This window comes from Populus alba, chromosome 6 (assembly GCF_005239225.2).
Source record: "Populus alba chromosome 6, ASM523922v2, whole genome shotgun sequence".
In the NCBI taxonomy this organism is placed as follows: Eukaryota; Viridiplantae; Streptophyta; class Magnoliopsida; order Malpighiales; family Salicaceae; genus Populus; species Populus alba.
The window spans coordinates 13,114,275-13,185,872 of record NC_133289.1 but is presented as its reverse complement, the minus strand read 5'-3'; the positions used below and the strand labels follow the sequence as shown (position 1 = coordinate 13,185,872).

Genomic DNA, 71,598 nt, shown 5'->3' with positions numbered 1-71,598 from the left:
ATGTGGTTGGGAAGAAACAGGGTCAGCGGTAAAATCTTGAGAAAAGAATGCCGAGGTCAATGGTGTCTGCGAACTGGACTTTCCTCGAAACTCATCCATGTTTTCCGTAGGGCCCCAAGCATCTGTATTTGCTAGCAAATGAGAAGATGACTTTCTACCTTTTGATGAAAAATCCGAATCATAGTCTTGGTCATTATGTTCATCCTCCACATCGAACTTAATTTCCTTGTCTGAAGAAGAATCGTCAAAAACCATGGCATTGTCATAAGAATTTGCTCCTTTTGCATCTCTTTGCTCCTTATCAGTCTCATCTCCCATTCTCTGCTGGTTGGTATTGGCAAACACATTGTAATCATCACTGAAAGTTTGTGAATGCGAATGTGAGGAAACACTGCTAGACTGTTTTCTGATTCTTGCTTCCTCAAAGCGACTGACATTCTCTGATGTCATTCCATCTTCCAGTTTACTCACAAAGCTTTCCTCAGATTCCCTAGACTCTAGCTTTACACTAGATTCACCCAATTCGGAAGACCTCTTTTGAGAAAGCCTATCAGGCATTGGGAGATCATCAATTAATGGATAATCATCCACAAAAGAATTACTGGACTTTGAGGAAGCTGACTGACTAGGTTTATTAGGGTTCTTGAGATTGTAAAACCTTTTAGTCAATCCAGCCAGGTCATCTTGCTCATTGCCTTCTCTCTCCTCATGATGTAACCCTGGATGTCTTTGGTACACGTTGTTACTCATTTGATCTTTGTCAACATCTTCACCTTGCAACTTCGAGCCAGTATGGTTTTGAGGTCCTACATCTCTTGATGCAAAAGCAAAAGCCTTCTGTGATCCTGCTAAATGCTGCCTGGTTATCCTTCCTTGACTTGAAAGTTCTGCAGCAGCTCTGGCAGCCATGCTTGCTCGTTCAGCAGATTCAGCAGCTGCCTGTGCAGCAGCTGTGGCATCCTTGAATTCCATATTCCAATTCTGTGGACCAGATAAGACCTCACTATGGTTCCCTGCATGTGTACAAGGGTTAACAAGCAAAAAACAAGGCAAAGGACAGCTTTACACATATTTCATCTGACAACAAACAAGCCAGGCAAATAGTTGACAAACCTGAAGGCCTCTGATCTGGATAGGAATGAGGTGAAGATCTTAAATCGGGGCCATGAGAGTTTGCAGGAACATCATGCTTTACATAGTGTTGCGACGGATCATGGAAATTATGAGATCCCTGATCAACCCTATTCGGTGAGGCTTGGGCATTAGTAGGTTCCACATGGACTATACTAGCCTGCTCAAATGTAGCGGGTCCATTCTGCTCATACATATTTACAGTTAATGCAAATATTGAGGAAATAGATTTTGAATTTCTGTGCATCCATTTTGCACCACAGAAGGCATTACCGAGAAAAAGTCGAATAACTTGTAACATTTTATCTTACCAGCATGTCCTCAGGAGGTTTGGTGTCATTCTCTTCAAATGACATAGGATCCCACTTGATATTGTGTTCCGCAGCGATTGCAGTCAAAATTTTAATTTTGGTAGGGCCATCAGGTGCTTTGGAAGATAATTTTTCCACCAACTAAAAATATAACACCAAAAAAGTTTAACAACAAAACTGAGCTGCAGAGTTCCACATATCAACACAATAATAATAATAATAATAATAATAAAAAACTTACTAGGCGGCTAACACCACAGTCTGGACGTAATTCAACTGCTGCAGATACAAATTCTTTCCCATATTTTGCTGTTAAATGCTTCCGAATGTCCATCAATTCAGGTACATCAGCACATCTTGGAGAGGCAAAAATTACACTTGAGACCGCTTCCTTCAAGTCAATGGGACAGTTTCTGAAATGATACAAAATTGATCAACAAACGTAGGCAGTCACCATAACAAGCCAACAAGATTTACCAGTACAAAATTTTTAGTCTGGCTGAATGAATAAAATATTAAAAAAGTATCATCCATGAAGAAAGAATCAAGAGCAGGTATCATATGATGATGGCAGGGGCAAGAGAAATCTAGACCAAACAATCCTTATATGCCACACCACAAAAGAGGTCATATTCCATCTCTAAAAAAAGATCCCAAAATAGTCAATAGACATGTAAGACTGCATTTCATCTACGAACCAGCAATAGAAAAAGTTTGATGGATGATAGCATCAACACACAGGATCCTTCATTACATAGGATTAGAATTAAGGAAAAAAAAATAAAAATTATTCTGGATATGTGAAGGATTGCATACTTCTGCGACTCAATGATGGGCAAACGCGCCACAATAAGCTCGCAATATATCTCGATAAGTTCATATGCTGCCATAGTCTTCTCTTCCCTAACCACATGTTCAACCTATGAAGGAAAAGAGAGAAAATAAAATCAAAAACAAAGAAAAAGAATTGAAACCACATATATATATATATATATATATAAAGAAAAATAAAATAAAAATCATCTGATAGGTAGCTTACCCTGATTCTGGCAGTCCGGTCTTGGCCAGCGTCCAGCAATTGAGCCAATTCTCTCTTGAGATGCTTCACCTGTGCTTCTCTCTTATTCTTCAACAGCTTTATTCGCGAAGACGCTAACTTCAACGATGTTTTGCTGCATCAAGATTAAACCATGGAAGACTGTAAATTATTCAAATTATCTAATTTCATTCAACAACAACAATAAAAAAAAAATCAACACAAAAACATGAATTCAATTATATATATATATATATATAAGCAATTCAAAACTCCAATTAATATTTCAGAAAAAAATGAAACTGAGAAAAAGAGGAGAAAAACTTACCATTTGGCAGGCTTGAAACTCCGATGAAGCATACTCATTACAATAACCAATCAGCGCCAAACAGAGCAATCTAGAAAGATTTATTTAGGGTTTTGATTTTGGAGATATAAGAAGATCTACTCTGTATTAATAATTATTTATTTACCACGCAGATCCTGAAGAGGAATAAAAAGAAGAAGAAAGAGAATTTTACAAGAGTGAAGTTTCGCGGAAATTTTCTTCCGTGTCGAAAAGTCTTTCTTCCAGTCGTTTAAGAAACCGGGTCTAGTTATAATCTGCCATGGTAAGACGCGTGGAAATCGTTCATTGAACATCTTTTTCCTCCACTTGATAATTAATTATAACGTAGCCCGCTGCATCACAACAAATTGATTAATCCGTGTGATATAAAAAATAATTAAATAATATCTTGTTTAGTGTTTGACTTCATAGTATTTTTTGCTAAAAATGCGTTTTCCATCGATTGTCTCGCATCATTGGTTCAAACCAAACATTTTTGCTTGTTGTTTTACCATTTGTCTTGCATACATACATGCATGCATGGTTTTACAGTTTTGAGCCATTGGATTTGTGCAGCTCTTGCTAGATGCATCTAATAGCCATGTTTAAGGCATTGAGCTCTCGGACTTATTCTTTGCAGCTGATTGTTTTTTTTTTTTTTAATTAACGTGAATGTTTCAACTACCTTGCATGTACCTCAACTAATCATACAAGTTTTAAAATTAATAACCATATCAGCTATTAATGACTCTGAAATTTGTGAGGCTCTAATAAGTGATCTCTAAAAAGCAAATTTAGAGTATCAGTTGGCCCTTTTATAATTTTTTCTTTTAAAATATTTTTTTTATTTATATGGGTGTTTGAATCATTTTACACGTATTTTAACTAATTTCTGCGAGTCATAAAGTTAATGACAAGATAAATTTTTAATGAACTATTAATATTAGTAATTTTAGGACTTGAACTCTAGACAAACTTCTTGATTTAAGATTCTTATTATTGGCTAAGATGATTGTTTTAAAAATATTTTTAATAGCCTAGGAGGAGGCTTTTAGATTTGTAACAACATCGTTTCTGCTACAGGCGCTCAATGCACCAGTTGTCATTCCTCCTGTGATTTTAACAAGCAATTACTACTACTATGATATTTGCTTATACATGGTTTAAAAAACCACCTCAGCCTCCCAGATAATAATAATAATAATAATAATAATAATAATAAAAAGCACGTCTTCATCGCACCGGCAGGTTTGGTCCCTTGCTTTAATAATACCTTCCTTCTGTCATGCCCCTGCAACTATTTAAATAGCAAAAAAAAAAAAAAAAGAGAGGTTGCTGTACTTGTGTTGCTTTCTTCACAGTCCGCTGCCTGCATCTCTTTTAAAAATGCTTCTCATTCCTTCCTTCGTAGGTGTCTTCCTTTTATTTTTCTTGTCATCCACTGCTATAAGTATAAGTTGAGATAATAAGTGATTATTATATGTAAATTTGTTATAATTAAATAAAAAATTTAAATAATTATATAAATTATTAATTATTATTAATGAGACGGTTTAGATTTAAAAAAGATCTAGTTACTCCAGATCATAATAATAGCCTAAAAATAATATAATTTTTTATCTAATTCATTGGATTAGACTTAAATTTTTACATAAATTCCTGAAGTTTTTTTTTTTTTTTTGCTGTGACAGTCCTTATGCATTGTTTTGGATTTTAAATCTTTAAATATTATTTAAATCACTTTGAGCCCCTAATTTGGGCCAATTTTGTATTTTTTTTTTCTTGTTTATTTGGATTTTATGCATTATTTTGGATTTTATGATTATTTTCTTTGTATTTTTATATTTTATTTTGTTTTATAGTTGAGGTAGTTTTCTAACTTAATTAAAGTTTTGTGAAATTTCTTAAGAAGGATACTACGTTAACATTATTTTCTAGAAAATAAAATTATGAATTTGAGATTTATATTCACAACTCTTTTTGGTCATCAAAATTTATATGTTTATATCTACATTTCTTGGCAACGTGTCAATCCATCTTGGTAAGGAAATGTTTGTACAATACTTTTGATTGTAGGTCAATCATTTGATGACGTGTTCTATATTCTTAGAAATTATTTGGTTTTATTTCACTTGAAAACTTACAAAGGAGATGCCCTAACTTGCTAAATACGGAACTTTTGATTGATCAAATAATGAAATGTAGGCCTATTGGTTGCCTTCACATATGTACTTTAAGCCTGCTCTTTGCGTTTCTTGCTGTCGTTTGTAGCATAAAGGTGAGTTTGATTCATGAAAATGAAAAGTAGTTTTATAATATTTTAATTTTTTTATATTTATTTATTATTAGAAAAATTAGTTAATAAAAAATATTTTCTGAATTAATAAAAAATATTTTCCAGTTAAAAAAAAAATTTAGTTTCATTTCTAGAAAATTATTTTCCTTTTATTTTGTGCGGAAAACATTTTCTAGAAATTATTAAAAATTTAAAAATATCATATTATTTTCTGTTTATATCAAATTTGATCCTCAAAATTTTAATTATTATATATATTTTATTTTAAATATTATTTTTCAATTTCATCCCTTAGAATTTAATTTTTATATTAACTTTGGTGCTTATTTTTTTTAATTGTTATTTTTTTTTCTTATTATTTTTTAATTGAAATTTTTTTATTTACTAAATTTGGTCCTCATTCTTTTGATTGTTATTTATTTTATTTAAAATAATTTATGAAATTTTAATTATTATTATTTTAATTTCTTCATCTTTTAATTTTTTTTATTTTTTAAATTTGATCTCTATTATTTTTATTATTTTTATTTTATTTGAGATAATTTATGAAATTACATATTTTTTTCAATTTTTTCTTATTTAATTTTTAAATTTGTAAGATTTATTCCTTATTATTTAATAAATTTGAAAAAAAATAAAACTTTAATAAGTTATTTTTCAGCTTATTTTTCATTACATAACCAAATATTAAAAATTATTTTCCAACTTATTTTTAATTACATTACTAAACATTAAAAAATAATTTATTTTTAAAAAAAAATTAATTTTTTAAAAAAACTATTCAATAAACAAATATTTGTTTGCAATTAATGCTCGCATTTATCCCATTTTATGTCAAGAAAAAAAAAAGACAAAGGGGCTTGCATTAAAGCAACTTGTAGGAAGATGTGCCCTTTTCATTTGACTGCCACTCCACTCCATGCTTTTACTGTGTGCTCACATATGCTTTCTCAACTTCATGCGATACATCTTCAGATCTCTTTTTCCCATTTCCATCGTTTCTTCACTACAAGATCGCTAGGTTTTGAACCTTTTGCTGCATTGCCTGGATATGTGTTTTAAAGCTCGAGCAGGGCTGCTGCGGAGAAAAATGAAATACTTCTCTACATTTCCAGTCTATTTTTTAATCTAATTTCGTGCCTATGTTAACAATTAGCAGTAGCCTATACTCTATATGGATATAAAATGTAGACTATTTTGAATTGCTTTGCCCTGCTGATTCAATCATGCACTGTTACTTTAATTTGTGAATGATGTTACTGTCGGGTTGACCATGCTATATATCACATGGTAGTCAAGACATAGCTCGAGACACCTAGCTAGACTCAATACTTTTTAAGAATGCATTCAGTCATCAACAAGTCCTGTTAAACAATGACAATAAATATTTTCAGAAAGCAAATAAGGGGTAGCTTAAACTGTGTCAGAAATCAAGTTCAACTTCAGAACATAAAGTTGTCAGGACAAATCCTAGCAAGCCCTGCACTCCTGCTACCACTCAATTTCAGTAGTTTCAGCACACTACCTAGCATTGATCATCCTAAGGAAAAGGTTATGTAAGAATTGAAGTCTAATTCCCAAAAAAATAGCGCGAGGCTGGAATCATTACTGATATACAAATGAGTGTCCCAATATGATTTTTTTTTTTTTTTTTTCCATTCTGGCCATATGGGTTTTCCCCTTGTTGATGATCCTGCTATCTCATCTAGGGACTAGTTGCTGGAGATGATAAAAGCCTGAGATGATTATATCTAAAATGAGGCATGCTAGGAAAATTGGAGGATGAAGGACCAAGATCTGGCTAAAGATCAGGATTCAGGTAAGGAAACTTCACGTTCAAGAAGTCTTAAAAAGACTCGAATTGGCTGAATGAAAAAAAAAAAAAAAAAAAAAAAAAAAAAAAAAAGAATATAATGCCTGGTATTGCTCCCTTCGACTTTTGAAAAGTTTATAGTTCAATCTTTGAGCTGCCTAATTGGGAAAGTAAAATGGCCATATCCATTCCCTGCACCATAGTAGGAACAGCTGTTTCATAAGGGCAATCCCGAGAAAACCCAACCTTCCCGGATTTCTGGACTTTCTTTATGCAAGATTTGAACTTCTCGTGGCACTTGATATTATTCAAACCTGAAAAAACAGCATCTGTAAGATAAACTATTACCAGTACCATGATTCACGTTGAGGCATAAAAAAAAGCATGCATTGTTCCGCTCTGATAAAGTATTTCACTATAGCGCGGACACATTGCTTCATTTTTTACTGTTTTCACAATAATAATGAGTAGTCATCATGTCATAAACTAGCCCAGTATCTTTGGGCTAGTTTTTAAGCACCAGAATCGAATCCCACACGACCAGGTCTGAAGAAGGCCCCCATGGCCATACCCCTAGCGCATTCACAAGAATTTTTCTTTTTTTCTTTTAGCCTCTCTAGGATTCAGATGTTGAATGATGTGGGAGGAAATGCAATTGACAACCAAGCTAAGCCTCCAAGAGTGATATAATCTCTTTCCTCAAACACACTATAGGAATCCTTCTTTATATGCTGGTGGCTTAGCCAATAAAATCCAAATTAGACCACGTATGTCGCAAGTTCTTCACCCTCTTGCCCCCTCTCATTTTCTGTTTCCTGGTAACTTTTTAACTACTAGCTAAATTATTAATCTACCAAAACAAAAATGGCCTCCAAAAGGCAAACAGCAAATTATAAAAGCAAAAAAACAAAAAAAAGCAAAAAGAAAAAAGAAAAAAAAAAGGAAAGAAATTTAAAGGTACCTTTCTTCTCAACGCACTCATCGTGAATCTTACAACAGGCATCGACATCATCACACGGTTTCTCTCCAGGACACCCAGTCCACCCTACTCCACAATACTTCCCGTATCTAATTCCAACCGCTTTTGTTCAGAAAACAAAATTATTAATAGAATTATTCTAATTCAATAGGGAAGCAATAGTTTTTTTTTTGAAAAGCTACTTACAATTACAGTTCTGGGCAACACAGGTTCTACTGCATTTCTCCTGTAAAAACAAATCAAATCAATACAAAAAACCCCATCGATATTGATCCATAAACAAAGGATCGAGAGATAATCAGCTAATTAAATTACCTGAGAATCGTTGTTGTTGGCGCAGTCAGCGAAGAGGGAGAGGAAGATTAATGCTAAAGCCAATGCCACAGCGACACGGGCTCCAACAGAGAAGCGCACGCCAACGAACATCCTATCGATTTTCGCTCCCTCCTTGTTTCTTCTCCAATTTGCCACCTACAGTTACAATTACAATAAAACGACTCCCTCTCTGGCCCATGGTATGACGTGCTTCCCTCCAATCACGTAATGCCACTTCAGCTTTAGAGTGGCATTAACCCACATGGCCAAATAACCGAGCACCCAACCAACCAATGGGCTTAATAATAAATAACAACAGAAACTATTGGATGCAGCCCACCAATGATTCTCTTGTGTTTTGTACAAAAAATCTTTCATGTAATACTACCAAACAATGTCTCTCTCACTTTTTTTTTTTTCACTTTTTTTTTCAATTATTAATTAATTTTAAAAAAAATAAATAAATTTTTTATAAAAATAATCATATAAAATTTATTGATATATTTATTTTTTTCTTAAAAAAAATGAGAAATTAATCATGTTTGAAAAGGTTTTATTTCAAAATCCAGACATAAAGAAAAATTAATTCCTAATAAGGAAATAGGGAAAAATTAATTGAATGGGAAATAGTTAGAAAAATTTATAAATCAAATCAATAATTTTCTAATAATAAGAATAATATAATTTGAAGTATATATTTAGTCTAAAACATGAAGAATTATCATAAATATTTTTGTTTCATAAGGTTGTATGGACTACAAAAAAATATCGAATAAATTTTCATAGTCTAGGCCAAAATCAAATAATAATAAAAATGTAAAATCCAATTACAAAAAAAAAAAAAAAAAAATAACATGCATGGAATGGTTGGGCAAGGATGGGCCACCCAATAATAGGTAGAGAGAGAGAGATGGATTATATGTCGTTTATACAAAAAATTCATTTGAAATCGAGCCTCGTTGGTTTCACTGCATCCAAGCTCAATTTAATCATCTTTTTAGCCCATATTAGTATTATTTTTGTGAGTTGGATTAATTTTTTTTAGAAAAAGTTTAACAAAAAATTATCAAGATCATAAAAAATTATTTAACATTCCTATTAAAATCAGGATAAAGGATCAACCTTTAGACTTGCATACCTAACTCTTTTCCTAACATGAATTTTAAGATAAATCATGTGGGAGTTGCCTCAATATAATAAGTCAACTTAGTCATTCCAAAAATAACCCTGTTGATTGGTAAGAAAAATTTAGGGATAAAATTGAGAAAAATAATGAAAATGAAAAGAAAAAAAAACATCTCGACTCAACTTCTTACCTAACTTGGGTTTAAAATTAAACCAAATTAGAATATTTTAATAGTGGCCCAATCGACATGGCTAGTCCAAAAATAACTTGGCCAACCGACAAAAAATATTTCAAGGACAAAAGTGAGAAAGAAAATGAAGAAATTGACAGAATAAAAAAATCTCTCAACATAACTTCTTGTCTAACCTAGATTTAAAATTAAAACCTGCGAGAGTTAACCCAATGTAATTCAATTATCTTGGCTGGTCTAAAAGTATCATGGATTATTGTTTAAAAAAACATAAAGATGAATTTTTTTTTTTTAAAAAAAATGAAAATGAATCAAAGAAAGAGCACCTGTTTTGTTGTTTATATAAATAATAAAGCAGGTGCAATGCAACCCAAAATATTTTAGTATGTTTAGCTAATAAGTGGTAGTACATAAATTGTACAAAAAAAAAAAAGTTGTTGTTGTTTCGGCTACATGCCTAAACATCAAAAATCTAAATGTTGTTGTTGTTAAGGCCACAAGCCCAAACAACAATAATTATGGCATTGTCATCTTTTGGGTCATGGCTTAAACAACAACATCGATGCCATTTAGGCTCGACTCAAATGAATTACACCTTAAAAATTATTATTCTTTTTACTTCAACATATTCCAATGTTTTTTTGTTTTTGAGTTTCAAGCAGTTAGAATGTGACATTATACATCGTCCATGCACATAATATTTTTCATGATTAAATGATATACTTCCTAACAAATTCTTTGTAAATACAAAATTTTATGCCTACATCATATTTTTTTTAGCCAATCATCGACAATTCAAACACGAATCATTTTCTATGCAACTCATACGCCTTTTTTCTTGAACAATGACTATTTCTCGCCAACATATAACCAACACTCACCAGCCTTTTAATTAATAATAGTGTTAATTAATAATAGTGTTAGATACTACCAAATGTTGGGAACTAAAATTGCTACCAATCAATCGTAACATCCCTTTTCATGTTCGAGGTAAGCCAACATGACCAAGATTTATAAATATCTTAGGTCACCAGGTAAACAAAAATTCCTCTAAATCAATATTTATTCTATAACCAATTACTTTATATATTTTCTCTCATATATTTGACTTAAGTATTGTAGAGTTTCTTGTTCTACAAATGATATTTTTTCTACAACCAATTACTCAACACATGCATGAATCTTTATGGTTTATTGCTCCATGGTCTTTCTCTTATTTTTGGTGGTGCCATCCACCATCATCGATCAATATAGAGAGATCAAAGGCGTTGAAGGTTTGATAGTTTTTCCTCTCTTAATTGCTTTGTTTTCTAACTTTTGGATTTGCCCATGAAAATGTTATTGGGTAACATGGATTATATGGTTGTGCAGATCTTATTAAGAAGAGAAGAATGGTGGTGGTCTCATCTTGTTTGGAGGTCAAAAGAGAGAGAAATTGAACAGAGAAGTTTTAATTAAGGTTGTTGAATTCATTTGACAAAGAAGTTTGTGAAGGCTTTGAGAAAAAAAAAAGAATGGTGGTGGTCTCTTCGGAAATAAAGGTTAGAGGTGAGATAAATTAAAAAGAGAAATTTAGGTTTTAAAGGGAGAAAGATGAGGCTAGGGTTTTTTTTTATAGAAGAAATGTAGGAGAAGATGAATAGTTTTTTTCTATAGTTTATTTCTCTAAATTTCAACTTATATTCTTTCAAAAAAAATTTATAAGGGCTCTCTTTTATGGTGGCCACGGTTTTTGGTTGAGGTTTTGGGAGAGTATAAAGGATGAAGGTGATGAACAATCCTTTTTTTTTCTTTTTTTCTTCTCTCAAAAAAATTATGATGACTCTCTCCTATAGTGTTTAGGGCTTTTGGTTAGGGTTTTTAGAAAGTGTGGAGGAAGAAATGATGAATAGTCCCTCTTTTCTCCTTTTTCTTTCTCTATAGTATAACTTTTTGTCATTTTCTCTTTATTACTTAGTTCTAAGTTATTTAAGTATGTTTTGGTTTTTCATTTTCTTGTTTTGTACTTTAGCTCCCTGTCTACTTTGCTTTCTTAATTAATTTTTTGTATTTTGATTTGTTTTTGAAAAACAATGTTAATGTCAATTAGATAAGATATCAAGAATTACAAAATAGTACATTGAAAACATATCTTTTTAAATTTATTTTTTCTAAAAGACATCAATAATAAATTAATAGTTGAAAATTACAAAATGAATGAGAGAATGGCTGAAATGCATTTTTTGAATTTGTTTTGGAATTGGAGCTCAAATTTTAGGTTATAAAACTTATTATGTTTAAGATAAATAGAAATCTCAAAGTGTGGGTGGAGTCCTCCATGCGTACCTTGGCTTATTAGTTTAGGCTAAACAAATAAACCCTTCTTCTAGACCCAAATGCACCTAACCTATTTGTTATGTCTTGCATTTTTTAGAATAAAATTATCTTTAAATCAATTTATTAAAATTATACTTAAATAATGATCCCATATGCCATAACTTTCAAGAACATTTAAGTTTTTCATAGTAATTTTTACAATTATTTTGTAATAATTATATACTAACTTGATCTGTATAATTTTTTTTAAATACCACCTCGTTTATATTCAATAAGAATATAATATCTATTTGTTTTATTTATTATTGAATATTTTTATATAAATTTCTCAAATTTATTATTCTTAGAGTTATTCATATGAGTGTGTGAAAATGATCAATTCATAATTTTTATTTCTTTTTATTAAAACTTAATTTTATGATCATAATAAATAATTGTTTTTGAATGTGTCAAAACATGTTTATATACACACACACACACACACAAATATTTTACTTCATGATTAATGGTACTTTTAAAAACCTATTTTTATTTAATTATATAAAAAACTAAAATAGATATTCAGAAAAAAAAAAAAAAAAAAAAAGAGTAATGATTAAGATTTTAGAAGGAAAAAAAACTTACTCAAAATTACCATCTCTCATTCATGTAATTTTTATTTTTCTAACAATAACATATCTTTTTATTAGTTAAAAAATATTCATCAAAACTCTAATGACTTGAATCCAAGAGCAATAAAATAATCTTTTTAATACAAAAAATATATTTTATTGTTCATATATATATATATATATATATATATATATATATATATCAAATAATAGTATTTGAAACTTATAACTTTTTTTATATTATATCAAATCGAAAAATAATCTCAATATAAAATCATCTCAATAAGACTAATTTAATTATAATATAATATACATTACCCTCTCAATAAATTCTTGTTTTGCTGCTTTTGTTTATTCCTAATATTTAAATGATATAATGAATAAAATAATTTAATTATATGCAATAACATGTATATCTTCCAAAGTGATAATTATTTATGGAGTAGTATATATAGTTCAAATGACATTAATAGAGTGCCTTCTTATGGAGATTCTCAAGTCAAATCACTTTTATAATAGCAATAAATAATGATGATTATGACATTATGTTATTTAATTAAAGCTCAAAATAAAAAACATTGCTTGCTTGAGAATAAAACAGCGACCAAGTCCAAGACATGATAAAAAGAACTTCTTGGTGAAAACGACTTCAAGTAGTGTTACAAATGGAGTTTATAGAAAACTTTCTTAGGAAAGCAGGAAGACAAGAATATTCATATATATATGTGTGCTTTCAATCTGACATGCACAAGAACGAGACAAACCCAACTCTGCAAAGAGGTCTTTGTCATCTAAAAGAATCAAAATGGGTGGAGCCATCGGGAAAAAATGGAGAATACTGCTGTAGACGAAATTCATCTGCTTGCTGTTTTCCTTTGTTCCATGAAATTATGTATTCTCTTGAGTGCGACTTCAAGTGTCTCCTCGCTCATGTTAGCGAAGCATACCCTAAACCATCCAGGTTCAGAGCAATGGCAGGAGGAGCCTGGAGATATATTTAGCTTCACTTCATGAAGGATAGACTTCCAAAGAGCCACTTCACCTTCTCTTGTTGGTGTCTCCAACAATGGACTTAAATTCATCCAGCAAAACAGTCCGGCATTACCTTTCAAGCACTCTATCCCGGCACTTCTCAATCCTTGAATTATCATTTCATATCTCTTCCTCAGCCTCTCTCGATTTTCCTTGATGTAATTCTCGGTGAACTTCTTGTCAGACAACATGGAAGCCAGGAGATGTTGTGTTTGAGAAGAAATCAAGGTGAAGCTAGACATCCTTCTCGCAGTGGTGACAACTTCGTCATTATATGAGTATATAGTTCCAACTCTAAAACCTGGAAGACCAAGATCTTTAGAAAGACTGTAAACTATGTGAACTCTTTCTGAATCTTTGTATCCACGAGCTTCAAGGATCTCGGCAATGCTTATGAATTCAGATGAAGAAAAGGTGGATCCTGAGTAGATCTCGTCGGACACAAGATGGATGTTCTTGCGGGTGGAAAAATCAAGAATCTCTTCCAGAACAGAGCGCTGGATTGTGGCTCCTAGTGGATTTGAAGGATTGGTTATAAGCACCCCTCTCACGTTGATGTTCATGGCCACTGCGCCCTCATATGCAGCTTCCAAGGCTTGAGTAGTGACCTGGAAATTGTTTGAGATATCACAATGTATCGGTACAATTTTTGTACCGGTCCTCCACCTTAAATCTCTGTCAAGTCTGAAACAAGACCAATTGGAGATCAAAAACTAATGCTTATGAAATGATTTTCTTTCAAGAGAGTTCATCGAGGACCACTTCTTACCCTGGATAGTATGGAGTTGGAACTAGCAAAGCATCACCAGGATTGGCTAGAATGAAGGTTAACAACTCGTTAGCAGCAGTTGCTCCTGCTGTCAGGACTACCCTGTCAGGGTCAAATTTTGCTCTTCCACCTCTGATTTGCTCCATGAAACCTGCCATTGCCTGCTTAGAAATGCAATTGACATGTCAGGGTTTTGTTTCTACTATACGTTTGTTTTGGAATGCAAAGCTGCAAGTTATCTTGTTTTTTTTACTTAAAAAAAACAACAAAGGCAGTACCTGTCGGAAAGATTCGAGTCCATGGTAATCTTGAAACAAGGCATTTTCTCTAAACCCTGGTGATCCTTTCCCCCAGCTATATGCTTCTGAATGCTGTTCCAAGTACTCTTCTAACAAATCAAACGAAACCTGATCAAGGAAGAACAACAAAGTGCATTAGCTTAAGTGAGAAACTCTTGGAAACGTTTAAAATATAAAAGCTTTTAGTCTTTGCATGACATATTGTCTTGCAGGGACTCACTTGATTTTCTGCCAGTCCCATCTGTATGACTCCTGATGGATTAGATGATTCATCGTAAGGGTCTTCATTATATGCTTTCCAGCCTGCGAAGTATGGGGAGTCCTCTCCGTGAGTTTCGGAAACTGCAACCTTTGAGAGTCCAACAGAGGGTTGCTCAATCTCCATGGCCATAATCCGATTTCTTGCACCTAACAAGCTTTCTTGCACGAGATAGTAAGGGCCAAGGCCTGGACTCTAAAATTAAGAAATCTGCGAGGCGTGGAAGTCGAGAGGGAGAAGGAGAAAGAGAGGGAGCGAAGAGCAGAAAAGGAATAGAATTGTTGAATGAAAACTTTGTCACTAAACCCTCTTTATATACAGGGAAGTCTTGGAGGCTTTGACATAGAAAAGGTCCCACAACTTTCCTGGTTCTTGAGAATATATATATAAAAGAGCACAATATCAATCACCGATTCTGTAATATGGCAAGCAATATCAAGAATCTCACCCTTTTTTCACACGATATTTTTATCTCCAATGACAACTGTTCATTTCTGTCATCTTGTTAAAGCTTCCTTCATCTAAATCTTTCTATACGATCCACACCGAATATGGTGGTTGATGGCGGGTGGGTGTTAAAATTTTTTTTTTTTGAAAGGCTCAAAATTAACGATGATCGATTCTTTTAAGGCCTTATTGTTATAATAATAATAGTGGTCTTGTTAATATTTCTGCAAGTCCCCACTTCCCAACCTATGACTAACCAAATCCTTGATGCATGAAGGAGTTTAAGACTCCAAAAATTCCATACTAAAACCAATATCTACAGCGTGCAAATATTTCAAGAGATCTAAGAGTAGTTAAGCTCTGATGATCTGACAAAGATACCAATTTACACAAGATTAAGATTCTGATTTGGGAACAAAGTTGGGATAAAATAGAAGTTTGAGAAGATCTTACGGGCCTACATGCAGCAGAACTAATATCGAGCAACAGATTTCATAACATCATTAGATTTTCAAGTATCGTAGTTTCTAATCACCATGTAAACTGATCTAGTTTTGCAAGTCCTACTTGTGTCTTGGCAAATTAGAACATGTTTTTGGTACATGTGCAGAATGTATAGAAACACGTAGAGATGAGGGATTATCCAATGTCGCTGAAGTCAACGTGGCAGGAAAGTGTGTGCATGCTCCATCAACAATGTTAATGATCAACAACATAATATAATTAATGAGCATAGGTCATTAATTAACTTGCTTAATTAATCACTTAACCGATGGCTTATATATATCACACAAAATGCATGCATGTTGAAGATGCATATATCTATGGTGAATATATAGTTTGTCTGTTGCCTTAGCATGTGAGGGTTAAGATACTTGTCTTGCGGATTTCAACTGACAAGCCCAGAGGATAAAAAACAGTTGATGGGGAAGAAATAAAAACAATAGAAATAAGAAAAACACATTGGATAATTAAGAAAATATTGTGCTTCCTTTTCTTCTTCCTCTTCTTCTCTTTTGAGATGGAATATCATGTTTCTTAATTTAAATCATATACCGACGTGGGGTTCGATGAATATCCATCTCTCTGTGTGTGTGTGTCTTGTACTCAAGAACGTGAAAGGAGTGGTCAATGACGGCTATTAGGCGGCTTTGGCCTCTAAGACAGAGACAAAGATCTTGTTCTTGAGTACAAGATATGTATATATATGTGTGTTCCTCCTGCACGAGAGGAGCAGATAGCTTCTCCTCCAACACCAAACACCACACCTGTTCTCAGTAGCCCTATTTCTATTTCCTAGCAACCAATCCTCGTCTTGTTCTATCCTCCTTGAGACCACAAACACCACACCCCATCAGTACATCGTGTTCTAATGTAACTTGCAGGCTACGGTAAGTCCCACTCGCGTTTTGACTATACACAATGGTATGGCTTCTTCTGCAACATCTGCTGCAACGCCATTACAAAGTACAGCTCATCGCGGAAGCAGCCTAGAAGTTGGGACATGGAAAGGAAAGGGACTGGTCAATGGGATCACTATAAAGCACAGCTTACAACTGGATAGCATTGAAGAAGTAGCATTCTTCAACACTGCACTACGACTGTGTATTTAAACTAATTGCTTTTGGATTATACTCTTAACATAATAAACTCTTTTTTAATCGTCAACAGCTCATTGTGTCAACATCAGTTCAGTAAAGTGTTGCTTTTGTCACTTAATGTTGTGGTTACGGGCTGCAAAATGTTCTTCTGTCTGGATTTACTGAAAATTGCCTCCCAACATTTGCCGCGGGTTCATTTTTATATATTCTTGATTAAATAAGATCAGCATGCATCGTAAGCATACAGTGCATGCTGTGCCAGCATCCAATTAATTATTCTAAACATGAGAAAACCGACCCCACTCTAGATAAGATAATGATGCTTCTATAATCTTTTTGGAGTGAAATTAAAATGATACTAATTCATATATTTCCTATTCTTTCTACATATAAAAAAGAATATTCGTCGAAAAATAACGAACTTATCACATCCATTGATTATGTTGGGTTTCTCCAAAAAAAAAAAAAAACACACACACACACTCTAACGTAATCCACGTGAATTACCAATGAGAAATCTCTTAAACTCTTTTAGGAGAGAAAGATTGACATACCTTTAAATGTTAGTTCTTTTTTTTGTGTTTTTTAGGTGTGTTCAACTTACGTAGTTTTTCTCTTTGTTCAAGAGTATAAAAAATAAAAGACATGATATTCTATTTATATGGAAACCTGAAAATTCTATACATAAAAAATTATAAATTTGCTCCCTGGTCAATAATATTACATATATTATCTTAGAAAAATTTTAGAAATTTATTCAATCATGTTTCTACATGATTTTTTTTAGGGTTTTTATGAAGATTAAATATTTTTTTTTGCTTTAAATAATTGCTTCAAAGTTGGGTTGTCGCAAACCACAAGACGTATAAGTGTTCAACCTTTAACGGTGATCCATTTGAACCACCGATAAGAAATCTTTTAAATCCTTTTAGGAGAGAGGGATTATTATGCCTTTGAGTGCTAATTCTTTTCTTTTGTGTTTTTCAGGTTTTATGTAACTTACATAATTTTTCTCTTCGTTCAAGAGTACAAAAAATAAGAGGCATTGCATTCTATTTATAGAAAAATATGAAAACCTTATAAATGGTAAAATATCAATTTACCCCTACAATAATATCACATATATTATTTCAAGATAATTTTAGTAATTTATTCAATTAAGTGTCTACTTAATTTTTCTAAGTCTAGAATTATAATTCCATGCATAAATTAATTTTTAACCCTCAATTTCTAAAACTTATTTACAATCAAGTTACACTTGATTAATTATCCCATTTTAGTTTTTGACCAATGGTTCTTATACTTGTGACCCATTAGATTTTTTAATATATTGGTCCGAATATAAATCACAATTCTAAATAAAATAGGATAAAGTAAATTAAACAAATTAATTTATTATCAATTAAACAATTGATTTATTTATATTTGAAAATCAAGTATAATGTCCAGCAACTTGTCATAATCCCTTAAATATTAAAAAAATATCATAAATGGTTTAACTTAATTTTTAAGTGACTAGTTTCTTAGTGTAATGATTATCCTTCATCAACAATATTCTGATTTAGACATTATCTCATGGAGTACGTTTACTATGTCAAATCATGTTTGTTTTCAAGACTATAGTCATTGATTATTTAAATAAGATTTGAAACTCATTTCAAATCTCATTTTATATTGCGCAAAAATTTACAATCAATACTATTTAAAAACATATGGAATATTTTTTTAATTTATCTAGGGTGATGAATTCTTTATTGATTAATTAAATATCTTCATATAGTTCATGTTATACCCAATATATTCATATTTGTTACCCTTGATTAGGACAACGTGTAATAGGATCAAAGCATAACACTTTTTATATAAGATAATTTAGTGATTTCAACTCTAAAAATTACTTACAGAACCATCATGTAAACCTTTCCATGGACACATGTGATCTTTTCCATAGTTAATTTAACTATCATTTATTTTACCAAAAAAAAAAAATCTATAATCTTAAAATAAGTAAAGAAACAAAATGCAGCGGTTGTATATCTGATATTATATAATAGATGAGTTAGGATTGCTTATAAAAGCACATAAATTAACTTCATCACTTGAGTTCAAGTAACTAAGATTGTGCCACAGATACATTTTTTTTTTATATATAATAATAATAATATAAAAAAAAAAAAACACGAATAAGCATGTTTGCTTGCTTCCTGATGATAAACTTCTCGGAAGATGCATGGAGACCTCCCAAGTGGGAACCTTTACACTACTCATCACGAAGAGATGATGTCAAGTAAAAGATGAAATGAGAATATTGGGTAGGTCAGATTTCTAATACTACGATTTTTGTATAAGGTTTTGCAATGGATTTCATCCATCACAATTACGTTTCTTCTACCTTCTCCCAGTTTGATGCCTTTCTTTTTTTCTTTAGACTTTTGTTTTTTATTAGGTCTTTTTTCATTACATTGCATATATTATTCCTGCAAGCGTGTTCGTACGAACACGTTTTGTGAACCCCAGAAAGATATGTGACGTTCGATATATATAGACTAGTCCCAATTGAGCATGGCCATGGCGGTGTTCATTGCTGTGTTTACTCGTCACGTTTTGAAAAAGGCTGGAAATTTCCGAAAGCTTTCAAAAATGAGACTTACATTGAATTAGTTCACGAACGGTGGCTATAAACAACACTACTTGCTTTGACTAGCAATAGTGAATGAGAACATATAAAAACAAATATTAATACTTTAATTAAAGCCTTTAAATATTGTTAATTAGTTTCCACTTAATATTTTGCTTTGAGTTTCTCTATCTAATTATACTCTTTTTTTCCCTCTTTCCCAACCAATTAATTATGTTTATGTTACATCAGTCACAAACAAGTTGATCGGCTTCAACTTCCACTGATGTGCTAAGAATAAACTTTTCAGCCAGTTTATTTTTTATATTTTAAAAGTTACTTTTAAAATAATTAATTTTTTATTTTTTTATTTGCTTCAAATTAATTTTTTTTTTTATGTTTTCATATCATTTTGATGTGTTAATATCAAAAATAATTTTTAAAAAATAAAAAAAAATATATATTATTTTAATGTATTTCTAAACAAAAAATATTTTAAAAAATAACTACTACTATATTCTCAAACACCCCCATCATTACCATCACACACTGTGTGTGCATACATGTTTAAATATACAAGTCATAGGAAATATCTTGGTAAGCTTTCAGTAAAAAAAAGCAAAGGACATTAAAGAAAAAGTCACTGCCTAGTTTTATAACAACTAATTAAGAGCTCTAATTGTTCAGGATGGTTATGCTAAAAAAAAATTAAATCACTCTAAAACATTTTATCTAAGATAAAATGCTTCGTGTTTGTTTTTAACGATATAGATATTTTGTTTTTAATGATATACAGTACCTATCATGTATACATGCTAAAACAAATTCTAAACTGGTATGTGTATTTTAGTCATTAAAAATGTAAGACTATTAAAACCTAAAATAGTAATTTATCTTGGCAACAAAGTATATTCCTCACTTTTTAAATACGAGTGTTGGACTTAAGGATGGCTATAGTTTTTAAGACGTTGGCCTATATTTTTATGTTACTTATTAAAGCGCAAAACATATTCCACCCATACTCCTAAAAAATACGAGCTCCCTTACCTTTAATGTGACTTCAAAGGAAAAATCAAATTAGAATTCATAATCCCAAGACAATTTTGAATTATGAGGAAAATACAAAATATTTTAAATTAAATGAAGGCTAAAATATGAAGACAAATCAAAATTCACCTACACAACTTATCTACCCTTGATATGACTGTCATAACCCAATTATAGATTATTCCAAAAAAAAATAACTTTTTTCAAAATAAAAATCAAAAAAATAAAATAAATGCCGGTAATACAGAGAAAGCAGATCAAGAAGGACTATAAAAATAGGAAAAAATCAAGCTGCAATTTTTAAAGGAAATTCAAGGCCTAATTGTACCCCATTATGCCAAAGAATTCAGAAAAAATACAAATTCAAGGTCAAATTAAATGATTATTAGACAGATTTGCATAAAAATTAAGTCCAAAGACATAATTAATTTTTTAATAGGCCAATTTGATTTAATCATGGGCCAAATTGAATTTTAATTATGTTTAAGAATTAATTTGGGTCCAATTGAAGGATTTAATTAAGTGCAAGAACTTAACTATACTTTAAATGGGTCAAATTAATTTTATTTGGGGCTTAATTAGTGAAAAAATAAGTTTGAGAGCTTAATTTGGGCTTAATTGAGAAGATTAAAATTTTAAGATACCAGATTTAATTTTTACCAAGTTAATTGGTTGAAATTAGGGGCCAAATTTGAAGCAATTGAAAGTTTGATGGTCAATTAAGGGTTAAATTGACAAAATCCGAGACCAAGAACCATATGGCAAAAGGCGCACAAATCCGAGGATTAAAAAATAATTTCACAGGGTCCTAATTGCATTAAATCAAAAGTTTAGGGTCAATTAGGGCGCTCCATTGAACAAAATTGACAGATGGAGGACTGAAATGATATTTGGCCAAAAAACTGTTCATTATCTTCTTTATTTTTTCTGAAAAAAGCTAGTTTGGTTACCTACTTTGCAGCTGAATTTAATGTACCTACCAGCCACTAAATTTGACAAATCTTGCACATCAATGATCCCTTGGAATTTCTCTACAGCTTCAAGTAAACAGTTCAGTCTGAATGGCAGCGAGACGGCGCCAGCGCCGGCCTAAACATGCCAACTCAGGCAGCTTTTGCTGCAGATTTGACAGTGGACCATGCCTACTTTGAGCCAACAATTGGGATCCTTCCCAATAGAATCAAGGGCTGAAATTTTTTTTTATATATAAATAGAGGCTGGGTTGATGGCCTGAGGGAGAAGAAAATTGGGTCCAAAATCGGAGAAAAACCGGCCACCTCCCCTGTTTTTCTTCTTTTTCTGTCGTCTCTACCTCTTTCCTTTCTCCTTCTCAGTCGTGCCTTCAGCCACCACGACCGCTTTCACCACCAGCTGGACAACCATCATCTCCACCACACTTCTCCCTCCCCACTGGTGCTTCTCTTTTTTCCTCCACAGCGGTTGCAGCTCATCAGCACCACCATTTTCGTTTTCTTCCTTCTCTAGCACCGGCAGCAACAACATCAGCACCGACCTCCACCTCCACAACTGGCTTGACCACCATAATTTCCACTAAAACCAACTCCTTATCAGTGGCAGAGCAACCACCATGACCTTCTCTCTCTTCTCATTCCCGCTTTTCTCTCTCCTCTGCAACTTTTTCTTCTTCCTCCCACAGCCGACTTCGGCCACCATCACCTCAGCTGACACCCCCTGATCCACCGACCGAACCACCTCATCACGACCGAGACCCCCACGCCAGGCAATTTCCTCCTCCCAGCTTTGCTTCTTCTTCCCTGTCGAGGCTGCTGCATGCAGAATTCATTTCTGCATGCATCAAGCCAATTAATTAATCCCTGGTTTGGGCCGGGCCAGTTATGGCCCCGCCCAAGTGACTGGGTCTGGCTCAGCCCCCCCTTTTTTAAAAAAAATAAAAAAAAAAATCATTTTAAAAAAATTATGATTTTCTCAAATATTTTTCTATTTGTTTTGCATAATATCGGGTTGTATATTTATACTGTAAAATAAAAATCTGGTATTAAATATCTGGTGTTTTCTGAAATATTTCAAAAAAAAATTAAAACATTTTCAAAAATAAAATAAAAAAATATTTTGTCGCATACGGCCAAATCCTAAAATTTTTCCAAGAATATTTTTCATTAAAAAAAATTGCATTTTTTTCATGTTTTTTTTTTAAATCAAAAATGGATATCGTAAGCAGTTTATGACTATCCATTAGGATTTGACCCAAATATCAAAAAACTTTTTTAAATCTTTTTTTTAGGGTTTAAATGTAGACTTTAATATTTGTGGGGGTGTAAAATTACACGATAAAGATACAAGGTATAAATAAATGTGATGCTAATATTCAGACTATAGAACGGTTAGGATTTAATCCAATAAAGTAGAGACTTTCTCATGAAGAGAGATCTGCCTTAAGCCTTAGAAATGACCAACAAATAGAAACCTGACCTAGAAAAACAATCAAACAACAATGCAGCTTACCTTAGGTAGGGTGCACTAGGGGTGATGTGTCTTCCCCTTGCACAACCAGTCTCTTACTCAGACTCTCACAGATTATAGGTTCCTAGTGACCATAATACTAGATGGCAACTCCTAAATATTAATCATAAATTTATGATTAAATCCAAAAACCCTTCCCAACACATAACACCTCACACAAGAGGCACGACAAGAGCCTCCGTCGTCGCCAGACGACGTCGCGACCCCCGTGGCAACGACATGCGAGGAAAAACCTTATTAAGATTTATAATTTTTGTACTAATTTTAAGTTATCAGGGAGTTTCAAACAACATAAAATTAATGAAAAATTAGTATTCACATACAAAGTCGATTTGCTTACCTTTAATGCGACATCTAAAGAAAAACTTAATTACAATTTGTAATTCTTGGGTCAATTTTAAGTAATGAGAAAAGGAAAGGCAAGTAATTGGAATGTTTCAATGAACTCTACCCACTTAGCATGGTGACAACTCAATTTCCCTTAGCATTTAAGATGTTTCAATTACTCATGATCGGTATGGATTACAAACTTCTTAGGTCACAAGTAATGTTGTCAAGTTTTCAAAATTTTTACCGGAGCATAAAGCTCCTTATCATAAGTATGAGAATTCAATCCTATACCATTGAGCTTTTGGCTAAAATAAGCTATAAGTTTTTTTTTCTACATTAAAATATTTTTATTACCTATCTCTAAGGCATCACATTCAATCTCAAAAGTTTTTGTAAAATCAAGCAATGATATTAATAGAGCTGAAATTATTTTTTTCTTTAATAAACTAAAAGCATGTTCTTGTTCTCTACCCAATTTAAAACCCACAAATCTCTTAACTATCTTAGTTAAAGGTACACTAAAGCACTGAAATCCTTAAGAAATCTTTTATAAAAAAACTAGTCAAACCATGAAAACTTATTACCTAAGTGATTGACTTAGGTGTGGGTCATTCTTGGATAGTCCTAACATTTTCCTCATTCATCTCAATACCTTTTATACTAATATCCTTTTTTAAAAACAACTAGTATATTCCTCAAAATGTTCAACATGCTCAAATTCAAAACCACTAATAGATCACCAACCAGAAAACCATTAAAATCTCTAAACCACATCAAATCACGAACTAGCTTACCTCGGTAGGGTGCGCTAGGGGTGTTAATATCTTTTCTAGCCACAACTAGTCTCTTACCCTTGAATCTCTTATAAGACCAGTACCTGGGTTTCCTATTGACCTTGAACCAAATAACTAGGTGGTGACTTCTTCAGTCCCTAAAATCCATATTTTGCCCACGTGTGACATAAATCACAACCAACCTTTTATCATTGATTAAGTTCAAATGTTCATACTAGATTTGGCCTATTTCGACTCATCTAACTTTGCTTCTTTTTTTTTCCAGTATCTTTAAAAAAAGGTAGTTTCACTTTGAAGGGCATCGTCGTCTTCACATTGTATACTAGAGAGAATGGGGTTTCACCTGTAGATGTTTTCACATTAGTACAATAACCATGCAGTGTATATGGAAGTATTTCATGCCAACATGTACAGGTGATGACTATTTTCTTCACAATGTTCTTATTCGCTGCATGTACTACTATATTAGTCGATAAGGCAATGAATTAATATGTTTGATCATCTACTATTAGCATAAATCCTTAATCATCTTTCCATTGAAATTATAAACATATCAATTGTTATCGCTTCTAGCAAACCATATTGGTACAATAACCATGCAGTGTATATGAAAGTATTTCATGCCAACATGTATAGGTGATGACTATTTTCTTCACAATGTTCTTATTCGCTGCATGTACTACTATATTAGTCGATAAGGCAATGAATTAATATGTTTGATCATCTACTATTAGCATAAATCCTTAATCATCTTTCCATTGAAATTATAAACATATCAATTGTTATCGCTTCTAGCAAACCATATTGGTAGATGATGTCTCTCTTGATAAATCATTGGACCACTTTCTGGATAACATGGATGTAGAAAGCCATTTTAACCCATTTTGTAAAATAGTTTACTATTGCTAAGAATTCAATATTGGCTACTTTCTTTTGGATTATTGGTCCAATCACATTTATTCCTCACATCATGAAAAGCTAAGGTATTATCATGTTGTAGAAAGGAATTGATAGTGCATTTATCTTGTGTAATCATATATCTACTAGCATGTTTGGTCTAGAAGTGTCCTTTTCTTTGCATTTATTGTGTCATCATATGCCCATTATCATGTTTGGCACAAACATCCTCGTGCATTTTTCCATAACTTATATCATTTTTTTTTATCCAAATATCTCGGTATAGTCTCATCAAATCCCTTCTTGTATAGTATATCTACATCTAAAAAGAAATCCATCGTTATACTATATTCATTATGTTTCATCGATTTGAGGAATTTTATAGCCTCCTCGCCATGCACCAACCATTTCATCTTAGAGGCTACTAATTGAGTGGTTAGTCTTTTTTCTCACTTTTTTACTTTTCAAGCTCTTCAAAAATTTAATATCACCTCCTTCAAGTTAAGCGACATACCTTTTTCCAATTCATCCATATAAGATTGCATGATTAGGAGCTATTATCCACTATAGGAATAATAGTTGTAATTGTAAGGCATTACTTCTTTAAGATTAGCCTAGATGATACATTCTTGTTGTTTTGTTACTAATAAGCCATTGAATCCACATCTTTAGTGACTACCATGTTAACCTCTAGTTTTTCTCTATTATTTTTAAATTTTGGGAAACCAAACTTTAATAAAGTATGAACCTTATGGTGAAACTCCTCGTAATCATCAATGTCATGTCTCCAACCTAGGTGTAACTTGCTAAAATGTTCTATAATGCATGTTAGGTTACCTTTGGGCTGCTTACATAACTAGCGACTTTCAACATATCAAACAAAGTTGCAATTAACACTTTCAAAGTTGCTTGGTTCTGAACAACCATAATATTATCAAATGATAATATATTCGTACCTCCATTATTACGATTTGAGAGAGAATTATTGTTCAAGTTTAGATTATTGTTCATCTTCAAAGGTTATCAAATTATGCTTGGTTAACAAATTGACACACCTTTTAAATACATTACACATGATAATGTTATGACCTATCACCCTCGAGTGAGAATCACATCTTTTATCTTGTTTGAATTAATAAGGTTAAGGTATATGTATCAGTTCATAAATGATGGGAATAATTTGTCCTAGTTTAACTAGGTGCTGGTATAGTTCTTTTAGGGGTATAAAAAGGAGGTGATAGATATTATTCTTATTGATTTATATATTAAGTATTGGTTTTGAAAATAAAGTTAAGTGTTTTGGTAATAGGGATTTTATTAGGTGTTTTATGGTTAGTATTATAAAAACTGTAAAGTCTGTGAAAACATAGCAGACACAATTACAACCAAAAGTTTAATAGTATGAGGTCCATGAGGTAGGATAGGTTATCTGGTGAAGAAGTGGTATTGATCATGTTCTCTTGAGAGTAAAAAAGTATATCATGATTATTCTTGTAATTTCTTAGTCGATAAGTGTAATCATCCACATTATGCATTTTGCATCATTTTTTTGCTAACATTTTCTCCTTTTTTTTATTCAGTCATCTCACTTACCCTCCTAGCCTTAATATATTTCTTTACTTATTCAGCCATTAGTACAATGTCTATAAAACTAGTAGACTCATTTCCTAATAGATACTCTTAGAATGTGCTCTTAAAGGTATTGATGAAAAGAGTGACCAACCTTTTTTCTATAAGAGGAGGCTAGATTTGAGATGCAGTTTCTTGCTAATATTGGGCTTACTTTTTTATTGACTATTTGGTCTTTTTATTAATTTCTTGTAAACCTCTTTTAGTTAGGTGCCATTTTAGTATTAAATTTATATTGGCACATGAATGCATTACCTAGATACTTCCATTCCTAATATTGTTTCTGTTTAAACTCGTGTTCTAAGAGATAGTCATGCCACTCAAATTTTCATGAAAGAAATGCATCAGTAGTTTATCATCTTTAATCATCTTTTCCATTTTGCTATAATAAATCCTCATTTAAGTCTTAGGCCATTCAACATTTGTATACTTGGTGAATTTAGGCACTTTAAACCTCTACAAAACAAACCATATTTAACATCAAGTAAATTTCAGAAGCCTTTGTAGAGTCATATAGTCCATGCCCTCAATTGCTTTCATGTTTTCTTCATTTACCAAAAAAACTTTTAGCCTTTATTTCTTTCTAAATATTTTCATTCACAATATCCTTTTTAGTAGGCTCTTAAATTAGAGAAAATCTTATTTTTTGGTAAGATGATAGCACTAATAAAGGATGATGAGTTTTTAGTCCCTTATAAGAACCCTTAATTAGTGTAAATTAAAGCTTCTTGCTATATAACCTTTATCAGATATGGGTGAAAACCAGGTGGTATGTTTGGAGTTCTAAGAGCCATAGAGACATGATTTCTGGAGCATTCTCTTCATTAGAGGTCTCTTATCCTATGAAATTTTAGCCTTTATTTTTTCCTAAGGATTTTCATTCATAACATCCTTTTTAGTAGGCTTTAGAGTTAGAGAAAATCTTGTTTATTGGTAAAAAGGTAGCATTAATAAAGGATCATGAGCTCTTAAGAATTAGGTATTAGGTATTAGGTATTAGGTATCACCCCTAAAAGCCCTTAATTAGTGTAAATTAAGGCTTCTTGTTGTGGGTAGCATTAATAGAGGATGAGGAGCTTTTCAAATATAGGTGAAAACCAAGTGGTATGTCCGAAGTTCTAGGAGTCATAAAAATATGTTATGGAGTGTGCATTTCTAAAGCATTCTCCTTATTAGAGGGTCCTTCTTCAAACAATCTAGTCTAAAGGGCTTATTCAAGTAGACTAGTGATGTTTGTTATCTCGTTTATCATTAATTTCATATCACTCTAGTGGATTTTCTTCAAGAGAGCTTTCTCTACATTTTCCATTTATGTTCTAAGTCTAGTATTGTAGGTGAATAGAGTGAGTTTGGCCTTTTAGAGACAAGCTCTATTTTTATTAATAGAAATTAAATAAATAAAAATATAAACATGTATGCTAACATAAAAAGACTCAATTGGATTGGATATGGGGTAGCCTTTTATAAAAGGTGACAAGATGACTTTGAATATCTGATTCAAGAGTTTAATAACCCAATTGGCATCTTAAATTAAGATATTTTGCAATTCTTCTATTGAGGGGGATATTGTCCAATTTTTTTATGACTTGTACCTAAACTAACATTTAAGATATGAACACTTCTTTGTAGATCAGGATAGCATTACACCCTTAATGTATATCGATCAATCCATTTTGAGTGATATAACTCATTCTTACCCTTGATTTATTTTCAAGAATAACCAAAAATACTTTTAAAAATATCTAAAAACAAGAAAATTCAAAAAAGAATTTCAAGTTTACTGCATAAATTTTTCAAGAATAGCCCTTAAAAAATCAGGGTGCAATTGAATTGATATCAATTTTAATTGGAAGTATTGAAAGACCAAAGACCAAAATTATCAATTTAGAATGAATTGCAAGGTCCTATTAATTCAATCAATGGCTTAATTGAATATATAAAAAAAATATATACAACTAATTTTTTCTTCAACTAAAAGGATTTTTAAATCCAATGACTTTTTGAAAAGCAAAGAAATTAAAGGCTTACTTTTAAATCAAGTCAGGAATTCAATTTGAATGTTTTCTTTATTTGGCTTCAACTTTGGCATATTTAAAAAAAAAAAAAACTTAAACTACAGGGGTATTACATTTGAAACTACACTAATATTCAAGGACTTTTGAAACTTGTTCTGCCAAGCAACGCTATTTTCAGGCCAAGTATACATCTCTTCTATTTTTTGTCTTCTTTCATAAACCATTTATAACCCTAACAGTTAAAGACTTAAAGCTATAGTTCCACTGTCTCGTAGTTTTGTTTAATCGATCCTACCTTATCATTTCATGTGTTTCCTTTCATGTTTTTTATCATTTCATCATTATCCTTCACGTTGCAATATGTTGTTTTTCTTTATGTATGAACATTGATATATTGAATAATATGCTTAACATGGTCTTCTGGTTCTAAATGATCGAAAATCAATGTTCATTTATACATTTGTATTGGGTTTTATAGCTTGTTTATAAAACCTAGTAAGGGTTCAACTCATATTAAAAGGCCTATTAGGCTAACATCCCAAACCTTTAAACAAATTCATCCTTGTTTTCTTATAAATCATGTCAAAAACATCTTGTTATTCACATTTAGTATTTACAATAAAATAGACTCAACATGGTTCATTACCTTAGATATCAAAGGATTAGCTCGTTCTTTTGAAGTTTAAATGAAAAATAAGTCTTAGAAATATTTAAGTCCAATATTCACAAAAACAACTAGGAGTATTGGTCTTTTTTATTAGTTTACACGTATGCACAGGCACAAGGTTGTTAACTTACTGTCGATGTGCATGCACGAGTTATAGCACTAGTGTGTACATACACTGATAAGGGTTAACCAGCAAAAAGTTAAATCATAAAAAGGTGATTGTTAAGTAAATGAACCCTAAAAAAGGTCATTTGTCAAAACCTTGTCTATAAGGAACTTTCATGTAACTAGATCTTATTTCGAGTAAATGAACTCAGGATGGTCATTACTTGGGTAGGATTGGGGCATACAATCTTCGTTTATTTAGCGAATATTATGAGTGAATCTTGGGCACCATAAGATAAATGAACCATAACAATGAATTATCCATTGACCCTTTATAAGATCTTATCTGGGTCCAATGAACCCAACATAAACTCATTAATTATTCATTGGCATGCCTTGATAGATTGTTGGTCACGAATCATGATTAAATGATACGGACCTTTTGATCATGTGATCAGGCAAACCCTGACAGAGTTGAAATACAACTTATAAAGCTGAAAAATCAGGTTTGAAGGAACTCTAACCTAGAGGTAACCATGTACCTGAGAACCAAAGGTATTGGAATAAACTTGGACCTAAAGATAACCATGTACCTACAAACCCGAAGTATGTGAATGACACTATAAAGTCAGTTAATCTTCAATAAGTTAGTGTACAATCTTTGTCCCTACAAAAATAGGATGTTTGTAACACATAAAACAAATGAAAAACTTGTTTATTCTAATTATCACAGTTGCCAAAACTTGCAACCATAAAAGAAATATATAGTCCCTTGTCACCTCTAAATAAGCCTAATGAACCCTTCTTGGGTTTCAAGAAAATAAGTCATAACTAGTAATTAACTAACACAAGTCTAATATTGAAACAAACCCTAAAATAATATATAATTTAGAATAAAGTCAATTTAGAATAAAGTTCACAGCTAATAATATTCAACACTAAAATAAATAAATAAAACAAATCATAAAACAAATTCCTCGATCAAAACTCATGTCAATTCATATCCATATGTATATAATATCACTCATACACATATTAATTCAATAAACTCTTAAATTATTATAAATCTTAACATTTTCAATAAATAATTGTAAAGGAATAAAACTAAAATTAAACAATGAAACAAATAGAAACGATGAAGAAAACTTACCTAAAGTATAAAAGGTTATTTACTTAACTAATTAATAGCTTAGGACTTGAAGATAAATTTTGCAAAAGAAAGAGAGGAAAGAATAGTAACTCGAAAGAAATAAAAAAAAAAAAAAAAGCTCTCAGTTAATTAATGGAAGATAAAGAAAGAAAAGGGGAAAAATTAGTGAAATGCGCTAAACATATATATTATATATTATATTATGTTGTAAGTTAACAATAGCTAACTTGGGTTAATTAGTAGCCAACAAAGAAAATTAAACATGTTAAGATATTATTAATAATCTAATTTAAAAAATATTTTGAAAAAAAAAAATTAGGGGGCAATTGTTTATTTTAATATAAAAAATATTTTGAAAAAAATAATAATAAGAGGGCAATTGCCCCTTTTTGACACCATATGGCTCCGCCACTAGTCATAAATGTCTCGACATAAAATCTTTGTAAAATTAATAAGTCAATAACTGTCATACATGTTTCTAGATGCATTAAAGAATCCTTTTGTTTACTAGAATTCATAATACACAAGGAAACAATATTTCTCCACTTTTCGCACATTCCTGAAAGATTTTTTTCTTGACTTCAAACATGTTATTTTTTGTATGGATGAATTAAAAAGTATACCACATATCACTAGAAAGGTATGGATGTCTACTTTCTAAATCAATTAGAATCTCAACATAATATTTTTTGTAACTCTATATATAGTCCAAACAATAGACAAAGGTCCAAACAGATGAATTTGACAAGATTAATTCAGTAACTTTGACTCTCTGAAATAATCTTTTACCTAACTCAGATTTACCTTAAATTTTAACCTAGTGTAGAAAATCATGTTTAGAATATCTTGCAAAAGTTATAGACTAATCCAATGTTTTTTTTTTTTAAGTTATGCTTGATAGCATAAAAGTAAACAATAAAAATTTTACGTCAAAATCTAAATTTAACCTTGCTTAGATTACATCATTCCTCTCTTTTCATGATGACTTTTCATCAAATAACCGATAGGTATAATGGAAAATTATTTAGCCTCTTGTTAAAACCTTTAAAGTTCTTTTCTTACCCACACTTGCCTCCAACAATATTGTACAAAAATAGTAGTTATAACAATTTCAAATTAGCATGCATTGTCATCCACTTGTGTGCATATTTTTTAATGATAATCACTATTGCTCTCTTTCATTTTTCATCATTTTACCACTAAACTAAAGCTCTTCATTCTTTACGTTCTTTATTTGTTTCTTTATATCTTTATCTAGCATCATAAAAGCATTATGATCATAAATATTTGAAACTCATAACCTCAGTTTCTCTTCCTTACTAATATTGAATTCCCCCTTATCAGTCCTATGTCGAACTCCATCATTTTCATAAGCACTTCCCTTCAATCTTTTCATCCTAATACAATCTAAGAAAAGAATGAACAAAAAAATTTAGATTATAGTGCAATTATGCTTATTGTCCAAATTTACACTATAAAACATAAATCTCAATATGAACATTAAATTGAGCTTAAATTTTACTAGGAGTTTCCACATATTTTTCTACATTAGATTAAAATTTTAGATCAAAGTTCTAAAACATAACTCCATACAAGTCAGAATATGAAATATGTATTGTTTTTTTATTTATTGTTTTTTGACTTATAAACTTACTATTTGGAGATAATTCATTTTCTAATATTTGGAAAGAAGATTTTAATGAATAATGACATAATTTCCAAATGTAAAAAGAATTCCTTCAATATTTCAATCTTGCAAGGATTTTTTAACTGATTTCTTTTATTATATAATTTTATACTAACAAACATAATTTTTTATTCAACCAGAATCAAATTAAAACTTCTCCAAGACTTCCAAACCAACACCATAGCTGACCAGAACTACGTTTCTAGTCCCTAAATCAAGCATTGATATTAATACAAAGGAAATCACTGCACAAGGAACGGATCTATTCTCATGTTTGTCTATGGCGAAATTTTGTAACATATTTGATTTATTACCCCTTCTTAAACATTCATTTGTTATTAATGATAGTTTCTTTTGCTAGGTATTATAATAAGAGAAAGGGTGAAGGAATCATTACCAGAACGTTAAATCAAATTACATTGTTACTCGAGAGGTAACCATGCAAATTCCCAACTGCATAATCCAAGATATGTTTCTCGTCAAATTCCACATAAATAATAGCTAGGCACCAAGGCGTCTCCATGTCCCCTTCAAGCTTCGACTTTTATGAAAATAGTTGTGTTCCAGCTATCTAGCCTTGTTAAATGTTCCAACTACAGAAACATTGTTATTGTCGATGACATGGAGAGATGGCTCGAGCAATACCATGCATACTTTCATTTTGAAAGTACTTTGTTTCAGCTATATTGTTTATTCAAATGACAAACCAGATCAGTTGAGTGGCCATGGTGATCCCGCCATCACTGCTTCAATTTCCGAAATCTGTCGAGGACATTTGGTCATGTTGTGACAACCACCAGCAGTGACATGCTACAAACATCAACAAGAAAAGAAAAATCATTACAAGAAATACCAAAATCAACTTCAAAAATAAGCATGAAATTAGCTGATATACAGAGTGGACTCCTATTTTGTAATCTCAGCAGCATGACATTTTTATTTTTATTTATAGCAACTTCCTAAAATATGCGGGGAGGGGGGGGGGGGCACAATAAACGCAGCAAACATCTCCATTTGAGTGTCAGGAAATAAAGTACCACGTCACTTTCAATTCGAACCCCACCAAAACCTTTAAATCTGCTAATTGCTTCACGATCGAAAAACTTGGCAGTATTTGAACTCTCCATTGCCGGAGCCAACAAAGCATCAATGAAGTAGCAGCCAGGCTCCACTGTTATTACCTACAAGAAGAGCTCCAGGCTTAGAGTATTTGGTAGATTTTTAATGTTGTCTTTCATTTCTAACTGTAGATGTTCACATGAAAGGTCAACGCATCATTTTGTCAAAGATCTTAATATCAGCAGTGTAGATGCATGGTTCTTCGTTGAACAAGGCCATCACTAACCATTCCCTCTTGAAGCTCTCGAATAGTGCGCAAAGCTTTCAATCCTGGTACTTTTAATTTCTCCAGTCCCTATAATTTGTTTCTGTCAAGATCCAATCCTTGGAGAAAATGAAGCAAAATAGGAAGAGGATTGAAAGCGGAGCTTTGGCAGATAAATTAGCAACAGGTACCTTTAAGTAGCCACCAGGATCATGAGTATCGATCCCAAGGAAATGCCCCAGACCATGAGGCATGAAAACAGCACCTAATCGCTCGATCATCATGTCATCTACATTGCTAAAACCAAGAAATCACACTTGCATTTAAATTGATATTTATCCTGATCATGTCAAATAGTTAGAAGTGAAAGATATGTCACTGGGGAATTTAAAGTTTACCCAACAATAATGCACCCGTTTTTCAGCGACTCAAGAATCACCTTCTCTGCTAATCTGTAAGGAATAATAACTATAGTAATATACATGCAGTAGCATGGCCTTGAAAGTTCTACACAGCAGGTAAAGTGGTTGCTGGAATTTCATTAATAAGACAACATTACTTTTCTAATATGTAAATGCAATAATGAAAAGCATCCAAGTAATGTATGTTTGCTGAACATCAAAACCTCTCAGTCAAATTTCAAAATACCATATTGGATTGGTATAGTGGAACATCTATCCATCTATGGAAAAATATTCTATTTTTGACGTTAACCTGCTGTTTTTACAATATATAATGTCATACAACCGTCAAAATAAGTTCTCAATTCTTCCTTCATCAAAATCAAAATGAGCTCAACTCTTCCTTTACCCTAGGTCTCAATTAAAAGCCTTCTTCAAACTATTTGGTATCGAAATAAATGAACCAAATATTGTAAAGCCATAACAATGGGTTTCTCTTTTTCTTAGATGTAGTGATTGACCACACCCACCCACCAATTATTCTCTGAAGCATCTATTACAAAGGTAAAGCTAGCTAACTAATTTTGTTTAAACTTGTTTATGACAGCATAAAAGCAGCACTTTCAACAAAAAGCAAAGTAGTTTGTAATCATTAATGAAAGTTAACACTCGTCTAATCTTACTTATGCATATCTACCCAGCTGACTCCAGGTTTCATCGCAGATATGACAGCATTGTGAGCATCAAGGACAGCCTGCAAAATGTGCCATTTAGAAAAAATTCTAAACAGCTGACTTGCTAAGAGACTAAAAATCTGAAAAGGTGCATGTGGGGTAAGCAAATGAACTTTGAGCAGTCTTACATTGTATATAAGGGATTGATCACTTGTAAACTTGCCATTCACCTGTATACAGGGGGAAATGGCACTTTTAGACAAAACATAGAATTGAGAAAGCAAATAACAGAAATTCAGGTAGCCTGCCCTCTTGACTGCCCTTTAAAATCCAGAGCCACAATTTCCATCACATCAAACACTTCAATTTTTATACATAATTTCTAATACCTAGAAACTTATGAATCATTTCATCTGTTTGCTTCCATGAAAGAATCTGTGACACTACTAAATAGTATTAGTTAAAATAAGTTCAGTTGTAGTAGTGTGGTGGTGGTCATGCCAGTAAAGAAGAATGATGCTGAAGGTGATGTGGGTCACTATCTCTATATAGATGATCTAATCATTCAAAAGGTAAAACTGAACATATCTCCTCAATCACAGTTGTCTATGAAAGGCATAATCATTAACAGCTGGGAGCGACTAGGCCTAGTTCTATCTAAAATTCAGAACATGAGTTCAACAGAAATCAGCTTGGTTATCCCTATTGCTCTTCATTATAATTGTTGATACAGGGAACTCTCTATTCACCAAAACATGTGAAACATTTGAACTTCCCAAAAGATAATAAGAAAGAACTGATATCATGTCCACATAGGTGATAAGATCAGCCTATTGATAAATGGATGTATCAGAATAGTGCAGGTTAGATCTGTATTTGACACAAGTAAAACACTCATCCTCAATTAAGATGCCTGCATTAACTTCTGCCCAAAAGGTGGAACAAAATAAACTTGGAGATGATAATTTAAAAAATGCAAATGGAAAATTTTATACTTACAGGGAATGAACAAGTTATGTCAGATCCATAGAAATGGTATTCAGCTCCCATATCAAACAATGCCATATCTCCATTTTGCAGGGTCTGCATAAACCTCATTATAAACATTTTTTTAGACTAAAAGATAATTCTTCCAATTTTAAAATTTATAAACAAAACCTAACCTCATATCTACTAGGAACTGTAACTTCATCTTAGCAGTTGCAAAATTTTCATGCAAGGGATATAATCATAGCAAGAGTAGAATTTCAAACAGGTTAAGGACAATGTGATCACCATCAATTTGCCAAAATCTCAATTCTAAGCTAAGTCACATCTACAATTGTAAAGCCTAAATAATCTGTCACCAACAGCAGAAAACACAAATTGCCTCTCCCACAACATTATACAAATGGGTTCTGACAATAGCAAGACCCATGGCCTATACTTTGCACGCAACAGTGAACAATTCTATAGGTAACATTATAGGAAAATGGGTGTGTAAACAGCAAATTCAGAAATCAACATATTTTCCGGGCCAGCTTACCTCTTAGATATACATCCAAAAAGCATCTAAGTCGCACATGCATAATAGCTACACATATACTCCCTTCTGTTACAAATTTTTTCCCAAAGTAAAAGAAAATAGAATTCATAGTTTATAAGCAAAATTTATGTTCAGGAAACCTATCAATATAGTGTATTTCATCTCAATTGTATCATAATATAAAATATAAAAATCAATCAATCATAACCTTTAGTTTATCCTATTCTTCACTTTTTACTGGTGTGCATGATCGCATACAAACGCAATATCAAAATAATGATTTGAAGGTCAAAACACATGGCACAAAGTCACTTTTTTTCCCAACATATTTATATTCTTCACTTTTTAGTGTTGCGTGGAAGTGTTGATGTGTGATTATCATGTAAGACTGTAGAGGCAACTTCCTCACGTCTAGGTAGCAACTTCTTATAAGGAGGGGAAAAAAAAAGCAAGGTGCATGATTACACTTTTCTTTGGTTGATAATAATTTGTTTGGATTTTTACCTTAAATTTTTTTCTCACTTCATCATTAATGAGTTTTAGGTGTGATTATCATCTAGAACATTTGTATTTTAGCAACAGAATTGGAAAGAAAGAAAAAAGATGGATATTTTACTATTGTATCATTTTTTTTCTTTTTCTATTTTTAATTAATATACAATTTAAATTTCTAATTCTACTTAAAGTGAATGTGTATGATTGAGGTTATTTTTTAAATTTTCATCATATTACCTCCCAAACATCAATGACTTGACCATTAGAAAATGAAATCAATGTGCTTTAGCGATGGGTGTGAGATAGAGGCACAAAATTGTAATTTGACAATTATGAGTCTCCAACACCCTAAGAGTATAATATAAATTAAATGAACTATGTTTAAACCACCTAATGAGCAGGCATTAGGCTAGACATAAATTGAGGATCTTCCTATCAATGATGATGTATGCTTGAAGAGAATATTGATTGAATTAGAGAAATTCTGTAATCATTAATAATTCTATGTATTTGATTAATAATAATAATGTATGAGCAAATGATAGTAAAATCTTTTCTACAGAAGAATTAAAGACATGCATGTGGTAAAATGTAACATCTTGCTAACAAAGTCCAAACTATGGCTATAATCTTATTTAGAATTTTATGATTCAAACAAATTAAATTTTTATATACAGTAACTTCAGAAAAATTAGCATCAAGAAAGTATATAATACTATCATATTCTATAAACCAAAGATTAAAAAGAACAATTGTTTTTTACCACATTTCTATTTTTATAATGCCCATTAATAAAATAACATGAATAGCTGGTAATTGGTGCATGAATCATAAAATTAATTTTGATTGGCTATTGTTGAGTGAAAAATGTAAATTTATGTGCAAAACTAGAAGCTGAATATATATATATATATATATATATATATATATATATATATATATATATTGTACGAGTATTCTTAGCACGCGGTTAAGTTATAACTAACTTGTATTCATAAATTGACCATTTTATGTGATGATGTATGATTAAAGAGTAAAAATTATTGATTGAATTATAGAAATGCTCTACTCGTTAATAATATCATGTGTTGACGAAAAATAATTAATAATTTTGTGTGTTAGTAAAATATTTTTTTTAAGTAAATTAAAAGACATTCATACGGAAAAACAGAATAACATAATGCTACTTAAGTAAAATCTATGGCCATATCTAATAAGAAATTATTGACCTTCCTACTATTGATTAAGAAGTGCATAATTATATATTTCCATTTTAGTTACAATTTTTAAAAGAAGATGATGACTTTTATAATTTTAGAACTCGAACAAATTATTTTTTTATATAAAGTGACTTCACAAAAATATAGCAAATAGAAAGGTTGTAGTATTAATGTATTGTTTATAATGAAGATTAAAAAAAAAAATCATTTCTTTTACCATATCTATATTTTTGTAATGCAAATCAATAAAATATGAATGGTTAATAATTGGAGCATGGCCTAAAAATTAGTTTGATTGGCTATTATTGATTGAGAAGTGTAAATTTATGCATGTACTTAGAAGCCAATCACTTTTTTTCTTTTTGTTAAGTTAATCTAAGCCTATACTAAAGAAGTTAGAAGTACCTTGAAGGATACCAGGATACTCCACCTATTGAAGGATCGTCCTATCTATGATAATGTTACAATTAACCTTAATTGCTTTAGTTGTATTCTATAATACCCAAAAATGGATATTATAATTGATTGATATAAAATTAACTTTAATTAGCTAAATGGGAATTATAGAAGATCTCCATATCCAAGTGGTAGGTTTTCTCATATTATGAATCATCGGGTTTTTGACAAAAAGCTCTTTTGCAATTATGATATGCTAAATACAATAACTATAAGATAATTTATAATTGATTGCTAATCTTTTTTTCTTTTTCTCATAAACAATTTAACAAAGAAAATGCAATGAACTATTTTTTTTTGAACTATATAATGAATTGATTACTATTATAAATTATCAATTCAAATGATTAAGTGAGAAAAATATTGATTGAATTACAGAAATTACCAAAACAATCTAAAAAGAACTGGGTTTTTTATGGTGCTTTACTGTTCATATTTTTTAATCATTTGATAGTAATTGGACTTCGTAACTCAGTTGATAGCACACAAAAAAGGAACCACGAGGTCTTAGGTTCGAATCTTACTGGCAGCATTATTTTCAAATAGATGACATGTCGTCTGACTATTATTTTTGAGAAAAAAAAATAAAGGGCGAATGACAAAAATAACACAGGGTCAAGCACATAGGTCTAGCCTCCAAGCCTATGCCTACCCTGCTAGTGGCCCCAGTGCACCTAGCTTTTTTATGGAACTCTAAGAAAAATTTACCAAATTAACTTACTCTTCGGGATTGACATAATTCTTAAATACTATTATAAAATTTTATTTGAATTTTAATAAATAAAAAATTCAATTATTAGGTCTAATATAAAAATAATAATACTAATAATAAATTGTTCGTGAAATTCAATTCAAATATTTTTTTTAGTATTAAAATTTTTAAATAGACTTTTAGCATAATTTTATCACATTTATGATTTTTAAGATTTCAATCACACAAAATATGGACATACTATTTTGATATTTTTGTTAAATTACTTTAACAATCATAAAATATTTGTTTTCTAACAAAAACAATGATTCCAATTAAAAAACTTGTGTTCCCTAAGACCAACAAGAGATACATTGATAAAAAAAAAAAAAAACAAAATTATCTTGATTGAAAAAAACAAAACAAATGTATTTTCAGGTTTAATAGCAGTGCCAAACAATTCCTTGACCTCTTTTTTTTTTTGCATTCGATAAAATTTTGGTTTCTGCACTATGAGCGGCCATACAAAATAGTTATATGGTAATTATTAATTGTATATGTGATAGGAAAATCTTTTTTATTCAAGTGAAAAATATAATATAATACTCATTAAGAAAAAAACTATAGCAATATCTAAAAAAAAAATGTTAAAAGTTGTGTTATTGAGATAAAAGTACATAATTATATATTTACTTTTTATTTCTAATTTAAGAAGATTAACTTTTATAATTCTAAAATTCAAAGGAATTAAATTATTATAGAAAGTAACTTTACAAAATTAGCATAGAGAGAATACTATATCGCCTTATTACCTAATCAAAAGAGTGAAAAAACAATTTCTTTTACCATGTTTCTATAAAACTATAAAGACTGACCATGAATTTTAAATTGCTTCCTTCACTCATATTAGGTCATCTTTTAGATTATTTAAATAATAATTTATAACAAAACATATTTAAATGTAATTATCTATTTAAATTAAAATTTAGTAGTCTATAATATTAAAAGGTTGAATTAGTTAAATGTTCTTTTCATTATTCAAACTCAACACACAATAAATTCTTTTTCTCATTAAGCTATCAAGATTGTATGGTATAGTCTATACTAATAATGGAAAGAGCAATGAACTAACTTTAGTATAATTTGAGATTATTTTATTATATCTAAGACCATTGAAAATTATTATATTTGAACATTATTATGAACAAAACTTTATAAATATGTATCATGATTTTAAGGGAAAAAAAAAACCTTCACCTATATATAATACGAGAATAAAATACTTTTAGAAAGAAAAGATTATAGGTGATGAAATATTAGATTTATGTTAAAAAATTTATTTAGAATCTTATATTTGAATCAAATATACAAAAGTAAATTATATTAAAAAAAAAAAAAAAAAAACATTAAAGACAAATCTATAAAACTTACCTTGTCATTAGGAGCTGCTGCATGCCCATAGTGAAGAACAGCACTGTACAATGAAACATCAAGGCTGTTAGCTCCTGTTGGAAATACGTATGCAAAGTTCTACTTCAATGCATCCATATAACCATAGATTTTTCAAAGCAACTATATATCAGCGACTGCATGAATCAGAACTTCACAAAAGAGGATGCAGTATTCCTTGCCCTTTCCAAATACTTTGAATTAGAAATAATGACAATCTTAGCCTCCAATCCTAACTGCTAGTGAACTGGTCAGGAGATAATTTCTTTCAAGTGCACTTGCAAAATCCAACCAATGATATAATTAGCAAGGCACTGTTGTCCTTGAGAGACAACTTAAACTGAAGTTTGATTCTCATGTCATAAGAATGGAGACGACCTTGAGATAGACTTGGCTCAGCACATTGTTATGTACTTCAGTTTGACTCAAACATAATGAATGAGGGCAAGACCTTAAACCAATTAACATTCATCACACAGAATAGGAAATCATGCAATATCATTCATTTCATTGGTTCAAACTACCATGTCAATTTATTTTGAGGATGAAACAAATATATGGAATCCCACATCAATAAGAAATAGAAAAAGAAAAGGCATGTCCTAATAAAATGGTTCCTCTTCTTATTCAACCATGGGTATGTTTATATTGATAATTAACAAGAAAGGAGGGAACTAATACCACTAACAATTCACCCTTAATTAGCTAATACTACCAAGCACACTTAAAACATGAGCTTTACCTAGTGAAAATTACTCTTGTAACAAACTCACCTTCATGTTTTAACTTCAATGCAAAAGCAACTTCCGTACACACAATACAAATGTATGTGTTTTCTTTTTTCAAGGATTTTGAAACACCAAAACTCCTGAACCAAGCTCCAACCAACAAAGCGACTTGATGAAGCTCGGGCAAGCATAAATTTAGTCTTTTAAACCCCTTCACAGCCCTACCCCATTGGCCATGAAAGCTACATGGCCTGTACCATATATGTTCTAAATATTACTTTCCACCTTTTATTGATCCACTCTAGATTGCTTTCAAAATGGATTACTTATCTATTTTTGAGCTTTTCAATGAATAGACCTAATATTTCAGTTTTGCAGTTAGTTTACACAAAAACTAATCCATGCAGAATAAAAATCATCAAGAACCTCACCTATTTTCTCCAGTAGCACATATACATGTGTATGAACAATGCCTACAACCGCCATACATGTAGGTGTGATGAAGAAATATGCTTTCCAATTGATACTCTTCCATGCCAACTCTAGTTTTTCTCATAACCTAGTCAAAACTGCAATTCTTTAGTATGACAGTAAACCACAATATATAATTTGAAGTGTTAATAAAAAATATTGATGAACAAATAACATCAATGATAAACTAATCATTGTTCAAAATGATGTCTTTCAGATGTAACTCGAGATGGAGATGCATGAAAATGAAAGACTCATGTTGCATGGTAGTTTTCATTCATGAGTCAACAATCCCATTGCAAAAATAAGCAACAGATGATAAGAAATTCCCAACAATGGCATGCAGCAGCAGATTATATAAAATTGTAACCCATTTATTTAAGTTTATTTGAAGAGTAATACCTAAACAAAAACTATAGTTTAAATTCTTGAAAAAAAATCCAGTCAGTGAGAAGTTTCCACAAATAGCTACCTCAACATGAGCTTCAGAGCTGATGTCATTGGCAAACTGAATAAGTGCTAGCTCCATATCTGACTTTAAAACACGGCATTCAGTCAAAATGGGATGCAATGTAGTCAAATCCTTCTCAAACTTTTCTATCCCCTGAAAAGAGAATTAAATAAAAGGAAAAGAATATTGATATTTATTTCATGATTGCAGATGTTGTAGCTCTATGTGAGGTAAACATGTGAAATGGTAAGGGTCAGAGGCTTAGAATGTAAGACCTGAAACTCTGCTGGTTTTGAGAAGTTATTACTGTCAGTGTTAAGTCCGTGCAAGAGAAAGAGTAAAGGTTTTTCCGATACATTGCTGAGCTCATGTAAAACTCCTACAATCTCATCTGTGTAATAGACCATGCTAACCATGTATTGTTGCTGCAAAAAAAAAAAAAAAAGAGTGGATAAACATACATAGTACATTGACGTGCATCAAACCAAGAAGCATTGAAGGAAGGATACCTGAAAGCAAGATAATGGCTTTATTTCTCCTAACCAAACCGCATAATCAGCTGGTAATCTTGGAGCAAATAGAATAGATTTCCCTGTTGCAATGTCCTTGAGGACAGCATAAATGACAATCAAAAACCACAAACAAAAGGCCGTGAAAATTATAATGATTGTTGAAGTGACACAAACTATAGAAAACATTCAGTTTTAAAACAAGAAATGAAGTTTCAAACTACCATGTCCAGGCAAAGGAACACAGAATTGTTAATTGTTTGAATGAAAGGTGTAAGCTAACTAACATGCCAGAAGATGCCCAGATGAAATAAGAAAAGACAAAATGTTCATAAAACGATACACTGGTCCACTATAGGCTGGTAGCATGTATCCTTGATAGTACAATACAGTGATCTAAGAAATTAAACAATAGCATAATTTGTTTCAAGTAAACTTTACAAAATAATAAGTATGAACCGCAATCCATTTTCATTCCGGACAAGAAAAATAATAAAACTAACCATGGCAGTTTTCCATTGAAAGAAGAAGGGGAAAAAAAAGAGAGGAAAAGCCAGGAGCTTACAATAGCGCCATAGAAACCAGGCTCTTTTACTCCAAACAGATAAGCGAAATAACTCTCCTGCCTACACATCAAAATATACATTTTGTTTCTAGTAAAATTGAAAAGCGGAGCAAATCGCCGCCATTACAGCTTACAAGTGCAAAGAAATTACCTGAAGAGTTCGATGTGATCAGTGCAGTAGCGAGTTTTTTCCTCGCCTCCCTGTTAAATTCATTCATAAAATAAAAAATAATAACAATAATAGATATCATCATTCAATCAACAATACATACATGCATAGATAAATAGATTGATACCTGAAGAAAGACGAAGCCGTGCAGAGGACGAGAGGTTTCGGTGAGATGTCGACGGAGGGATTTTAACAGCTTTTCACGGTTCTTGGCGTGAAGCTCCATCGGTACTTTTGGGGGGGGGAGACGAGACGAAGAAGCCATTTGCGGGCTTCTATTTCGTTAGGTTTCGTTTCCGCTCCCTTGTCTTGGTTTATAATCAAAAATAAAAAAAGTGGCTTAGTGATACTGTGAACTATAAGAAAATTTTCGGTTTTTTTATTTCGACCCTTCATTTTATTTTATTTAGATCTTTGATCTGGGATTAGTTTTAGTGATTCTTTATTCTTAAAAACAACTTCATGAGCTGTAATAAAAACTATATACGTGATACTCTCATTACCCCTGCAAATTCTTTTAGTAGATGAAGGTATGAAGCAACAGGTATAGATACCGATAATACAGAAAGAACCGATGTATTTTTAATAATTATATTATTCAACTCAAACCACCTTATTGAAACTAGCTAATATAAATATTAAAAATAATAATAAGTTCAAAGTAATAATTAAATATCATAGATTGAATTGCATGTCGAGATATTTTAAACCTGTTGATACCGACACAGCTTGTCTACTCAATAAATATAATAAAAAAGCACTTAAGGTCTTGGTCTAGTGGTGGAAGGAGTTTGTTTTCTTCCTCTGCATCAGGGTTCAAATCTCATTGTGTACGTCTGTCACCCCGCGGTGCCTTACATGTTTACTGGGTTTGCAGGATATTCAGTGGACCGTGGGATTAGTCGTGGTGCGCGAAAGCTAGCCCGGACACCCACGTAAATCAAAAAAAAAAAAATATATATATATATATATATATATAATAAAAAAATATAACCCTAAAGCATTTGATATAATTCTCAATAAGTTGTTCTTATATATACATAATTTGAGTTATATTTATTACTATAAAATTTATTTTTTTATTGAGAATCGTTTGAAAAGTATTTTTTATTTAGAAATATATTAAAATTATTTTTTTTATTTTTTAAAAATTATTTTTGATATCAGTATATTAAAATGATTTAAAAATAATAAAAAATATTAATTTTAAATAAAAACTTTAATTTTTTAAAATTATAAATTTAACCACGTTTTCAAATAAACAGAATGAATGAAGGGAGTGCGGACATCAATTTTTTCGATTGTCCACTGTAGTCGACCCAAACATGTCTTTCCAGAATGAAGAGACAGTTGGAGTGAAAATGATGTGATAGCTCAGTATCTCGCTGCTCTTCGTGAATTGCAAGCTAGTTGGACTCACGGTGACTATGAGACCAATAGGTGTTTCAATAGTTAAAGGAGTAAGTTGCTTGGACTGTAAGCTATTTTTTTAAGTTTAAAAAAACTCATATATTCCAACTTGCAAATATCTGTAAAAAAAAAAAAATTTGAATTGACGGAATTTATATTTTAAAAAAATTTAAAAAGTTAGTTAATTATGATTATACACCATAACTCTACCCAAACACACCTTCTTTATAATAAAACTTGGTTGGGTATATAAAAAGATTAAGAGTAAAGTAAAGAATGACCAATCATAACACAACTTGCTTGGATAAAATATATGTAATTTTTATAATAAAAAAAAATTACATAACTTGCTCTGATAAAAAAAAATTTGAATGGGTCAAATTTATATTTTAAAAAATTTTTAAAGTTAACTAATTATGATTATGGATCATAACTCCATCTGATTGTATTCATGAACACATCTACCCGATAATAAAATACCCGATAATAAAATTTGATTGGTTATATAAAAGGATTGACTCGGGTAACGACAGAGAAAAAAAAAGAAAAAACAAAACTATGATCCAAAACAATGTTAAACACTAATAGAACAGCTGCAAGTTTTAAAACTAAAGAGAAAACAATGGAAGCAATTACAAGGAAATGTGTGTTTGAAAATGTGATTATATTTATTTTTTTAAAGTGTTTTTTATTTAGAAATGTATTAAAATAATATTTTTTTTATTTTAAAAAAATTATTTTTGACATCAGCACATCAAAATGATCTAAAAATACTAAAAAATATATGAATTTTAAGCAAACTAAAATAAAAAATTTTAAAAAATATAACCGTGAAGCATTTGAAATACAATTCTCAATAAGTTGTTCTTATATATACATACATTGAGTTATATTTATTACTGTAAAATGCATCTTTTTGAATGAGTATTTGGTCATGCAAAATACTTTTTGCTTATAAATATATTTAAATGATATTTTTTTTTTTTAAAAATTATTTTTGATATCAGCGTATTAAAATAATTTAAAAATATTAAAAAAATATTAATTTTAAATAAAAAAAAAATTAATTTTTTTAATAAAACAAGTTAGACCGCATGTTCTTACCAGAATCAACGAATGGACTGCGGACATCAATTTTTTCGATTGTCCATGTTATTGACCCAAACATGTCCTAAATTGAAGAGATAGTTCGAGTGAAAATGATGCGATAGCTCAGTATCTTGCTGTTCTTCGTGAATTGCAAGCTAGGTGTTTCAATAGTTAAAAGAGTAAGTTGCTTGGACTGTAAGCTTTTTTCTCTTAGTATAAAAAAACTCATTTATTCCAACTTGCAAATATTTGTAAAAAAAACAAATTGAATTGACGGAATTTATATTTAAATTTTAAAAAAAATTAGTTAATTATGATTATACACCATAACTCTACCCAAACACACCTTTATAATAAAACTTGGTTGGGTATATGAAAAGATTAAGAGCAAGGTAAAGAATGACCAATCATAACACAACTTGCTTGGATAAAATATATGTAATATTTATATATAAAAAAAAATTAAATGGGTCAAATCTATACTTAAAAAAATTTTAAAAAGTTGAGTTAATTATGATTATAGATCATAACTCAATCTGATTATATTCATGAATACATCTACTCAATAATAAAACTTGGTTGGTTATTTGAAAGGATTGACTCGGGTAATGAGAGAGAAAAAAAAAACTATAAACAACAAACAATGTTAAGCATCGACAAAACAACTATAGGTTTTAAAAACAAAGAGAAAACAATAGATGCAAATACAGAGGAAATGTGTGTTTAAGAATATAGTTGTAGTTATTTTTCAAAGTGTTTTTTACTTAAAAATACATCAAAATAATATTTTTTATTTTAAAAAAAATAATTTTTGACATCAGCACATTAAAATGATCTAAAAATATTAAAAAAATATACTAATTTTAAGCAAAATGAAATCAAAATTTCAAAAAAATCACATTTCCAAACAATCTTGAATACACATTCAAACTACAAAAGATGGAAAAGTAATGGGAGCATAAAAGAATGGTGCGAGGTAAACCTGCCAAGAAAGGCCAAGGCTCGTGAGAACCCCGATGGAACGCATTGAAATCTGATTCAACAAGCAACTGAACTTGTTATCCAATACAAGACAACAGAGAAAGAAACAGAACGGTCTTCTTAGAAATTGAGATTATGAGGAAATTGAGTGGAGGACTCAAAACAACCCGCTAAAAGGCTGTGAAAAGCAAGGTTGTCAAAATCGCATTTTGACTCATAAAATCGTACGTTTTTACGAGTCAAAACATGCATTACGGGTTGAATCGGTTGAAAAAATAAAAAATCGGGTTGAAATCGGGTAAAATCGGTAAAATCGGGTTGAAATCGGGTAAAATCGGTAAAATCGGGTTGAATCGCGATTTTATACCCGATTCCACGATTTTGCTCTCTTCTTATTTCACCGAAATCCAGCTGCCACCGTGCCACGTGTTGCCTGCCTATTGGCTTTACCAGATCACATTTCTCTCTTCAGTCTTCTCATTTCACCGAAAACCAGGTTCTCACATTTCTCTCTTTTGCTCACTTCTCATTTCTCATTTCACCGAAGGTCCGAAACAAAACAGAAATGAGAAATCCCTAAAATCAGTCTCATTTCATTGAAACAGAACAGAAATCCCTAAAATCAGTCTCTTAATTTCTTTCTCTCAGCCAACAATCAACCACCGTCCACCTCCACAACAGCCCTCGCCGCTCATCGTTTTTGTTTTTCCACCATTGACGGCGTCCTTTTCAGCAGCCACCGTGAGAACCAGAGTCCTTGACAACGGCGTCTCTCCATTCTTCACCAGGTAAGTTACTCTGTTTTTCCCTTCCGTTACTTTGATTGAATTCGCAGGCTCCATCCTTGACTGCAATATTGATCTGTATCTGCTCAGCCTCGGCCCTCGGTGCTCACTGCTCCGAACAGAGGTAAGCTTCTCTCCAATCGTTTCTTACCATGTCTGTTTCTTTACAGTTTAATGATGATAATTGTTAAAGAGTAATATTTTGATTCAAAGTTTCTGTGGCTCTGTCTTGAATCGGGTACTGGACTGCATTGAATCGCGGGTTGATCATTTTGCTGGCATATAGGATGTGAAGTAGAGGGTTGGTTGTTGATGACCGAAATACACAGCTCACTCGTCGTAACATGGATTTCACTACCGATCTCAGTTTGCACCGAAAAAAGAGAATTTTGTTTGTGAATTTTAGATTCAGATGTATACTGTTTGCACTATCGATCAGTTTTCACTACCGATCTTAGTTTGCACCGAAATACACAGCATTGTAATCGGTTTGCAGTTTGCACCGTAACATGGATGACAGATTTTGTTTGTGAATTTTAGATTCAAATGTATACTGTTTTTATTTATGTATAATGTTCAATGAATTAGTATTTTGTTTTGTAGAGGTTGGTTGGCTGTGAATACATAGAAGATTATTTATATATAATGCCATTTTAGTATTATTAGAAGTGCTTTTATAAAATTCCTTACGATTTTACGATTTTACGATCCGATTTTGTGAAGGGCTTTCCGTTTCGTTTTAAAATCGCGATTTTAACAACCTTGGTGAAAAGGCAATTTGTCAAGCACATCAAATCTGTTAGTAATCGTAAAAGACATGGTAAAAAAAAAAAAAAACCATCTCCAACCTACGGTCCAGTAGGGAAGGTAGCAAAGCAAGGTTGCCCACATTACACTACGAAAAAAGACCTCATAGGCATCACTGATTTGATTTACTTCCGGTCCTAGAAACAAGTTCCTATTCACTGAAGCAGTGTAAGAGTTTGTTAGTTTGAGATGGTTTAAAATATTTTTTTATTTAAAAATATATTAAAATAAATTTTTTTATTATTTTTTTAAAATTATTTTTTACATCAGCATATTAAAATGATCTAAAAATATTAAAAAAAAAATCATTTTAAGCAAAAACAAATTCAAAAATTGAGGGAACGCAGCTTGCACGACGTTTCCAAACAAGGCTTTGATAAAAAAAATATTTTTTTTAAACAGTAAAATTACTATTTTGCCCTTAAAAGAAAAAAAAAATTAAGTTTCCAGTGAAGGACTCTTTGGTCTTTTTAAAAAAAACAAGGTAAAATTATGGTTATGCCATTCCGAGGGGAAAATAAACATTTGTAGAGGGCTTCTTCGTCTTTTTCATTTTTTAAAATTGTAAAATTTCAAGCTTATCCTTGGGATCCTGGAAAAAAAAGTAGCTTAGTTTCAAAGGTGTTTTAGTCAATTTTTTTTATTTTTTATTTTTTAATATGGTTAGGGGTTGTTTGGTAATTTTTAAATATTAAATATTATTAAAAACAATCGATGACATGTGTGTCAATGCGTGAAGAGCCCTGTGCCATTCAGGTGGTATGTGAGGGCTTGTCCAGTCACTAAAATCTTGCTTCCATGGTAGCGTTGGGAGCAGTGACTTGTCCTCTTTCTAGTGGTGTAGTGTGTGCTCACAGAGGAGGTTTGGTTAAGCTGTAGTGGAATTATTTTTTCTTCTTCTCTATTTTCTCTCTCATGCCTTTCAAATTTGCTTCTGACCTTCCAAAAAATAATTGTGTCCTCCGGTTTGTTGTTTTATTGATCTTGGCACTCTTTTTTTTATTACTATTTATTTAGTTTTGATGCCTTTTTGAAGTTTGGCTTTTTTTTCGATTTCTTCTCTGGTCATTTTATTTAATTTGATTTTTTTTTATCTAATTCAGTCTCTTTATTTTTTATTGCTATATTTCTGTATTTTATACTTTTCTTGATTATTATTTTTTTACAATGTTGTCCCTTACTATTTTATTGCATTTTTTTCCTCATTCTTTTGATTGCATATCCTTATCCTTTTTCTTAGTTTATCTTTTTTTCAATTTTGTCCCTTGACATTTAATTTCATTTGATTTTTTATCCAATTTTGATCCTCATTCTTTTGATTACTATTTTTATCATTTTCTTAGTAATTTTTTTTTCAATTTATCCCCTAATTATTTTATTTCATTTTGTTTTTGTACCATATTTGGTCTATATTGTTTGGGTTTTAAATTCTTGTATGGTTTGGAATTTTACTTTGTTATTTTTTTATGGTTGCCTTCCAACAAGGCAATCCTTTATTGAGTTTTTTGTTTTAATTCATCATTAGACATTTGGTTATTAGACCTTTAGTTTCATTTTTTGTTCCACTTTCGTTTTTTTAAGTTATCTTGATCTTATATCTCGAGTAATAAGTTTGTTAGGTTAACCATGGTTGACTCAAATTTGTTTTCCTTAATTTTCTTATGAATATTTTTTACAAATTCATTCTTTGGTGTTAAATTATTGACGTTTGAGCTATGTGATTTTTTCACTTTTCTTTCTGTTGGGTTATCCCGAGGGCGAGTTAATCAAGTTAACGCGGGTTAACATGCATTTTCTTACTCAATGTCTTTTTATTTAACTTTGATCTTTTTTGTGATGTCCTTCTTTTGCGAGTTTATTTATTTTTATTTTGATCTTGTAACAATCCGACTGTACGACTTGATCCATGTTAAAAGATTCCAACAAATCCTCTTAATTTGAGGGTAAATTTTATTATTATTTTATTTACCAAAAATTTGGCAGAGTTTCATTTGTATTTAGAACATCCCAAGTTATCGATTATTATCAATTTACTCAATCAACCCATCATTATAAGGTCCCATAATTCCGGACCTTACATCAAACATCATAATTCAACACCTCATTATAAATGCTTTCTTTACATGTTAGTATTCGTTTTCTTTTAAATTTTATGATATGATATGATATGATATGATATATATATATATATATATATATATATATATATATATCACAACATAATAAGTATTCTTAAACATTTCAAAGGGATTAATTACAGAATAACTAAAATACTACATGCTAAGCTGAACTTTTATAAATACATCAAGGTTTACACAAAAGTATACTACATAAACGCGTTAATTCCCTTTTGTTTAAGTTAAATATTTATATAAGCTTGACAAAGTAGAGTCCCAAACTAATGATCTTCCTGGATATTTGATGGCCTTGTTACATAAATAAAGATACCATTATGTTGATAATATATATATATATATATATATATATGCTCATATAATGTATACGAATGAAGTATTAATTTTCTATCGGATCCATAAGAATTCTAACAGAGAACTTATATTTTGCTTGTAAATCTTTTAAACCCAATTAACACTCATTTGCATATTCTTAATTTGAATACTCTTATTTACTTGCATGAACTGAGTGACCTCACAAAGTCTAACCTTGTAATTTATTTCCCAGCGATCCTATCACGGATGTCATTAACCGAAACTAATCTTGTAATTCATGTCCCGTCGATCCTATCATGGATGCCATTAGCCGAAACTAATCTTGCAATTCATCTCCCCGTGATCATATCACGGATGCCATTGGCCGAAGCTAATCTTGTAAATACGTTAGACTTTATTTACATTGAACATGATATTTATTATAATTGCATTCACTTGAAGAATTTTAAATTGTACAAGTTCAAATAGAAGGGAAAATAACGTATCTGCTCCGCCTATCTCGCGACCTCCCCTAACAGAAGATCCAATCCTGGTTGCTCCTCCTGAATCACAAGGAAGTTTTTGGTTATGATTCCTTCAAGCTGATATTATAGAGAATCCATATTCATTCATTACTCATATGTTATTTTCTATGCATATTCATTTCCTCATAATAACATACTTACATATATCATGTATATTTTCAGAGTTAATATCTCAATATGCAAGTGTTCGTATGACTCAATTCTTTTATATTCTTACATATAGTATTCACGTGAAAATATACTATTAATGTTTAACTTTGAATTGTTACTGTTCACTTTCCAACTGTTACTGTCTAGACATTTGAACTGTTACTGTCTAGACATTGAACTATTATTGTCCAACCGTTACTATCTAGACATTGAACTGTTACTGTCCAACTATTACTATCTGAACACTCATTAGATTTTTAACTATATTTAAAGTTCTAAAACTCCATTTTAAGTAAGATTGATCTCGTTAGAAAGCTAAGAAACTAGGCTACAAGTTCTTTGAAGGAAGGAGAACCAAGTTCTGCCTCCAAGATAGTCAAAATTGTTCATCAACTAATCAATCTCATTGCCCTACATAATTAGTCACGACCCAATCTCGGTTGGTAACCCATAACTAGAGTTCTACATCTTCAAATTAAGTAAGACTAGTTTCCTCAATTAGCTAACATTCAAATCTATAATTTCTATGAGGAACCAGATTCTAATTCCCTCATCCTTCTACCCGAAATCTCACTGAAAGTTAGGAGACGAGTATGTCCAGATTCGTAACCGCTATCCTTTCACACAATACTTTCATAAACTACATACCACACATGAATTAACTTAATTTTAACAACAAATACTTTTTCCCCAATTCATGTCTAAGAACCCTAACTTATAATTCAATATCAAGGCATCAATTCATTATCAAATTTAAAATGAATTTTTAAGATCATGTTTAAAACACCTTACCTGGTACAAATTAAGATTTTGATCTTCAACCAGTTGAAGATTTTCAACTCCCTCATTTCTTTTCTTCTTGTTTAATTTTCTTATTAATCCATTGCACACAAGTGTTTATCCCATCTATATACCCTTAATCTTGGATGGGTTCTTGAAATTTTAGTGTTTCTCTCTTTCTTGTAGCTCGACTTCTTCCTCTTTTCGTAGTTATACCTTACACAATGAAGCTAATAGCTTTGATAGGTATACTAACAGTACTATTAGAAGCTATAAATGATAGGAAAGTTATTCCAACCGAATTCTTCCTAAATTCTTTATTATGATAAACCGGCTCTTATTAGAGTCATATATGGACAATAAAGAGCAGCGAAACCTTTTTTACTTTTTATTTGTTTGCCTTTTTCGGGTTCAAATCAAGAATGGGTACAAAACTCTCTATTTTCTTTTCTTATGGTTCCTGCAAATTGTTTTTTGCTGAGGAGGGGGTATTTATACTATATAATTTCTCTTATTTGCATTTAGGCCCCCTTCTTCCTTTAAGTGTACTATTCTCTTCAATTAAATCCAACCCTTAACAATATCGGTTTATTATAATGTCTTTAATTATTTCGCCCGGAAATTTATATTCAAAAATTTCTGAATTCCTGTTTTTATTTAACCATATGCATGAATTTCTTCATTTTTTTTTTTGCCCGGGTTTATAGATCTCATGTCGTGAGTGGCAGATTAGTCAAGTTAACCCAGGCTGACTCAATTTTTTTTTTTCATAATTTGTTTTTATGGTTTTTTTTTATTTCATCATTTTACATTAGATTTTTTTCCCTTGACCTTAGTCATTTTTTAGCTTTTCTTTCTATTTTTGTTATTTCGAGGGTGGGTTGGTCAAGTTAACTTGGGTTAGCTTGCATTTTCTTCCTCAATGTATTTTTATTTAACTTTGATCTTTTTGTTAGGTTCTTGTTTTGAAAGTCTAATTTTTTTTTCATCCTGATCTCATGTCACGAGTGGCGGGTTAGTCGAGTTAGCCCATGTTGACTCAGATTTTTTTCCCCTTGTTTTAATGGCTTATTCACTTTTCTTTATGTTTAGTTAATTCGAGAGCGGGTTGGTAAAGTAAACCTGAGTTAGCTTAGGTTTTTTTAATGTTTTTTCATTGAAATTTGGTTTTTTTTACTAAATCATTCTTTTAAAATTATTTTTTTTATCCCAATCTTATATTGTGGGTGGTGGGTTTATCAAGTTAGCCCGAGCAAACTCAAGTATTCTTTTTCGACGTTATATTTTTTGAAGATTTTTTTTTTTGTTTTTATGTTTGACATTAAGTTATTAGGTCTTGAACTGTACAATTTATTTTTGCTTTTCATTTATGCAGGTTGTTTCGGTCTCATATTTCAGGTCATGATTTCATAAATTTAACTCGGATTATCATCGCTTAAATATTATTTTAGCATTGAAAAAAGTTTGGCTATGTCACGGGCCACCTATGGGCCACCTATCCAGTTAGTTATAAACAAGATTTTTTTTTGTTTTTATGTTTGACATTAGGTTATTAGGTCTTGAACTTTGCAATTTATTTTTGCTTTTCATTTCTGCAGGTTGTTTCGGTCTTATATTTTAGGTCAAGTTTTCATAAATTTAACTCAGATTATCATCGCTTAAATATTATTTTAGCATTGAAAAAAGTTTGGCTATGTCACGGGCCACCTATCCAGTTAGTTATAAACAAATGATAGAAGGATAAAAAAGGGAAAAAGTCAAAACAAAATAAATAAAATGAGAGGCGGTCCACTTATATGGTTAGAGAAGGACCATGGTCGTGTAGAGGTAACTAAAAATAAGGAACAAATAGAGATGAAAAATAATTAAAAAAATAAAGAAGAAATGTTGTCTAATTATAACACCACAAATGACCCCTCACGTCCAGAAAGCCATAGCTTCTTCCCATAACAACAAAAGACGGGTGTAACACTAGATGCTGATACTTAGTTAATCAATTGCAAATATTTGTAAAATCTCTCATTTTCCTATTACTTAAGGAATCTTAACTTTCCATCTATATTAAATGAACACTCAATATTGATATTTAATGAATCATGGATTATAGACCCTTTTTAACAAAAAAAAACTTATATATTTACAAAGAAAAGCTTTATTATTTCAAGATTTAACCATAAAATTTGGTTCAAAACCTATGACCTTCTGAGACCTTTATTCTATATACTTCTAAAGTCGCCTTACAAAATCTAGGTTGAAGTAAAAAAATGGATCAACCCATTATATGTATAAACATCCAAAAAAAACATTGCCCCCCTCATCTTTTCAAGTCCAAACAGTTCTTGCTTAAAGCCACCTTTGATTAATAAACCCTCGAATATAATCAAATAAGCATTCATACCTCTTTATAATTTGCTTCTTGATGGAAACAGAATAAAGGGAAAATAATATTAAATTAAATTAAAATTAGAATTTTAAAAAAACTATAATGATGTTTTACTGTAAACTAAGGCATAAGGGCATCGCTAATAAACACTATTATACATGGTTTGACATTGTTTTAAATCTTTGAGACATGAAATATTGTCATTTCCTCAAAAGTTTTTAAGTGATTTTTTTTTTAAATTCCCACTTTAGTTTCTAAGTGACACGATCAAAGAGTTGATGTCTTCTCCTACGTGTATGAGTGTCGAAGTAATAAATAACCCGGCAAGACCATGGTCGAACCAAATGGAGGTTGACTATATAAATTATAAATTATAAATAATAACAACAACAAGAAGAAGAAGAAGAAGTTAAAGAGGACTTCGACATTTAAGATTAATGTGAGCATTAAAAAATGATAAAAACAAATGTCAAAGTTAGAGGATCCACTAATGATATTTCAAACAAGTATAGTATAAACTCTTTGTATTACTCAACTGGAAACCACACACAAAGAAGGTTCCAATCGGATGATTTGTCATTAATAACTCATTATAAATTGTTAACATGATCATATTAATTATCTTATTTAAGTAACACCAAAATTTTAAATATTGTCAAGAATTCATGATACTAACTTATGTTAACAACAAATCAAATTCCTTTCATAGAACATGTGTAGATTCTACCATACGGTTGACTATGAAAGTGTTAAGTATTTGTTGTACCAAGTGTTATATAACACAAATCTAGATTAACCATATAACAAGTAAGGTATTAAGAATTAATAAGATAAAAATGATAAGACATGTTAATAGCAAGTTGTGTAGGATATAAGCATTGAAGTCTATATTAAGTTTATATTATACTTATCCTTACACCATTAGTGAAACCTTTTCACATTGACATAATGAACTTAGTTAAACATAATGAAGAAGAGAAACATAGATAAACAAGATAAGAACATAATTATATAAGTATAGTAAAGGAAATGAAAAGCATAAACAATAGAGTAAGGAAAATATAATATGGAATAAAACTTGAACAATACAAAATATAAATAAAGAGAGCAACAACAAGATCTTGATCTGAACAACCAAGATGCCTAAATGCATGGCAAGTGCCTCCTTTTATAGGTCAAAATTTGTAACTATTGATTTGATGACTAATTATTGAGTGGGTGGCCACATTTTGACTTGCTGACAATTCCTATCTTCTTGTCTGAACAAAATGTCATTGTTAACGTCAGAATTTGAACCGATTTTCATCATAAAAGTTCTAAGAATTGTCTTAGCTTTCCAATTAAAAATGAATCGGTGCATTTAGACTTCTAGAACTCGAGATATAGGCTGAACACTTAATAATGTCTGGGCTGCAGGATAAATTTAGACTTCTCCGTTGTTGCTACAATTTGAACTTGAAAACGACCTTTTTGAATCTTGGACTCCTCATGAAAGTTTTAGGCCTATATCTTAGCTTTCTATCCATATAGAGCAGACCTAAATCCAAGATCTACAACTCCAGATATGACCCAATGACCGAATAGTATTCTAGTGATTAGTACTTAAAAGTGCATTTTTATCAAGATTTTATATCATCATTTTGCACTTGAAGTATCAATAACTTCTTAGCTAGAGCATGTTTTATAATAACACATCTAATAATATAAGATACCTTTAATTTATGGTAAATGTTCATCTTAAATGTAGGCCTATTACATAAATCAAAAGATTGATTGATGAGATGCTTGTTCAGTCCAAACTTAGAAAAGAGATGCTAGTTCAATCCAAACTGAAACACAGTTTGATCATTGGGTCATATCTGGAGCTGTAGATCTTGGATTTAGGTCTGCTCTATATAGATGAAAAGCTAAGACATGGGCCCAAAACTTTTATGCAGAGTCTGAGATTTAAAAATGTCGTTTTCAAGTCCAAATTATAGCAATAACGGAGAAGTTTGAATCTGTCCTACAGCCCAGACACTGTTCAGTGTTCAACCCATATCTCGAGTTTTAGAAGTCCAAATGACCTTAATTTTTTTGTTGTTGGAAAGCTGAGATAATTTCCTAGAACTTTCATGGTTAAGTTTTTTCAAATTCTGACGTTATCAATGATATTTTGTTCAGATAAGAAGAAAATGATTGTTACCAAGTCAAGATGTGGCCACAAACAATTAGTTATTAAATCAATAATTTCAAATTTTGGCCTATAAAATGAGGCATTTGCCATGCATTTAGGCATCTTGGTTTTCAGATTAATATCATGCTTTTTATTTCTTTCTTTATATTTTTGTAATGTTTAAGTTTTATTTCATGTTATATTTTTCTTAATCTCTTGTTTATGCTTTTCATTTCCTTTACTATACTTATGTTCTGTTCTTGTTTATTTATGTTTATCTTCTTCATTATGTTTAGCTAAATTTATTATGTCAATGTAAAAAGGTTTCACTTAAGGTGTTAGATTATGTATAATATAAACTCTACATAGACTTCAATGTTTATATCCAAGAAAGTTTGTTTTTAATATGTCTTATCTTTTTATCTTACTAATTCTTAATACCTTGCTTATTAAATGGTTAATCTAGATTTGTGTTGTATAACACTTGGTACAACAAATGCTTGGTACTTTCATACACTTTTGCTATGAAAGGAACTTGATTTGTTGCTAACAGAAGTTAGCATTATGAATTCCTGACAATATTTAAAAGTTTGGTGTTACTTAAATAAGATAATTAATATGATCATGTTAAAAATTTATAATGAACTATTAAGGATAAATCATCCAATTGGAACCTCGTTTGTGTGTGGTTTCCAGTTGATTAATAAAAAGAGTTTATATTATACTTATTTCTAATACTATTAATGGATCCTTTAACCTTGACATTTGTTTTTATCATTATTGAATCCTCACATTAATCTTACATCTCAAATTCCTCTTTAACTTATTATTATTATTGTTGTTGTTGTTGTTGTTGTTGTTGTTGTTAACCTCTCTGTGGTTCGACCCCGGTCTTGTCGAGCTATTTATTACTTCGACACTTCTACACTTGAGAAAAGACGTCAATCTTTTAATCGTGTCAGCAAGCCCAACTGAAAAGAAAATGACTAAGTTAAAATAAAATGTATGCCCCAAGAAAATAGAAAAGGGAAAATCAAAGAAATACAACAAAGAAGTTAAACAAATTAAAGTGATCCTAAGTTTGTAAACCCCTCAAACACTCTTTAAGCATATGAATCCCTTTTTTTTTCATAACCAAAACCTTAGCCTATATTTTATATCTATACAAAGTTATTTTTTAAACAAGCAAGCAAGCAATCAATCAGAACCAATAAATGACACTCTTAAATAATATAAAAGGACTTTTTTTTTTATATAAGAGTTATGGCTTCACGAGCATTATACATATTATTATTCATATTGTTAAAATAAATGCTCAAATAAAGGTGAAATTTCTTGATAAACCTCAAGCATTTCCTCGAGCCTCTTAAAATCTAAAACCAACACAAAACATAAGATCACCTCACCACATTCCTTTATCAGTTTCAATCTAGTCTGTATGAAAAACCAAAATCACCATTCCCCAAACCACCCTATGAATTGCAAGAAAAATTAAAACAAAATTATTTTATTTTTACATCAAAATAGGTTCTACCTTCAAAACATAATATGGTTAAATTTTCAGAACAATCATCTAGAGCAAAGGACTCTTACAAAATCTAAGAAAAAAAAAGATTAGAAAAACCATGCTGCAAATTATATTTATCTGAGTTACTAACAATCATAATTAGGGGGCACAGTCAAACCAATAGGGATTATGATGATTAAAAAGGTAGTTGTTTCTTTTTAAATGGTCAGCAAAATAAAAACTTTTTATAGTAAGCACAAGAAGGTAGTAACCATGGTAAAAAAACCCAAGTTATGTAACTTATAAACATTCAAACAGATGATTGCATAGCCAAACTTAAGTGGGTTGGTTGATAAAGAAACCATGAGAGGCCAAATCATAAATAACAACCCTTACCACCAATGAAAAAGATGAATTGAAAAAGAGGATGGGCTATATTCTAAAAAGGTAAAGTGCATATATATTATCTAACCCCAAAATACTTGTATTGTGCAATGTTTTGCAAATATTTTATGAGTAAAAACCCTTAATGGAGTCCAACAGTACTCCAATAAACCCAAGTCAACAAAGATATAATAATGTTTATTTTAACATAATCTTACATCAAAAGATCTAACCCTATAATTAAGGAACACCAAGAATTTGATTCTTTAAAAAAAAATCCTACAGTAGAATTTAACATGTATTGAGAACCATATTCTTTCAAAATGTTATCATTGAGTTATTGGATTTAAAATGGATTTCAAATCATCACTAGAAGTGCTAAGAGGTTGATCTGAAGTCGCTAGATTTCAAACTAGTGCTAGAAAAATGTTCTCATGTTGGTGGATTTTAAACCATCACCAAAAATACCTAGAGATAGATCCTAAGTCACTGGATTTCAAGCTAGTACTAGAAGACTGATCATGTGTTGGTGGATTTCAAACCATTATTAAAAATGTTAAGTTCGACCCTAAATCATTGGATCTGAAACTTGTGCTACAATATTGATTCTAAGTTGATGGATTTCAAACCATCACTAAATGTACCAAGAGGTAGATCCCAAGTTGGTAGAGTTCAAACCATCACCAGGAGTTAAAAAGGTATTTATTATATCATCTCATGGTAGATTTTAACATATACTAAGAAGAATCACATCTGGAGATTTCAATTCAACTATCATGACGGTTAGGTAAGTTATTCCTAAACCATAAAGCAAGTCACCTTTCTAAATGGCCAAAATCTCAAATCTCCGACAAAGTCTTTTAGACTTTGGAAATCTTTCAAAACCTTTTCACAAACACTATCTTTCTTTACAAGCTTACTATATAAGCATTGTAAAGAATGAGCAACCGTTATAAACATGTTTTTTACCCCTCCATTTTATTTTTTAAAATACCAAAAATACTTTTAAAAAAACATAAAAAAAGAAAAAAGTCCAAAGATAAACTTTAAATTGGGTTAGACAAAATTTTATGGGTTTTATTATGCATTATATATTTTCCAAGGGTATAATTAAATAAAAATGGTTGCAATTGAAAACAACTAAAGGACGAAGGATCAAAATTGTTAATTTGGCATACTTATAGAGGTTCTATGAATCCAATTAAGGGCTTAATTGGAAAAATTTTCAATTTTTATAATTGATTTTGATTTTAATTAAAGGGATTTTAAGTTTGGTAGTTTCAAGTTTAGCTTTTTCTTTTTGAGTCTATAAAAAGCCTGTTTGAGATTATGGTAATGATTCTAATTCAAAGTGCTTTTTGCTTAGAAATGCATCAAAATAATTTTTTTTATTTTTTAAAAATTATTTTTGAGATCAACACATAAAAACGATTTAAAAATATATATAAAAAAATTTTAGTGAAAAAAATTGAAATTTGAATGAACGCGGTTTCAACCACATTCCCAAACAGACTCAAAGTTAGCATAAGCTAATCAAAATAGGTCTTTTAAAAGACCTATATATCACCAAAGTTTAGTCTTGTCAAATTACTTTTTGTCTAAAATGTTTTCCATGCATATGACCGAGACCCGTACTTTAAACTCCATCATGCATTATTAATGGTTCTTGGACATTTAGATAATGTTATAACCTTATGTTCTAGTTTTAAACTTGAAATTGTCAAAACATCAATAATTGTTAGTTATTTCCTTTTGGTTTTCAACTACAAGAAACCAAAATACTTCACTCATGCATCATTAGATCTTGGAAAAAGTTTGCAAAGCTCATTAGGTTTATCTCACATTAAAAACTCTATTGAGTCAACATTTAAAAATTTCAAAATAATCCATCTTTTTTTTAAAAAAATCCAAAATATTTTGCTATTCACTATTAGTGTTTAAGGTAAATAGACTCAACATAAATCATTACCCTAGATGTTGAGAGAAGTAGTCAATTTGTTTTTTTTTTTTAAAATTAAATGAAAAACAAATCTTAGAAATGTTTAAGTCAAATGTTCACCAAATGACTGGGAATGTTGGCTTTTTGATAAATTCTCATATATGCATGCTAATAAGAATCCAAAAAGTTGTTCACTTGTTGTGGAAATACGTACACAAGTTATAGCATAAAACTTAAGGTTGCAAAGATAATTATAAAAAAATAAATCTAGAGCTTTTTATTTTACTTAGTTAATCCCATACAATATTATTATTCCTTGTTTTAAAACTCCAAATCTTAATGTTGATGATTAAAAGATCCCGTGATTATTCAATATTTTCTCTTGAACAACATTAAAAATATCCCCACCTAATAATTCAACATATTTTTATGTAAATTAAATTAATTGAAGATTCATCAAGTGATTTGATTTTTTTCTTAATCTAAAATCACATTAATCGTAACAAAGTATCTCTATCTTTCGTTTAACTAATGAAGTTTAATCATAAAAGCCTTTAATAATAAATCATCTCCCAACTTCATTATAATCCAATAGATTAAACAATAATTGGCTAGAAAACTGTATATAATAAGATTAAGGATAAACACTTAACATGAAAAACTTAGAAATTAAATAATTTGGAATTTAAACTATGTAATCAAAACTATACAATGTCAAAGCCCTATAAAAAATAAAATTTAGTTCATAATAAATATGAAAATAAATCATATTCTTATTGGAATACATCAAAGGAAAATTAAGAAGAAAAATAAAAACCTTTTGCTTGAAATTGATTAAAGAAGCATTCCATTACAACGTTATAGTTCTTTTGGTTCTTTCCTTCTTGTTTCCCCTTCTTTTAATGGTAAAAAGAACCCTATTTTATTAGCTCTAGCCATGTTCTATTTCTCTATCTTTTTTTCTTTGATCCAAAATCTTTTTTAATTTGTTTTCTAATTTTCTTTTTCAAAATTGGCAGATTTTAACCTTTAACTTCTAATTCTATTTTTTATACTAGATGGACTTATTTTGAGATATTCATATGAATTAAAAGTTATAGATACTCCTTTTAGATTTTTTTTTTTAACACCAAGATCACTTAATTTGAATGTTTATAAGAGAAAATTATGCTTGACTTACTAAGATCTTCTTTTAAAATTTCTAGCAGGAAAATTTTCTTATTCTTACATTAAGAAATTTCAATTTCCTCATTCTTTTCTTTTTCAAAACATTTACAGAAGTCAATCATACTTCTTCAAGGTAGATTTTATCATTTAATTAATTTTTAATTGAGCTTCCTTAATACCATGAGCTTTAATTTAATTAGGGCTAATATTTAGTTAGAACTCAAGGATTTAATGTTGAATTTTCATTCTAAAGTCCATGAATCCATGGATTTATTTATTTTTACATATAAAAATAAATAAACAAACTATATAAAATATAAATATTTAAGATAAACTAGCATAAAATTAAAAGTAATAATATGTAAAAATCATATAAGAATCAAGTATATCATCTTGGTAGGTGACAAGTTGCTCGTTTCTTAAAACAAAAAAAATATAGACACCGAGTCATCCAATCTTGAGAGAAAAAAAACTAGGTGTGTGAGTTTTTGTTAAAGGCCTTAGGAATGTTGAGCCACAAAGGCTCATATGTTGACCTTTTCTTTTTTTTTTTGTGTTTTTTTTTTTAATTTTATAACTCAAACATTTGATTGATTTTAAATTAATCTTCATAATTTTTTTTTTTTTATATTATCACAGTCTCAAATGAATATCACAACATTTGATTAATACTTAATTTTATAAATATCAATTTTTATTATAATATTGTTAAGTAAAAAATAATTTTTTTTAAAAAAATATATTGTTAAAGTTGGTTGAGTTATATGAAACAATTCTTGCACAAATTAATTTTGAACCTAATTTAAACATAAAGTTAAATTGATAGATTTCAAAATTAATCCATAAATCAAATTTAATAACTTTAGCAGGTAATTCTTTCTCACTTAAATATTTATTTTACCTTAAAGATTTTTTGATCCAACGCGCGTGACTAAATGTTGACAGTAAACTAGTGAACATCAGGGAACATCAAAGAGCACGAAATACGAAATACAGTCTCTTTGTATTTCATAAGCTCGCAACACAAATAGGAAATCATACTCCCATTTAACCCCTCCTTTATTTCAAGTTTCAACTGAACAAAACCCTAATAAAATTCCCTCACTCCCTCCCTCCCTCCTCTTGTCAAGTGTTAAGTAAAACCCTAAAAGGCAAAAAGAACAGGAAAAAAATGGGCCGTCGAAAGAATAGCCAGACCTCAACGAGCCTGAACAACACTCAGCACCAGGCCACCAAAGTCTGCTTCGACGACGACGACGAAGAAGAGAACATCAATCTCGATGACTCTATTGTAGCCACTGAAAAAGCCATTGCTATGGATGACGTAACTATGTCCGACCCCAACGCCCCCTTTGTCGACGGCGGCGATGATGATAAAACCAGCGCCGATTATTACTTCGATTCATACTCTCACTTTGGTAATACTACTCTCCTTGATTCGCTTTACTTTATTTATTTAAATCTTCACTTGTGTTTTTTTTATCCTTTGTTAATAGCATACTAGGTTCAGTTGACTTGAACAGAAGTTTTAGACTCCTAATGAATGGTAGGTACTCTGGCATAGAAAGTTTTTTGTATTTGTCTTAACCTTTTTTTTTTTTTTTTGCAGGTATTCATGAAGTAAGTGTCTCGTAGCTGGATTCAATTCTGCTCTTTACTGGGTTTCGTAACTTGGTGTTTTTTAATATATTTATTTGTTGGGTTTTAGTTTTGATTATATCTTGTTTGTGCAATTATAAGTGATGATTCAGAAGCTTTTGTAACTCAATTAGTGCTGCCACATTTTTTTGTTTTATTTACCTCACAAAACCCCCTTTGAATCAGCACTTGTTTTTATGTGATATACTTGATTTGTTTCCGAGTAATGCTCTGCATTTTATCGATTGATATTTTCTTGCTTTACCATTTTGTGTCCGTAGGTTTATTGTTTTGACTTTGTGTAATCTATATTATTTCATCATTTTCAGCTGAGATCAATTTTTTCTTGTATGATTTTTTTATATAACTTGAGATCTGGATTTCTAAAACAAATCGTGGAGTTGATTGTGTATCAGTGCTTAAACTTCTCCAGCTGTTGATGTTTCCTTACCCATCTTTACACTGCAGGAAATGCTGAAGGATGCAGTGAGAACTAAAACATACCAAAACGTCATTTTTCAGAATAAATTTTTATTTAAGGATAAAGTAGTACTTGATGTTGGTGCTGGGACTGGAATTTTGTCCTTGTTTTGTGCTAAAGCAGGGGCTGCCCATGTCTATGCGGTATGCCTTTCACCCCTTTCCCATCCTGCACCCACCAAGTGGAGTTTATATATGCTAAATATTGGTTTGCCAATGTTTCTATTTCCAGGTCGAGTGCTCTCATATCGCTAACATGGCCAAAGAGATTGTTGAGTCAAATGGATTTTCCAATGGTAATTCTTTTCTCTTTGCATGTTCCAGTAATTTTTTTTATCTCTCTCTGTTGCCTCCAATGCCAAGTCTCACTTCTCACTGCTTACTCGTGCTTCAATGTCATAGTTATAACAGTTATGAAGGGAAAGATAGAAGATATCGAGCTACCAGTTGCTAAAGTGGACATAATTATTTCAGAGTGGATGGGATATTTTCTGTTGTTTGAGAACATGTTAGACTCAGTCCTGTACGCACGTGATAAATGGCTTGTAAGTTGCAATTACATTTCTCTTTGCAAATTTATAGCTTGTTCTTTGATAAATGTTTATACATAGAGAGATAAATCAAACAGGCATAGCCAACTAACCTGTCAAAGTCAAATCTATAAGTTTCAGAACCCTGGAGGCACATGAATGCCACAGGAATCTAAGAAAACCATCATATTATATTTGACTTTGACGGGTTAGTTGGCTATACCTGTTTGGTTTTTCTCTCTAGGTTCTTGATTGGGATTTCATACAAGTTTGAAAAATTTATTTAATTCTGAGGGAACTGTTCATTGTCAACTGCAAGGAATTTCCTTCTGGATTAAAGGGTTTTGTTCAGGCTATTCACATAAAATTTACAGACCAGGGTATATTTTTGGAATGAAAGTCTCTTGGATAAGAATAGAGCTTTCTTGGGATAATGGTGCTTGCTGGTATTATAACACTCACAGAAATTAAAGTCACTAAGCTCTTTGGCTTTAGGTCAACTGGATGCATGCACCTTTGGAAGGAAGGGGGGAAAATGCCAACCAACATTTAGGTCATTCATGAGTCTGGAACAACTATACTTGTTTAGTAATTGAAGGTTCTTCTGTTAGCTATTATTATACTCCATGGGATCATCATTGGCGATGCTGAAAAACTTTGCTAAATCAATAATGTCAGCCTTTTTTATTCTATTCATTGCTTGACTCCAGGTCAATGACGGAATTGTGCTGCCAGACAAAGCTTCTCTCTATTTGACAGCCATTGAGGATGCTGAATACAAAGAAGATAAGATTGAGTGTAAGTCTATTGTTTGGTGTCATATGTAGATGAGAATCATTTTCATGTGGATCCATCAAATGTGTGGAATTTGGCAGCACAGCCAGACTCCAGTAGTAGGTAGCTGTAGGGAATTTCACTCACATCAGTTGCATGTGTGGTTTCATGTGCTATTTGAATTTGTTTTCCAACTCTAAATGCTTTAGGGGGTGGCATTATAATAGTTCTTATATCTGTTTTGTTGCCTTGGCTTGCATGCTTGCTCCAGTTTGGAATAATGTCTATGGCTTTGATATGACCTGCATCAAGAAGCAGGCCATGGGGGAACCTCTTGTTGACACTGTAGATCAGAATCAAATTGTTACAAATTGCCAGCTGCTCAAGGTTGGATATGCTTGCATATGCATACAATGCATTTGTGTGTGCATTTGCAGTTGGTCATCCACATTTCTCCGGTTTTGTTTATGTCACTGTCTTTACTTGGCTGATGTTTTTATTATTTTTGCTTTTCATCATTTCAGACAATGGACATCTCTAAAATGGTTTCTGGGGATACTTCCTTCACAGTTCCTTTTAAGCTTGTAGCAGAGCGTGATGATTACATCCATGCATTAGTAGCCTACTTTGATGTATCATTTACAAAGTGTCACAAGTTGATGGGATTCTCTACAGGTCTAACTTTTTTACTTTGCACTCTTCAGTTATATTTTCCATATCTTCTAGTGTAAAGTTTTGTTTTAATACATACAGCGAATCAAGTGGGTTGAGGGAAGCCCTTTTCCTTTCCATGAATTTGCTCATGTTGTTACTTTGAATTCCATGACTTGTTGATTTATGGGAATATTATATTTGTTAGACTAGAAAGTAACTAGCTCTAACAGTGAGGCAGGAGTTCTCCTTTTCAGTGTCTGAGAGGGTGTTCTAAGAGAAATCATAAAATAAACATGAAATCAAAATCACAACCTGCATTTTATGCTCTCAATCGCATGTACGCATCAATTAAAAAAAAAAAAAAGTTTTCAGATTGTTCCTATATGAAGGGGAGGCCAGTTAGGGTACATTTTAACAGTCTAGTGAAATGCCTAGATAGCCTTTCTGATGAATTTGGAAAATGATGCAGGACCAAGATCACGAGCTACACATTGGAAACAGACAGTCCTATACCTAGAAGATGTGCTAACCATTTGTCAAGGGGAGGCACTAATTGGGAGCATGACCGTCGCACCAAACAAGAAGAATCCTCGTGACATTGATATAACGATCAAGTATTCATTGAATGGTCGACGCTGTGTGGCCTCAAGAACTCAACATTATAAAATGCGATGAGTTGCCTGAATGGCTCTTCAGATCGCAAGCGTCACTGGGCAGAGATTGATGATGCTCAAACTGCTTCCTTGTCAGTGGGATGTCTTCCTAAACAAGCATGTATTTCAGTTGTTTTTCCAAGAATGAGAGCAATGTGATTGGTTTACATAAAATGTCACTTGTTTGAAATAGTAGTGGATTTTTCAAATTTTGATTTCCAAAATCCTTACAACCGTAGCTGTAATATTAACGTGATGATTCTCATTCAGCTTGGGCTCTTATTCCCCTCAAAGCCATGCAAACAATATCCTTGCATTACCTCTGCTTTTATTTTATCTTGTTTAAGTGCCACCCATGTTCTATTTAAGAATCTAATCACTGATATGATCCAGTTCATGAATCTGTAGCTTCATATGATCATTCTGTTGAATGAATTCCAGCTTTGTGAGTACAGAATGTGAATCCTTGGAACTTTCCACACCCATCCTCATCATCAGCTTCTTCATCACCAAACACTTCCGTTGAATACATTTTCATGCCTGGAGCTCCAGGTATACTCTGAAGCAAAGGAAAACAAGTTAAAGAACCAAATCAACACATAATCACATGCATGCAGAGTTTTAAGCAAGTAGTAGATCTCAAAATCTTCTCCATTTCAGCCTCTTTAGAAGGTTTAGGCACAAATGGTTCCGCAGGTATCCTGTTCTCAAATCCAAGAGAAGAGAGTTTGACAAGAATTAAACTTGAGTCTTCTGTTCTGAAATGGATTGTGCATAACAAAGTAAGACATAAGCAAGATGGAATAAAAGAGAGTAAAAAAACAGCCAAAAGAAATGCCAATGTGAAGCATGGTGAGGATGCGGTAGGGAGATTCTCTTTGTTCCTCCTTTTATTCCTAAAAACACCAGTAAGTATAAAATTACAGGTTCTGGAACTTCTGAGTTTCAAATCCATTTATGCTTCACTGGTTTTAAGATATAATTTGGTTTGAATCTTGAGAACACAAGACAAATAAGTGGCAATATTTTTTTTTTTTTTTTTTACACTTCACCATTTTCCTCTGATGTGCTCTCATGTTATTGAAATTCATAGATGCAGATACTTGCTAATCCATTCCCAGATTTTTTAGCTTGAGCTTCAATCTGGAGAAAGCCATAGATACTTGACAAGCTAAATGCTCTGGAAACTGTCCAATATAATGAGAGAGAGAGAGAGAGATTCACATAAAGCTAGAGAGAAGCAAAGCCTTAAAACACGATGGCTCAAGATTCCAATTAGTTTTCTATTAACCAGTATCCAATATACTTGACAAGCAGGTTATCTCGGTTGCAACATGGGGATTCCAGCCTGCCATAAAACTTGCCAGGGATGGTTTTGTTGTTGCTTCTTATCCTGCATTTGCCATTGCTAAAAGTGTCAAGAAAACCACGAATGATCCTGACTTGCAACAAGTGTTCGCTCCGAATGCCAAGTTGTTAAAAGCTGGTGATAAATGCTGTGATTTGGAGCTAGCCTAAAGCCTGGAGGCAGTTGCAGAACAAGGCCCCCAAGCTTTTTATAATGGCACTGCTGGTGAAAAGTTAGTGAAGATGTAAGAGAGGCTGGCGGGATTCTAACAATGGAAGATCAAAAGAATTACAAGGTAGATATAATGGATTCCTTAGCTGCAAACATTCTGGGCTGCAATGTCTATATGGAATGCCACTACCTTCAAGTGGAACGCTTGGATTGTCTCTGTGTCTTCTCGCTTGCCTTTTATATCAATCAAGTATTTCTTCTGTCAAATCAAGTAATATTCCAGCCGTTTTGATGAAGCGACCTCTGGCTCTGAAGGACTGATATCCGGGAAAAATAGGACTAATCAACGAGCTGACTTCATGATATTGATGTTGGTCTGACTAGGATATAGATGACTATGAACAGGAAAGACTACTTACTATAAAGCTTTTACTGGTATCATTGTCACTGTGTCGTGATTCTCAAGATCACGGAACTAGCTACTCTAGCGTTGTGGAAGAGATCACGGAAGTCAATGACGAACAGCAATATATTATGGTTTTGGAGCTGGAGTTCTCTCTCCTTCGACTGGAATTGTGCTCAACAGCACCCACAGAGATAAACCCTGACATGCTCCAGCAAATTTTATCGAACCTTACAAGAGACCTTTGTCTTCTTCCATGACACCTTTTATTGTCGCCACGGTTTGGCAGGAGGAACTGTTGTCCAGCTTCTTGTTCAAACCCTCCAAAACCCCATCGACATGGACCGTGAAAATGCAAGAGATTCTGTAAATACCCTTACATTCCACGGGAGACCTGTAGCAGTGAGCGATCCGAGAAAGGACGAAAGGCCAGCAGCTATTTGATCTGTCAAATTTTCTAATCGAAAAATTCCTAGAAAGAAAAACCCATTGGTAGCTAGCCACCACGAAACGTTTGTTCTGTAAAATATTAGGCGATTTGTATGCAACTCTTGAAATAAAACTACATTTTCTTAGCAAAAACATGTTGCATGATGATACTCCAACTTTCAAAATCCACTTCAACTTGGAAGTCTCCAGAGTCCAGATTAGAACAGGGATGAAGCCAGCAAGCACGCTAATGAGAGCAATAGGTGCAAGCTGCTGGAGGATCCATCTTTGCTCCAACATTAATATATATCCCGGGGTTGGGGGGGTAATACTTGATAGCGGTCATGATTGAGGCAAGTAAAACTTAATGGTAAGGTTTACGAACTCGTGTTGAAAGAGTGATTAAGGTATGAAAAATAAATTGTGCTGACAACAACAGAGTTTTATACAGGGAAAATGTCTCAGATCGAGCTTATTTTACAATACACAGCAAGCTAAACAAAAAATACTAACTCGTCACAAGTCCAAGTGAAAACGATTGTGCCTAATCAATCATTTATGATGTTTTGTCCATCAGTTGTATTGGGCTCAGAATGTTAGACTTGCTTGTCTCAACAATGCAACCATTCATGACCATCTCTTCCAGCATGAAATGAGCTTTTTCTAAATGGAACATGATGTCTAGCTCACACTGGTGATAAGATAAACAAATTAAAAACAAAAGTTAACTTTCCATGCGAGGGTAATGAAGGAAAACCAGGAGACATCTTTGGCGACATTGAAGGCAGGACAAAGATTAGATCATCCTACATTCTCAAAGGAGACGTGAATAAAAAAAAAAAAACTCATCCTTAGCATTAGAGGACTTACCACATTGCCAAAATGACGGTCCATGGTTTCAACTAAAAGGTGTATGAATTCCAAAATCGCAAGCTCATTCTGCAATTGCCAGAAACAAAGAATATTAACTAAAAAGAGAGTAAGGTGAAGACAGTGATCAAGTTAAAATAGCGAGCAGGCATCAGAAAACTCTAAGAGCTGCTCAGTTTGTAAATCCTCCCATCCATTTCCTCCAATATTGACATTGTTCTTGACCATCCATAGCCATGTCAAAGGATATCAAGAAGATAACTCATGTAACGGCATGGAATAGAAATCTGCTGAATATTAGTGATTACCAGACTTGAGCAATTGAAGCATAAAACTAATAAGTACTGTTGGCTTGAAAGGCACAAAATAATAAATAATAAACAAACAAATAAAATTGAGTATTGTTATGGGTATTACTCACACTGAAACTAAAATCTTATAGAAAAGAAGCATTATATAGTTGAAAAGATGAAAACTTACTTCATCATTGTCAACTCCCACCAAGAAAAACAATGATGCGTAGCGTCGGTATACAATTTTGTAGTTGCGATGCTCTACAAAGGAACACTGTTATCAAGCAAAGGATAAAAGAAAACATGAGAGTGTGTTTCAAATGTTAACATAACTATAATCATATATAGTAACATTATTATTTGTTAGTTTTCATTAACAACAGCAACAGCAACACAACTCTCATATCAGATGACGTTCATTAAAATTTCAAAGGAAACCCAAAGTTTTTTCCAAACAGAAAGTAACATAGATGGATGGATGGATGGTACTTACTCTAAACAAAAATTAATCGACTTCATTCTTTCCAGTAATCATAATCATAAAAATGAAAGGAAAAAAAAAACCTGTTGATCGTTGCGAGCAAGGCATTTGCGAACAATTTCTCCTTCAAGGGCACGGCGTTCCTCGAGGGTGAGCCATTCATAGTATTGGGCTAAACGAGTTTGTCCTTGCTTGTTCACCATTAATATGAATCTTATCCCCATTTTCTTCTTTAAACCAAAATTGAACCAAACCAATTAATAGCAGTTGAATTCAGACACAATCCCGTTTTCTTCTTTAAACCAAAATTGAACCGAACCAAACCAATTAATAGCAGTTGAATTCAGACACAATCATATCGAATTTTTTTTATCAAAAAACTTTAAACAACAATAACAGGATCTTTTAGATCCAAGATGAAGGAGAGAGAGAGGTACCTGGTGGTGGAGGTGATGACGACAAGAGTGATTTCTAGAGAGAGAGAGAGAGCGCTGCAACAGTTATGGGGAGGGACGAGGACGAGTTAAGAAAATAAAAATGAATGATTCCGGTCTTGTGATAAATATATTTTCTCAATTTGTTAAAAATTAATGTTTTTAACCAATCGTATCCCTAATTACTTTACTTATATACTAAAACTCGTAGGATTTTTTCTGTGTATTAGTCGCTATATAAAATTTTTTTTTTTTTCAGTTTAATTCTCAAACTTTGTTTATTGACGATCAAATCCTATTTAAGGAGCAATTGATTTCAAATTATTATAAAAGAATAAGAATGGAAGAGGAAAGACCGAAATGAAAAAAATGGAAAACATAAGTGATGTACCATAAGTTTTAAAAACATTCACTTTGATTCTCCAATTTAAACAATCACTCGAATTATTACGGTATCTTGAAACTGTTCCAATTCCATTTTCAATTTAATTCTCAAACTTTG

At 31.5% G+C, this 71,598-nt stretch overlaps 6 protein-coding genes across 8 annotated transcripts in view; 1 reads left to right on the top strand and 5 right to left on the bottom strand.

Annotated features, from left to right (window-relative positions):
* LOC118047946 (uncharacterized) overlaps positions 1-3,057 on the bottom strand; it is a 5,612-nt gene extending 2,555 nt beyond the window's left edge. For both annotated transcript variants that reach the window (XR_012170153.1, XM_035057408.2), the window contains exons 1-7: positions 2,807-3,057; positions 2,482-2,614; positions 2,259-2,362; positions 1,684-1,855; positions 1,443-1,583; positions 1,114-1,315; positions 1-1,013 (exon numbers count right to left, since the gene is read on the bottom strand). The exon at positions 1-1,013 is cut by the window's left edge. Coding sequence is in view for 1 of the 2 variants with exons in the window: in XM_035057408.2 (XP_034913299.1) it covers positions 1-1,013; positions 1,114-1,315; positions 1,443-1,583; positions 1,684-1,855; positions 2,259-2,362; positions 2,482-2,614; positions 2,807-2,844 (1,803 nt within the window). In the remaining variant the exon portion in view is untranslated. The remainder of the gene's footprint in view (positions 1,014-1,113; positions 1,316-1,442; positions 1,584-1,683; positions 1,856-2,258; positions 2,363-2,481; positions 2,615-2,806) is intronic.
* Positions 3,058-6,877: 3,820 nt separating this feature from the next.
* LOC118047947 (probable phospholipase A2 homolog 1) lies at positions 6,878-8,368 on the bottom strand. The gene is made up of 4 exons (XM_035057409.2): positions 8,210-8,368; positions 8,081-8,120; positions 7,877-7,996; positions 6,878-7,229 (listed from the first exon to the last, which is right to left on the bottom strand). The coding sequence occupies exons 1-4, from the start codon at positions 8,318-8,320 to the stop codon at positions 7,051-7,053; spliced, it is 450 nt and encodes a 149-aa protein (XP_034913300.1). The 5' UTR covers positions 8,321-8,368; the 3' UTR covers positions 6,878-7,050.
* A 4,938-nt stretch (positions 8,369-13,306) lies between these two features.
* On the bottom strand, positions 13,307-15,062 carry LOC118048004 (1-aminocyclopropane-1-carboxylate synthase 7). The gene is made up of 4 exons (XM_035057505.1): positions 14,773-15,062; positions 14,532-14,660; positions 14,254-14,414; positions 13,307-14,168 (listed from the first exon to the last, which is right to left on the bottom strand). Exons 1-4 carry the CDS (start codon positions 14,941-14,943, stop codon positions 13,307-13,309), a joined length of 1,323 nt encoding a protein of 440 aa, XP_034913396.1. The 5' UTR covers positions 14,944-15,062.
* A 17,607-nt stretch (positions 15,063-32,669) lies between these two features.
* On the bottom strand, positions 32,670-43,888 carry LOC118047948 (uncharacterized). Its single transcript, XM_035057410.2, has 16 exons — positions 43,555-43,888; positions 43,410-43,459; positions 43,259-43,319; positions 42,694-42,789; positions 42,460-42,609; positions 42,206-42,337; positions 41,694-41,821; positions 40,517-40,559; positions 35,698-35,781; positions 34,887-34,928; positions 34,708-34,778; positions 34,022-34,075; positions 33,815-33,920; positions 33,645-33,713; positions 33,337-33,480; positions 32,670-33,109 (listed from the first exon to the last, which is right to left on the bottom strand). The coding sequence occupies exons 1-16, from the start codon at positions 43,690-43,692 to the stop codon at positions 33,011-33,013; spliced, it is 1,467 nt and encodes a 488-aa protein (XP_034913301.1). The 5' UTR covers positions 43,693-43,888; the 3' UTR covers positions 32,670-33,010.
* Positions 43,889-62,955: 19,067 nt separating this feature from the next.
* LOC118047949 (protein arginine N-methyltransferase 1.1) lies at positions 62,956-66,986 on the top strand. Its single transcript, XM_035057411.2, has 9 exons — positions 62,956-63,356; positions 63,548-63,558; positions 64,045-64,200; positions 64,289-64,352; positions 64,459-64,601; positions 65,297-65,384; positions 65,632-65,747; positions 65,885-66,035; positions 66,484-66,986. The coding sequence occupies exons 1-9, from the start codon at positions 63,110-63,112 to the stop codon at positions 66,687-66,689; spliced, it is 1,182 nt and encodes a 393-aa protein (XP_034913302.1). The 5' UTR covers positions 62,956-63,109; the 3' UTR covers positions 66,690-66,986.
* Positions 66,987-69,406: 2,420 nt separating this feature from the next.
* LOC118047950 (AP-4 complex subunit sigma) lies at positions 69,407-71,242 on the bottom strand. 2 transcript variants are annotated; one of them, XM_035057413.2, is made up of 5 exons: positions 71,100-71,242; positions 70,746-70,889; positions 70,369-70,455; positions 69,889-69,957; positions 69,407-69,709 (listed from the first exon to the last, which is right to left on the bottom strand). In XM_035057413.2, exons 2-5 carry the CDS (start codon positions 70,884-70,886, stop codon positions 69,575-69,577), a joined length of 432 nt encoding a protein of 143 aa, XP_034913304.1. In that variant the 5' UTR covers positions 70,887-70,889; positions 71,100-71,242; the 3' UTR covers positions 69,407-69,574. The 2 variants fall into 2 exon arrangements, with proteins under 2 accessions (XP_034913304.1, XP_034913303.1); XM_035057412.2 differs by having other exon boundaries at positions 70,746-70,893; positions 71,100-71,185.
* Positions 71,243-71,598: the final 356 nt, after the last annotated feature.

What these genes read in the sequence shown, in the direction of transcription:
- LOC118048004 (XM_035057505.1), bottom strand. Translation starts at nt 14,943, where the DNA reads ATGGCCATGGAGATTGAGCAACCCTCTGTTGGACTCTCAAAGGTTGCA. An exon ending in GACTCGAATCTTTCCGACAG is followed by an intron (nt 14,415 to 14,531) that starts GTACTGCCTTTG and finishes ATTTCTAAGCAG; the next exon opens with GCAATGGCAGGTTTCATGGA. An exon ending in CCAACTCCATACTATCCAGG is followed by an intron (nt 14,169 to 14,253) that starts GTAAGAAGTGGT and finishes GTCTTGTTTCAG; the next exon opens with ACTTGACAGAGATTTAAGGT.
- LOC118047950 (XM_035057413.2), bottom strand. Translation starts at nt 70,886, where the DNA reads ATGGGGATAAGATTCATATTAATGGTGAACAAGCAAGGACAAACTCGT. An exon ending in TTGCTCGCAACGATCAACAG is followed by an intron (nt 70,456 to 70,745) that starts GTTTTTTTTTTC and finishes GCTTGATAACAG; the next exon opens with TGTTCCTTTGTAGAGCATCG. An exon ending in TGGGAGTTGACAATGATGAA is followed by an intron (nt 69,958 to 70,368) that starts GTAAGTTTTCAT and finishes TGGCAATTGCAG; the next exon opens with AATGAGCTTGCGATTTTGGA.
- LOC118047947 (XM_035057409.2), bottom strand. Translation starts at nt 8,320, where the DNA reads ATGTTCGTTGGCGTGCGCTTCTCTGTTGGAGCCCGTGTCGCTGTGGCA. An exon ending in TGTTGCCCAGAACTGTAATT is followed by an intron (nt 7,997 to 8,080) that starts GTAAGTAGCTTT and finishes TCTGAACAAAAG; the next exon opens with CGGTTGGAATTAGATACGGG. An exon ending in TGAGTGCGTTGAGAAGAAAG is followed by an intron (nt 7,230 to 7,876) that starts GTACCTTTAAAT and finishes CTGTTTTTTCAG; the next exon opens with GTTTGAATAATATCAAGTGC.
- LOC118047949 (XM_035057411.2), top strand. Translation starts at nt 63,110, where the DNA reads ATGGGCCGTCGAAAGAATAGCCAGACCTCAACGAGCCTGAACAACACT. An exon ending in GGGCTGCCCATGTCTATGCG is followed by an intron (nt 64,201 to 64,288) that starts GTATGCCTTTCA and finishes TTCTATTTCCAG; the next exon opens with GTCGAGTGCTCTCATATCGC. An exon ending in CAAATTGCCAGCTGCTCAAG is followed by an intron (nt 65,748 to 65,884) that starts GTTGGATATGCT and finishes TCATCATTTCAG; the next exon opens with ACAATGGACATCTCTAAAAT.
- LOC118047948 (XM_035057410.2), bottom strand. Translation starts at nt 43,692, where the DNA reads ATGGCTTCTTCGTCTCGTCTCCCCCCCCCAAAAGTACCGATGGAGCTT. An exon ending in GATCACATCGAACTCTTCAG is followed by an intron (nt 43,320 to 43,409) that starts GTAATTTCTTTG and finishes TTTGATGTGTAG; the next exon opens with GCAGGAGAGTTATTTCGCTT. An exon ending in AGCCATTATCTTGCTTTCAG is followed by an intron (nt 42,610 to 42,693) that starts GTATCCTTCCTT and finishes TTTTTTTTGCAG; the next exon opens with CAACAATACATGGTTAGCAT.